This window comes from Astatotilapia calliptera, chromosome 9 (assembly GCF_900246225.1).
Source record: "Astatotilapia calliptera chromosome 9, fAstCal1.2, whole genome shotgun sequence".
In the NCBI taxonomy this organism is placed as follows: Eukaryota; Metazoa; Chordata; class Actinopteri; order Cichliformes; family Cichlidae; genus Astatotilapia; species Astatotilapia calliptera.
Window position 1 is genome coordinate 26,834,340 of NC_039310.1, and position 72,089 is coordinate 26,906,428.

Genomic DNA, 72,089 nt, shown 5'->3' on the forward strand with positions numbered 1-72,089 from the left:
CAGATTCCTTAATGCCCGCTCAGATCCTGGGCCATTTGACCTCAGTAAATCACATGATAGGGTGGGTCTAGGTTTCACAGTGGGTGATTAGGTAGAAGATCAATAGGAGGGGGGCATGAAACCTCTTGGGGGGACACTGCCATAGGGCTTAAAATCTGGGACCCTCCACCAGTTGCTCTTAGAACTGAAGAAGCTTCTCAGATGAGAGGTGAAAAGTTTTCAAGAAACTTGAACAAGTCCAGACACTTTTCTTTTCAAGTCCACTTTAAATAGGCCAAAAGAATTTCAGATTTGTTGCAGAGTCAATACAAAGACTTTGTGTTTGAATTCAGATTTTAGCAAAAAAAAAAAGGTTTACTTCATGTTTGAGATTTTAGGCCTACTTTTAGAGGACTTTAAAGACTCTACCACAGTGGTGTCCAAACCCAAACTTCGAGTGCCGGTGTCCTGCAGGTTTTAGATCTGTCCTTGATCCATCACAGCTGATTTAAATGGCTAAATGACCTCCTCAACATGTCTTGAAGTTCTCCAGAGGCCTTGTAATGAATTAATCATTTGATTCAGGTGTGTAGCTCCAGGGTGAGATCTAAAACCTGCAGGACACCGGCCCTCGAGGCCTGGAGTTGGCCAAGCCTGCTCTACCTAGTCGATTGACTTTACATAAAAACTGTTTTACATGCTAAACTGATTTCAGCCAACCCTGAAAAAGGCTCTAAACTTGATTTAAACATGTTTTTTTTGTCAATTCAATGCAATTCAATTTTATTTATACAGCGTCAAATCACAACAACAGTCGCCTCAAGTCACTTTATATTATAAGGTAAACCCTACGATAATACATCAAAATGTTTACATTTTAAAAAAGGGTGCCACAAAATCCTCACATTTAATTTTGATCCTGTTTTGGAGACCTTAGACGAGACCTATACAAACAGACACAAACACTGGATTTGAAAAAAGCCTTAGCCAAACTTCAGACTTGGCCTGGACTTGTCCTCGTGGACCTACTCACAATGACCTGGAACTTGCTTTGAAAATGAAGACTTGCCTTAAGGAGAGTTTACTCACACTTCTTTCAGTGGACTCGAGGCTTGATTAAAACTTGTCCTGGCTGACTTGACACTTGCCGTGACTTGGCTCGCAGGGATTTCAGACTTAGGTTGACCCCATATCTGACACATCCCATTTCAATCAAAGGAGCCATGGTCAAGTTTCAGTTATTGAAATGGACTCTCAGTTACTCCAGACTGACTGTGTAAAAGTGAAGATTTCAGTGGGATTTTACTCTACTTTACATGACTCCAACATGCCCATGCTCTCAAACGTGTTTTGTTGTTGCACTTCAGCGCCTGATTATTGGCTTGGTAAAAGGTCTAGCATATTTTCTGACTGGTTATGTTGGTTTTTCAATTTCACTTTCCAGCTCATTGCCTTTGTTTACTTCACTGTTACATTTACCAAATCCCCATATTCCCTCAGCTACTTCTTTTGATTCTTTTGTTCTGTTGTTGATTTGCTAGTTTTTGTCGTGACTGCTTGTGGTTTTCCCATATTATGGCTAACACTGTAGTCTTCATCCACACCCACTGACTGGGAAAGTAAATAAACAATACAAAGCTGAAGTGGGTACACAGTTTCTCAAAGGATGCTTTTGGGTTTAACTGTTTCCTTTTGGTTGTGTTCTCTTTAGCCTTGGAAATTAGCAGGCTGTCGCTAACTGATCCAGTCATTTAGAGAAGTTTACCAAAGGTGTATGTTCCACAGTGACTGAGCAGGAAATAGCTTTGCTGTCTTGTCTTAAAATACACCCCTTTAAACCTCAAGACCACACAGCCTGTGTTATTACAGCTCATATTCTCCACCTATAACACCAACACTCCCACCACACGTTGCTGACTCTACAGAATGAGCCAGACCAGCCTAATCTAAACGTCTGGTCTCTTTGATGTAAAGCAGCCTCTGCTGGGTTAAACACAAAGCTGTGTGTACTTTGTTTTACCACCGACAGAAGTTTACACTAATTCAGTAGCTGCAATTTGTACTATACTTCTTTATCAATGGCAAACACAAGTATACATGTTGGAGGTATCTTCTAATTTCTAGCAGTCCTATGTGTTAGATATCATTATTATTATTATTAACTCTACAGCTAAAAGCATGCTAAACAGAAAGGTATCACACAAATGTCAACTTGCACGGCTGTAAGGAGATCCATGACGCTGGTCCCAGCCAGTTTCTCTGTTAAGTTTGGGTCAGACTTAAAAAAAAAAAAATTAAAAAAGAGGTTTTCAGGACCAGCTGACTGTATCTAGGAGATGGATGTGCCCCTTGAAATGAATGCCTTCTGGAATCATTTGGATAGTTTTAATGCACTGTAGGCACTGTCAGGTTGATTTGGAACCAAGTAAAGAGGTTATGGTATTTTATCAACTAATATTAGTGCACAGTAACATTGTTTCAAGTGGCAGACTCTAAAAGATACGTTGGAAAGGCTGTATCAATTAAAAATCCATATAGGTTATTTGAAAATTGTTAAAAATTAAAATACTAAAATCAATAAATAAAAATTGTACCTGCCAACTACTGCCACCTGTGTTGGTTCACCTGTCAGTCAAAGCACCCATGCCTCTAGCTTTAAGTATAATCAGGACAACTCTTCATAGACACAAAACCATTTTAATACTGATACGACTGCTACCGTGATTTTAATTGTTGTTATTGTTGGGGACAGCTTCAAGTGAATGGTCATAAAGTTGCCAATAAACAGTCTGCTGACCTGCACCGATAATTCTGTCACAATATTTTAAAAAGTCACACAAATTGGATGGTCTTGCAGTAACACTGTTGCAGCTGTCTATTACGTATTCTGTCACTTCATCCTGTCTAGCAAAGCAGAGCAATTTGACATCAGCTTGTGCTAAAACAAGCAACGTAAATATACCCAAAATCTATGCAGCGCATCTGCTGTAAACATGCAGGTGACACATGTTGACACTGAGGAAAAATAAATAAGTATGTAAGTATTGATGTGTCTGCTGCAGTCTGTTGCTTTTGCATGTGTGCGAACGTGATGGATTTTTTTCTTTTTTTAAATTTTGCTAGAAGAAATAAAATCCTCCTTCCTCTACTTCATGCTGTTCAATCTCTCTGTCACCTATTTCCAGTGTGCATAGTCTTATTTCACATCCCACATTCAGTTATTATTCCGTATGATTAAAGGGCAGAAATGAAAAGCATGTTACATAAAATAAGCCCTGCAGAAATGGGCATTTAAAAGGAGCTGGATTTAAAAATCTGTTAAATTTATTCTATTCTGCTCATAAGTTTTGAAATGCCAAACACATTCAACCCCCTCTTTGCACTATGGCATCTTATGCAATTAAGAGACTACAATTAAATTTGTCATTTTTGACTCTGCTAATTGTTGCCACAGCTGGGGGCTTACCTGTTTGTAGGTGTGAAGCAAGAAAAGGTCTGCTGGGCGCACAGCAAATTCTGCATGCTAAAACACCACTAATGCAAAGTGACACTTTAAATAGTTCTTTTCAGCTCCATTAATGCATGAAGCCCCTGAGATATTGTTTGAGACCTTCCAATAATTTGGATCAACTGAGTTTTCACCCTCGCCTGCATCTTCCCTACCAGAGATAACGTCTTTCCTTTCATGGATGCAACATTTGAAATGTTGTTGCTGTCACAGCTGTTTTGGATGTCACCCGGTGTCACTATTTAGTTGAGTTCCAGGCAGGAAAGGGTACTGGCAATAAGAGCAGAGCAATCTGACAGCTTTCAAGATCTTTTCCATATACATCTCTCTACTGCAGAGCCCAGAATAAACTGATTAATCTTTTCTACACCTCTCCGGGGATGTATTGTTTTGAAATATCTCTTCGTTCAGTGCTTGTGTGTGTCAGTAAAGAGGCCCTGTGCAGCAGCGTGTTTGTTTATGAGCAAACACTGCCTCTCATAAAGGTTTGTGACATGAGTTTAACACAAGGAGGGATGGCTGTTTGCGCCTGCCAGGCACTAACCTAAGTGACTGTTAACACGCCTTGTTGCAAAGTCAATCAAACAACTCCAGGAGACAAAAACCAAGACCATGAAGAGATGTACAGTGGCAACCATGTCTCAAAAAAAAGTAAGACACCCACAAAGACATACAAACAACTGCACATCTATTATAAGGCAATACACAACTCAATCAGAAATTACAAGAAATTAATGTGAAACAATCACAAAAGGATGCATAACTGCTCGTATGTCAGTAAGGTGTTCCTGTAGAGCTCTGTCTTGCTTCTCACGAATTGTGACACAAATTTAATACAAGAAGGAATGACTGTTTGGCCCTGACCCAGAGACCTGAGGTTATGTTGGCACGACTGTTAAAATGTCTTATTGTAGAGTAAATTAAGTAAATTCGAGAGGCATAAAATATAGAGACTCCAGAGAGACATAGTGTTTTGTCAAATCATCTTACACTATAAGATCAGCATACGTGCATCACAAAGTGACACCTATATTTGTTGCGAGATGAACAGTTACCCTAGTGGTAACCTTAACCTTAACCACTAATCGGTAAAAGGAAAAATGTTCTTATATTAAAATAAACATCATTTACTCAGCATTACTCACGATAAACTGACAACTCCTACGCACGTGAATTAACACAGTGTCTTGTACTCTGATATTAAAACAACAGTACAGCTAGTGAGCAGGAAGTACCCACAAAGATAAGCAACACAACAAGAAAGAAAGACAAAGAAAAGCAAACGATGAAAACAAAGAGAACCAAATGAAATACAGACAAAAAATAACCACAAACTAACAATAACAATATAAAAACTAACTAAACTGGCTCCTAAAATAGACAAAAACCTCCAGAAAGTCATTTTAAAATTTCCACAAAGGGAAACAAATACCCTCAAAGAAATCCTAAGCAAGTACATAATATGGTGCAAAACAACCTGGAAGGAATGTTAAACGACCACAGACACATAATTATGACAAGTTTACATAAAATGACCAAAAGAAGTCAAAAACCCTAGAGCCAAAAAAAAAAAAAATGACTGAAAGTAAGGGGCCACAAAAAGACACCCAAAGAGCCCTGAACACAAAAAGACATTTAAGGACTACAAAGAGATGTCAAACTCCAAAAACCTGCAAAACAAAATTCAGAAATGAAAACAACAACAACAACAACAGAGACATGCAAAACATCCACGGGGATGTAAAACGAGTATTAAGACACACAAAACAACTGACAGAAATAAAAATAGAACCATGGGGGTGTAAAGCAACTACAAAGAACCACAAAACAACCAAAAGGAGACTTAAATTGACCGCAAAGACCCACAAATCACAGACAAAGACAGGAAAAAAATAAAACAACGACTGCAAAGTCAGAAAGTTTACTCTGGGTGTCTGATTCTCTGCAGGAGGGAGAGTCTTTAAGTATCTGTCTGGGGGCCTATTGTCTCATAACCTCTGCACAGTTAAACAGGAAGCAGACAAAGTGAGTGTCATTAATCCCACGTGAATGCACGCGAGAGCAGCGAGCAGGCCTCGAGCTCTCACCTCTCTGCTAGCTTTTTAATTCCACTCTTGGGATGCCACCTTCCCCATCTCACCCCTCCTCCATCCCCTCCTTTGGTCCATGTGATTAGGAATTTGCACAAGTCCCTAGTTCTCCTTGCACTCTCTCTTCATTCTCTTACATTTAGGCATCAAGGGAAATGAAGGTAATCCACTGACAGTTCGCCAGGTGAAGTGAACAGTGGAAAAAGGGAAGGGAAGGTGGATGCAATTCATCATGAGACTCCTTTTATTTTGCACGAGTACGCCTGGCACAGCTGTTTGAAATGGCACCCCTCGCCTGCAGACTTTGGGGAAGGGCGCTTTATGAAGATGCATGAGTCGGAAAACAGACTATTAAAGTTAGAGAGAGTTCATTAACCTTGTAAAAGTAGGCTCTAGCTCCCATAAAGCGCCATATTTCAGGATTTTGCTCTTCATTTTTTATCATAAGTGCTCTTGATGGCCTGATAGTTCATTTCACACGTGACAAGCATTAAATGAGACAAAGAAAATAGGAGTTGGAGCCATGCACATGTGGCGGCTAATGACTGATTTTGTGGCCTGTTCTCAAGGAATTAAAGTCTGGCAGTTCATCTGGTTTTCAGCACTAAATCTCAAAGTGTATTTCCCCCCCCCCCCCCCCCCCCCCCTTTTTTTTTTTTTTTGCTCACTGAAATGTAGCAACAACTCAAGCTGAGTACAAATTAGAAAACACAGAGGGTAATCACAATCAAGCAAGTTGGTGCCGGGCTAACATGTCTAATCATGGACAAATCAGAGGGGGGCCCTATGCTTAGCAATACGGCTCTATTGGTCCTCAAGGAAGGTGTTGCATCGGAAATGGAAGCAATGAATGAACGAAGATGGCAGCTTTGACTCTGAGACAGAGCAATTATAATTTTTCTACCATCTGGATAAGTCATCTGCTACCCCATGACTGTATAGCAGGTTCTCATAACCATCATCATTACCATACACTCTGCTGGAAGTTCCCCTTTGGGCTGACTCCACTTCAGATTTTTATCTTCAGAGCATCACTGCTGCAATGGAAGAAAAAAAGAGAAAATAAACATGCTATGAAAATAAACATGGACACGTCATGCGTGTTCCATTTTTGAGAAAAAGATTTGGAGGCCTGCTTTTTTTATTGGGCTGTTTGTGTTATTATTATAGCCTTGTGAAGTTCTTGCCGCACATTAGGGCAACCCCCTGCCAAATTATGGCAAGAAAATAATTCTGAGCAGATGTACAAGCATGCTTAGCAAAAAGTTAATATATGCAAATCACTGCTATTATTTGAATGTGAGGGGGAAATAGACAAGAGTTGTCTCTGCTTTTTGTGTGTCAGATTTCTGATGATGATGGTGATCGCTTTTTGCCCCTGTAACAAAAAAAACAACAACAAAAAAATTGTCCCATGAGAAAAACTAATTTAGCTTTAAAAAAACTTTTAATTGTTTGTGTCTCTTATCATAGTTACAGCATCAGGAACAAAAAAGGAGGCAAACGACTGTTAGCATGTGGAGAGGTTCAAGTGTGTCTGCTGGTGTCTGTCGCTCGGACAAGCACGACGCCCTGCTGCGTTGCTTCCAGGGGATACTCCCACTTTGGCACCGAGCTGCTGGCAGCTGCATCCGTCTGCTGGGGGAGGCGGTGGCTGACCATCCAGAGGTAGGCTTAGTCAGCAGGGAAACAAATGCACAACACACACGTCTTCTGTCACAACGAAATGCCTAATGCATAGGTCTATAAACAACAAACACAATTGTTTCCATATTGCACTAGTGCCCATTTGCTGGAGTTGAGACTGTGACTGTGTTGTAAAACTATAAACATTAAAAAAATGCTATAACTTAGCAGTGTTCACCATGGTGATGCTGAAGGATAAAAGCTGTTCTTTAGTCTGTTAGGTTTTGTGTTTATGGATCTAAAACGTCTGCCTGAAGGTGGGCGTTCAAACAATACATGACCAGGGTGTGAAGGGTCTAGAAGGATTTCCTTAATGTTCCTGAGACAAAAGGAGCTGTGTAGCTCTTCAAAATTTTTGCATTCCCATAGGCAAGTACCTCTGCAAATGCATGCTATTACAGTGTCATAAAATAAGCATTGGGAGGTACAGCCAATCAGGAAAAGGCTCAAAATGCAAGAGGATAGGAGCTAAAATGATTTGAGTCACATGGCAGATGAACTAAAATAAGTTTGTCTTTAAACTGCAAGTCATATATATCTCAGTAAAGTCCAAGTAAATAAATATGGAGCTAAAAAGAGGTAAATCTCAAATCTCCTGTTCTGTTAAAAACAGCTGCACTGGACAAATGTTAAACCCGTGTAGAAGACAGGTTTTGCGTAGGATTACAAAGTGTGTTTTGAAGCTTCACTGCTTATTCTGGTCACTTGCTTCCTTTTATTTGCTGATGCCTCTCATTATCCAGACTGTAAATGAATATTTTCTTTTGAGCCACCGTTCCACTTTGTTGATGAAAGAGTAATTTCACTTCATCAGCGGTATACACCGAGCCAACCATCATGCAGATTGTTTGATACACTACAGTCCACTCTATTCCCTTAAATCATTTAAAGTTCCTCGTTGTTAATTGAGAGCTTCCACCGGAGAGGAAGTGATGTTTGTTTCAGTCCTCTGCGTACGCCTCAGCGTCAGATCTCTGCTTACCTCGCCAAAGCCTGATGCCAGCTCGTTATGCACATCCCTTGCACTCATTTGCGTGAAATCAGGAGATGAGAGGAATTAGTTCCTGTCTATTTTACCCCTCCCCTCTCACCCCCCTTCATCCTCCTCTTCATCTTCCTGTAGGAGTGCAGATGTGTTGGGTCCTTTGAGGGCCCATCTGTTGTGCTGCCGTAGCTTTGGCCCAGCCGGTGCCTGACTGGAGGCCAGATGATTAGGCTTCCAGCCAAGGCAATCCACCCAGGTAAGCCACGGTTTCAACACTCTGACCGGCCCTATCAAGGAGAGACAGGAGACGGGTGTTAGACCAAACACATCATGCGAAGCCCTGAGTGGAGCCAAATCCGGAGGAGGTTTTACACGGATATAGACAAGCTGATGACGTGAAAACCCTCAAGGTGTAACGCCTCAGCTCATTTCACTTCAGGTTCAAAGAGCAATGAGTTTTACTGCATTTGCCAACAGAGATGTTTTAACAGGTATGATATGTGAAAACACAGAGTGGAAACAAAGGCACCACAGGCCAGAGGGCTATAAACTGCACTTTCTGATTATGTAGCAGCAGTCTGCGTACCCCTTCTGAACCTTTTACTGCTCGTCAGCCAAATCAAAAAAGGAAATGAAAACTTAAAAGAATATTAATGCCATTTTCTATTGTGCCGCACTAGTTTATTAGTTTCTCTCCAGCTGTGACCAGCAGAAACATTAGTAACTAAAAACCCATTATTCATCATCACAAGTGCTAAACAGCCAAATGACAGACTGTTTAGAATAACAAATGAAGGGGCTGCATTTGCAATTAACAAGCTCAAGTGACCTTGTTTTGTGCACGGGGGTCTATTCTTTGGTTTGGCTTTTTCTCAGAATCCTGAAAGATGTTTTGACTTTTGGCAGGAAAGTTATTTTTCTCTATCCTCTAGGATAGGTCTTTATTAACGTTCACTTTTTATTAGTAACACAGTCTGTATGACTAAGTATCACGTTGTTGGGCAGTTATTTTCTCCATTGATCTCAATAGGAATAAAGAACCGTGAACTTCTGGAGCCAGTGCTACGAGGAAAACAACTTCATTTCGAACCCAATTGACATTTACAACATTTCTCAATCCAAAAAAAGAAGACAAAAAACAGAGGATGGGTCTCTGTTCTTTGTCTGCTACGTCTAAAGACACAAGACAATAGTTTGTCCTTGAGACTCCTAAGATAACCTAAGCTGCCATGCTTCAATATATGTTTCTGTGTATTATCAACACGTTATTTGGTTTATATGTGAGCATGTACATACACATTAATTTGTGTGCCAAACACAGTTTTACAGACTTTTTTTTTTTTTTTTACAGCTTTGGCGTTGAGTTTAACGACCACATCAGCTGCTTAAGCCTCTCTGTGAGGGTCACCCCACCAAAGGATCAGAGCTTCCCACTGGATGCATGTGGAAAATGTGTAAACGCCAAGGGAGAGGACATAAGATCGGTTTTGCAGCCTTCTGATAATATATTTTTTAATATATTTTTTCTTTTTTCCCCCTTATTTTAATTATAGAATGAAATCTGTTCATTAAAAGATGAAATACTCTGTAGTTTTATGCATTTCTTTTCTTAATGTTTGACCCCAAGGAGCCATGCTGTCAGGTTTCTTTGATTTACTACCAACTGTTACTCTTTACATACCCCACCGTTAATTGGGTTTATAAATGGATGGTGTAAACGTCTTTACACTGAAATAGAAAACCTCCCAAAATCTTCAGATATTTTAATATGTTATTAAGCAGTAGTTTTACTGGTCCAGCCACCTAAAAGTTGGACCAGCAGAGCCTTAAAATATATAGGATAAAGTCCTGTGTTAATGTTTGCAGTCTAATCCCTTGGAGTAGAAAGTAAACATGACTAACATACATGTCCACTTATGCCATTTCTTTTTAAAACAGCTGGTTTTAACTGCAAGTCATACAAAGCTAGTACAGTAGAGTCCAGGAATAAAAATAAGTAGCTGGAAAAGAAGATAATAAAAGGTCCTCTCAAAGTCTTTAAGAAACACTATATGAGCAACCAGGTTGCAAACTATAGGACGGCCATTCTGGTGGAATACCAGCTGGCAAGTATTATACTAACAGCATGATGTGTTTCTTAAAGTGGCTGTGTAACAATCTGATCACCACAGAGCCCAATAACACAGATCAGGAGACCAGGCAAAAGTTCTTATTTGTTAGTGTTTGTGCGCTAGAGATCAGTCGATTCAAGCCATAAAACACAGAAAGCAATCAGAAATGTACGTAAAGAAAAATGAACGAATGAAGCCAGGTACACAAGAGGTTTAACGTGAGCACATGTTGCAGTGCTTGACATATACATAGCAGTACACATAGAAACAGATAGGTGCAGCTCATTAAAATGGGGCAAACTATCAGAAAGGCATCCCAAAAGGTTGATTCTGTTCATGTGAATGTAGCGTTTTCAGATTACTTTTTGGGATTTCCTGTCTCAAAGGCAAACAATCATAAGTTTCATTGTCATGTACAGATAAACAGTGTAGCCACATTTGGCTCGTGCTCCTCAGCTTTACATGAACATAGAAGTGTGCAGTTAAATTAAAGAAGAAAATAACAATGATAATAATGATAATAATAAAAATAGCAGATAACAAAATACTAAAGTATTAAATATTAAGAGAATTTGAGACAATTGTTTGGTATTTACAGTCTGTGCAAAAAACGTGTGCAGTGAGGATTTAAAGTGGTTTAAAGTGGCAGTGTGTAGAGTCCAGTAGAGAAACAGGGGCAGGAAGTAAAAAAAAAAAAAACTACCTTAAGAGCCGTGGCTGGTTATTACAGGTTGCATGCTTCTACTATATCTAATAGTGTGCCTCATTTGCAACTAAGATTTATAGATTGAGTTCAGTAACATCAGTCAACCAGACAGCGACTTGTGCAGTCCCTCTAGCATCTACTGGAATTAGGGGGATGGCCACCTTGGCCAACATGACCTGATCCACTAGTTTGTGGATTCCTGTTATAAATTCCAATTATGAGATGAATGTTTTGTACACTGCCAACCTCACTTGGGAACAAATAAATCTCTGACGCTTATATTAACCAAAATTTGGGATTTCCAAGGTGCAGTTTGTATTCACCTAACATTTAAAAGAGACCTGGTTTGATATTAGGAAGGATATGGGTTGTAAAAAAATCTGTCAAATCTTGCTTGTGAATAAGCAAACAGATGAAAACTTTTTTCCTAGAAAGACCAACATTTAAAATGCAGTTAATGTTATATTCAAAATGAGGAGGAAGCCCATGAACTCATCAGGAAAGGAGTTACAGGAGTCAGAGCCACAGGCAGATTTTCACCTTTGTAGGACTGGAAGTGTTTTTAGAACAGCTATCACCCTCTGGCACCCTAAGAAAGAAGGCAGGTTTAAGGCACTTCTGCATTAGCTTCACTTTTGAGACCTGGAAGCTATGTCCATTTTTATACTGTCTATGGCTGGGCTTACCCTCTGCTATTTGAATCACTGTACTGTGTTTTTTTTCCCCCCGATTGGTGCCTTTTGGAGAATTTTATTAAAAATGTCAGATAAAAATTTTGACCTGTAGATGTTTGTGCTTCAGTTTTGGTGACTGGTGAACATCAAGTTTTGTTTACTGTTCTTTTGGTTTACTGAAGCAGAAATGACAGTTTGGTCTTAGGACCTGCAGCTTGCTGCCATCAACTGATGCAGTAGATTTTTCTTGTGGCACTCCACCCTCCCTCAAATTCTGTCTCCAAAAAAACATGTTTAAAGTTTATGAGTGATACCACAGTGGCTACATTCATCTTTCATACAGTCTATAGTTATTGGCCTTCACTAGCTTCACTAACATCTTTAAATAGGTCATCACTGATTACTACCCAATTTTATATCTACTGCAATAGAGCATGTAGAAACTGATGGTTTGGTTACTGACAGACTCAAAGAGCCCCTTACTTGGCTGTAAACTCATAGAAAAATTATATCACTACTCCTCAGGCTTTGGGTCTTCATACCTGACAGTTACATGAGGAGAACCCAACAGAAATCAAAGAATTTGTTTTTTCCCATGTATCCCAGTACCCGAAGAAACCCTTAAATGTGGTTTCACATCAGTACTTTGGCTAGCTGCGCCTATGAATACACCAGTTGATCGCTTTTTCCAATGTCTGCTTCCAGATCCTTCCAGGGGATCCTTAAATCTGCTCCAAAGCCAGCAGGGTTATGTGTCAGTCTGCCCAGATGGGAGACACCCAAATGAAATCCCTACCAGCAGCCTGATCCGCCTAAGCATGCCCATCTCGACGTGGAGCCGCAGCAACAGCAGCTTCAGTCTGAGGCCCTTCCAGATCACTGAGCTCCAGGAGTGGCAGAGGCCAGCTGCCCTGCAGATAAACCTCATTTCAGTCGATTGCGTCCTCAGTTTCATTCCATCGTCTGGCAACCAGAGCTGGGTGACCATCAGTGAGGGTCAGCATGAAGTCTGACAACAAAAACTGATTCGAAATCAACATTATTTTTCAGCTCAGCTCACTCTTTAAACTGTTTGTGATGTCCAGTTCAGGATAGTTTACAGCATGGCTTTTTAAATAAGTATGCACCAATGTGTACAGAAGCTGATACAGTTTGATATTGTGCAGATATTGACTGTTAGATCAAAATTATAACAACTTAAGTTTGCCTCTTGAGTCTGTTGTTTACTAAAACCTAATAAATTGAAATAATAGGGTTAGTGAACACATTTCTTTTAGTTTGTTTTGAGCAGAGCTGTACAACAGGCACATGTCTAAACTGTATCTTCATGCATCAAATAATGCAGGTAAATAATTTAAGTAGAACGTTAAAAGGAATGCACTATACGTTCCTCTTAGACTTCTCCTTCATTGGCTTTTGCCTTTTTTATCCAGTCGGGCATTTGTTATGAAAAGCATAGACTGTATGTGAAGGATGGAAATGGCATCAGTGAAATCACCCATTTATTTCTGGGCTCCACATTTTGAAGCCTCATTATTGATGCTTATTTCCCCCTTCCCTCGTTTATTTGTTTATTCTTTTTTTTTTCTTTTTTTGATATTTTTTACTTACATTACAAATTCTATTATTAGACAAGGATAACCTAAATTAATAAATATTGCAATTTCTTTAATTATGATTTTATTCATTAAGGAGAAAGAGTTACCCAAATCTATCTGGCCCTGTATTTGCCCCTAAAACTAATAACTGGTTGTCTCACCCTTGGCAGAAAGAACTGCAATCAAGCCTTTACTGTAACTGGCAGTAAGTTTTTCCAGTTTGTCCTGTGAAGGAATTTTTGGACACTCTTTCTTGCAACTTTCTTTTAAAAATGCAGCCAAACTGGATGGTTTTCAAACATTTGTCACCTTAAAGCATTTCAGTCTGATCAGACTCCCGACTTTGACTTTGGCTCTTTCAAAACCTTCATTTTGTTTTTTTGCAGAGGTGGACTTAATGGTGCACTTCGGATTTCCTTGTAGGATTAACCTAAGTGGACTTGAGCTCTATAGCACAAACTGATTATTCTCTTTCACGTTTTTCTGGTGAAGAAAGGACTTCATTAAGGTAATGGCCGGCCACTTCGGTGAGGGTTTCACCACTGTTCCAATTTTTCTCTATTTGTGGGTGACACCTCTCACTGTGGTTCTCTGGACTCCCAAAGCTTTAGAAGTGGCTTTATAATCCATTCCAGACTGTCAGATGTCAATGACTTTGTTTCTCAGCTGTTTCTTGAGATCATGATCGGTTGCTTTTTCAAATCTTTTAGATTACATCACTTTGTCAGACAAACTTTTAATTTACACACGGTTCACGAGGCGACCCGGGATGCAGACATTACTGAAGTGAGGGAGCTTTATTAATGGAGGGTGAACATACAAAAGGCGAGGGTGGCGAAAAACAGAACAGAGTAACCTAAACTGGGAAAAGCTAAGCAAAAACAAACTTGAAACCTTGAGACATGAAACAGAGACACAGGGAAACCACATAGGATGACAGAGGGAGATACAAACACTATTTTAAGTGCCACGTCTAAATATTCCTTTAATGCTAATAAGTTGTGCATTTTTAACACATGGCTCTGTCAGGACTGTATTGTTCCTGTGAAATGCAGGAACTGCTGTACTGACTTCATATTTCAGCTGCTTAGGATGACAATTTGAATGCAGACTCTTTCAGTCATGGGACTGTGGCAAAATTCACCATCTTGAGCCACGACTATTGAGATTATCTTTCAAAGGAAGAAAGCAAATGTATGCAAACAAACTGCAAGTTTTATATATTTGTTATCCACATAAATAATCTATGGCGGTTTTATAATAACAAACCAGCAACTTCTTGGCGATTCTTTACATGCATCTCTTGGTGATTTTTTCTCCAATTAAGGTGCTACCAGGATTAAAGTTTGGGCAGAGGAAGAGAAATGTTTTACTGTCAAGGTACCTGTGGAGGGGATGCAGACTACCACTGGATGCAGTGCCATAGCTACTTTATGCGATGCTGGAAGTTGTGGAAAAATTGAGTTACTCATTACTGCTATTGTCGTGGCCATGGCAGCATCTAGACCTGCTTACCTTTCTTCTCTCTACCTTTTTTTCTTTTTACTATTCTGACCTTTTCCCACCTCTTTTTCATTCGCTCCGTTTCCAAGGATGTGCACCCTCAGATATCTCAGGCTGAGACTTTTACCGATGCACTTGCTCTCCATCATCTCAGCAATCAGCTGTGTATTTACCTCCAGTGAAAAACTAGTGACATGTTACAACTCTTATACTTGCCTTCATCTCTCATCTCCTTTCCGGGTGAACAGTTAGTCTCAGTCTGTTAGACTCTCTCCATTGGCTGGCGTTTTGAGTCAATCTGTACTCATTAGGCTTCTCTCCTAGCAGGTAAACTCTTACTAAGAAATACTCTAGCTGGCTGTTTATTGGTTGTCTAATGTTATGCACGACATTCACAGCTTATTGAAAGAAATTGGAGAAAGTTTTCTATTAAATCATCTTTCTGACATGGTTGTCCCAATATCTAAAGTAACCTTCTGTTACCTCCTGAAGCCAAATCATCACAACTCAGTTTCCAAAAAAAGTTTTTTTTTTCAGTAGTATCTTTTAACTTTTATAGCTAGAGCACAAAAACCCACATCTGGATAATCTTATTGTCCAACTCAAGTGTCCTGTTATAAAGCATAACAATGATTTATATAGTGATGTATCAGCACTCATTCATTCACCTTTATACTTACTCATTCAGCAGAAACATCAGTGCATGCAATCGCTCCTTTCTGTGTGGGAGCACTTCTCTGTTGCACTTGTGAATTGCTTTTTCATGCAGTCCACCTCAAAAACTCGGGCTTCAGTCAGCGTAGATGGACCATTGTGTCATTTTGATTGATTTTTTTGAGAGATTTGAGAAAATCCATGGCTGTGAGTCAGTGGAGGTCAGATATAAAGACAGGGGTTACCTTTGCAGAAATTTGCCTTTATCTTTATCATTTTTATTTGAGTCTAGACACTTTTGCTGAAGACAAGCAGTAAAATATTCTCCTTTCAGTTTCAGTGAGGAATGATGAACCGCTCGCATGCTGAGGGGCATTGCAGAAAAGATTAACTAAAGTTAATTCAAGTCAACTTTGGCCTTAAGAAAATGATACTAGGGTCAACGGGGTGCTGCTAACCTCAGGCAGTTGGCTCTTGGTGCTAATTTGGATACAATTTATATTCAAATGTATAAATCCATGACATTTACAAACCAGTGGAGAAAAAAACCCAAATTTGTGGCTCTGGAATCCATGTCAATGCTGATTTTAAAATGAGCTCTGTCAGCAGAAAAAAGTGGCCATGTTTAGTAAATCCTGGGACAAATGCAATCAAATCCTCTGCAGACTTACTGCCATAAGTCTGAAAGACTTTTTTAATCCAAGCCTTTCTCAAACATAAATAGTGGCTCATTTTGGTGAATTACTCCATATTTATTCCTCTAATGAGCGTGTGATTGGATATAAATGAATAAAAACAACTGGCTGCACAGATTGTGACGTAGTTTAAATTTTAAATGAAGAAAACTGGGCAGTTATCTTGCATGTTCCCTCTGTAGTTGGTTTGGTTCTCTTCAGGTACTTGAGCTTCCTCCAAATGGCGTCTGTGCTCTCCCTTGGAGGTTGAGGAAGATATTATTTGGGAGGCACTCACATCCAAAGCTGCCAGTTGTGCTGGTTTGGGGTTCTGACCAGAAAGCCTTCTGTATGTTTGGTGAAGTGTTTTGGTCATGTCCTACTGGGAAAAGAGTCCTGCAGCAGACCAGGACATGCTGGAGGGAACCCGTCCTTATCCTTCAAGAAGAACTGGAGTAAGTGGTTGAGGAGAAAGAGGCGTCTCTGCTTAGACTGTTACCCTAGAAAATGGCAAAACGTGGACAGAAAAACAAATTCTAAAAAAGGCCTTTTTATTTGTCATCATGGGTTTGAGAGTTGTTTGTTGTGAATAATTGAATTCATTCAGAAATAAATTACACTGTGCAAAAAGTGATGAGGTCAGACTGCTATCTGGAGCAAAGCTGACTGTGTTTAAAAAAAGATTTAATAATGATCCATGAGATGTATCAGCCTTTTCAAACAATGTTTTATAGTAGGGCACATTCAGTGCTGGTTTAGATCCTTTTGTTGGATTTTTTCACAATAAGAAAAAAAAAATTAATAATGAATAATAGGCATAGGAGAGTAACAAACACGTCACCACAATTGAAGCAAGCTGCTGTCATCTCCAGGCTCTACCACCAAATCAACCACAGACAAACAGATCAATAGCACCAACTTGTTGAAAGGTCACTGTGGTGAAAACACCTCTGAAGAGTCGTGAAATTAGACGTGAAGTTAAAAAGGCCGTCAAACATCACGCATCATGGCTGTTTACCTCCCAGCTGTTTATAATAAGCAGTTTTTGAACCAAGATTTAAGTAGCATAAAAGCATTTCTGTTAATACCCTGAAACCTTATATCCCCCACAGTCTCCTTTAAAAGAGGCTGCATGCTATGCACAGATTATACATGAATCAGAGATTGCCACTTACTCATCTTTCCTTAGCTCAAGCACATATTTACTGACAGATAATGCAAACAATAATTCATGGGTAAACATCTTGGTTTACAGTGATTTCTAGAGCATTCTATCCTTTGTTAACAGAATGCAGAGGGGGTGGAATATTTTTTCCAGCTCTGTTGGCTGTTGCTGCGTGCGTAGAAAGTGCGATCATTTCCATTGTTCCCAGTGAATGCATCGTCTCTCCTTTGTGACCTGATTTGGCACCACCCCTGTCGAAAAAGCGCCCCAAACACAAAGGTGGTAATGCTCGTGCCTTGGAGGGTCTCTTTGTTAAGCCGGTGGGAGTTTGATTTGCCACGGGGAGGAAGAAGGAAGCATTCCACGGGGAACGAGGCCCTGTTTTGCTTGCCCTTATTGCAAAGCATAAGCTGCAAACAGAGCCGGAGGGAATTGAGGAGGTCAGGCAGCCTGATCAATACGCACATTTCCTCGCTAACCATGTTGAATATGTATGGGAGTGTTCTGTCATGCAGCATCTATTTCCCTCTTTATTTCCTACTTGAATGACACTTTTGTGTGCCCTGGCAACAGTCCCATATCCTTCAAAAAATGGCTCAATTTGGAAGGGAGCTACAGTATGAAACACCTACATCACATCACATTCTTTACAGTAGCTGAAGCAAGTAGATGCTTGGAAATAATCTCAGACCTTGAAAAGTGTTTCATTAATATATATGCCACGAGAAGAATATACCGACTCAGCCCATAATTTATTGAATAAAGACAACTTAAGTGAGGAAAATATAGTTCAAACCTTCTTGAAAATGGGATATATATATATATATATATAACACCCAGCACGCCCCTGCGGGCGGTTTATCCTTCAAGCTCGGGTCCTCTACCAGAGGCCTGGGAGCTTGAGGGTCCTGCGCAGTATCTTAGCTGTTTCCAGGACTGCGCTCTTCTGGACAGAGATCTCCGATGTTGTTCCCGGGATCTGCTGGAGCCACTCGCCTAGCTTGGGAGTCACCGCACCTAGTGCTCCGATTACCACGGGGACCACCGTTACCTTCACCCTCCACATCCTCTCGAGCTCTTCTCTGAGCCCTTGGTATTTCTCCAGCTTCTCGTGTTCCTTCTTCCTGATGTTGCTGTCATTCGGAACTGCTACATCGATCACTACGGCCGTCTTCTTCTGTTTGTCTACCACCACTATGTCCGGTTGGTTAGCCACCACCATTTTGTCCGTCTGTATCTGGAAGTCCCACAGGATCTTAGCTCGGTCATTCTCCACCACCCTTGGGGGCATCTCCCATTTTGACCTCGGGACTTCCAGGTTATACTCGGCACAGATGTTCCTGTACACTATGCCGGCCACTTGGTTATGGCGTTCCATGTATGCCTTGCCTGCTAGCATCTTGCACCCTGCTGTTATGTGCTGGATTGTCTCTGGGGCATCTTTACACAGCCTGCACCTGGGGTCTTGCCTGGTGTGATAGACCCCAGCCTCTATGGATCTTGTACTCAGAGCTTGTTCTTGTGCTGCCATGATTAGTGCCTCTGTGCTGTCTTTCAGTCCAGCTTTGTCCAGCCACTGGTAGGATTTCTGGATATCAGCCACCTCCTCTATCTGCCGGTGGTACATACCGTGCAGGGGCCTGTCCTTCCATGATGGTTCCTCGTCCCCCTTGGGTTTCTGCTGCCTGAGGTATTCACTGAGCACTTGATCAGTTGGGGCCATCAATATATATATATATATATATATATATGGTGTCTGTGCAGTTTGTGATAGTTTTTTTAAAAAAAAGTTTTTCTTTTTTTAAAGTATATGAACTAATCGTGTCTGAAATAAATAAATACAGATGTATTCTGCCAGTTCATATGTTTCCTCAACCCTGTATAACAGAAAATCAATCAGTGCACCTGCCTCTGGTTCCACAGAGAGCGTTTATATTTTACCTCAGGATTCTTCCACATCTGGACAAGAAATTAAAGCATTAGTAAAAGCTGCTGTTGCTACGAAGGTTTCTGCATTGTTTCGGTAGTTTTTACAAATAGTGCCAGCTGTACAAAACGTCAAGTGGCTGCTTGAGACTGCAAAAGGTAGCCTACCCCCAGAAACACCTGTCTTAAAATGTACACTTTTTCCTGTGATGAACATTTTTTCTTTACTCGCCTCCACATTCATTCTTTAAGTCGGACTCGTTCCCGGTGGGTGATGGGCTCTGCCAGGGCTGCCCTTTGTCTCCGGTTCTGTTCATAATTTTTATGGACAGGATTTCTAGGCGCAGCCAAGTGGCGGAGGGCTTTCGCTTTGGTGGCCTCAGAATCTCATCTCTGATTTTTGCAGATGATGTGGTTCTGTTGGCTTCATCGGGTGAGGGCCTCCAGCTCGCACTGGAACGGTTCGCAACCGAGTGTGAAGCAGCGGGAATGAGGATCAGCACCTCCAAAGCTGAGGCCATGGTTCTCAGCCGGAAAAGGGTGGAGTGCCCACTCCGGGTCGGGGATGAGTTCCTGCCCCAAGTGGAGGAGTTCAAGTATCTCGGGGTCTTGTTCGCGAGTGATGGGAGAAGGGAGCCGGAGATCGACAGACGGATTGGGGCTGCGGCTGCAGTAATGCAGACGCTGCACCGGTCCGTCGTGGTGAAGAGGGAGCTGAGTGTAAAAGCAAAGCTCTCAATTTACCGGTCGATCTACGTCCCTACCCTCACCTATGGCCACGAGCTGTGGGTAGTGACCGAAAGAACGAGATCGCGGATACAAGCGGCAGAAATGAGCTTCCTCCGAAGGGTGGCTGGCCTCTCCCTTAGAGATAGGGTGAGAAGTTCGGCCATCCGGGAGGGGCTCAGAGTAGAGCAGCTGCTGCTCCACATCGAAAGGAGCCAGCTGAGATGGTTCGGGCATCTGACAAGGATGCCCCCTGGGCGCCTCCTGAGTGAGGTGTTCCAGGCATGTCCCACCGGGAGGAGGCCCCGGGGCAGACCCAGGACACGCTGGAGAGATTATATCTCTTGGCTGGCCTGGTATTCCCCCGGATAAGCTGGAGGAGGTGGCTGGGGAGAGGGAGGTCTGGGCCTCTTTGCTTAGGCTGCTGCCCCCGCGACCCGGCCTCGGATAAAGCGGATGAAGATGGATGGATGGATGGGAAAGTAAAAATAAAAATGTCACACTGTGGTATGGTGAACATCTTTCAGTCTACAAAATTACTGGTAGTGGAATTTCACTTCATACAAGTATTGGAAGTATTAGTTGGTTTTATTTCTCTTATGTCTCTATTTCAAATTTCGACAAGTGAATGGATTGTTGTTGTGGTTATTTTTTAAGAAATGCACTTGTGACTGTTAGAGCGCCTATAAATCACTATCAAACCGAGAATCTCAGTTTTATAATAACTGTAGTTTTATAATAACTGTAATATAAAACCCAACAGTCAGCACAGGTCACTGTGAGCATTTCTGTGGTTTGGTTGTCTGCAAGTTCAGCTATGCAACATTTGCCATCTGTCTGATTAAAAACTAAAAGAAAAATAAAGACAGGTGCAGACTTTCCACTAACACAACTGAATCTAAGTGCATCTCCTGGAAGAACTAGTTTTTAAAAAAATATTTTCACCTATCTCCCTTAGGGTGAGAAGTTCGGCCATCCGGGAGGGGCTCAGAGTAGAGCAGCTGCTCCTCCACATCGAAAGGAGCCAGCTGAGGTGGTTTGGGCATCTGACAAGGATGCCTCCTGGGCGCCTTCTGGGGTTGGTGTTCCGGGCATGTCCTGGGGAGGCTGCAGTTGGTGGTGTGTTTCCAATATTTGTTGACCTACATTTGAAAAATTTCCAAACAACAAAAATCTTCATCTTCTACATTTTCAGTATCACTTCATGATGTTTGTTTGATCCCGGGAAGCCAAATTAGTGATCGATATTAAGACTCGATCAGTTGTGCATCCACACAAGATGTTCCACTGAATGTAATGTTACACTGGTTACCCAGGGAAGCCTGCTAAATAACTTGGGGAATGTTTGATACAAACCGAACAAAAAAATACAAATGTATTGTGTTCCTTGTTGTTATTTAGCCCAGCTCATATCACAGCCCCAGGAGATGTATCTCTAACGCATCCAAGTCTTATCGTAATGTGAGAATCATAACAATAAATTTGATGTTTGGCAAAAATTACGAATTCTCTATGCGAAGGAAAAAAGTGCTGCCCTTTGTAATTATGGATTCAAGATGTAAACTCATTGACTGTCTGCTCCCCTGAGACTATTTCTCTCTTGGCATTTAAAAAAAAAAAAAAAACAATCAACCTGTGGGGAACTTTCAAAATATCCCTGGCTTTAAAAAGAAAACACCCTTAAGCTCTCGCAGTGTCGTGTGCGGCACAGACCTCATTCTGCAAGTCTGTCATTTTCATATCTTCCTACTGCGCCTCGGGCTTTTTAATAATTGAATTAATTATATTGACATTGTTGAGTATCCTCCTCTAATTGTAATAGGCTTGCTGAGATGATAAGAGCGTCTGTCAGGCTGTGAGTCAGAGCTGCTCACCTAGAACCCATCAGCTCTCTCTCTGACATGTATGAATAAGACAAATGAGCCCAGCAGTACTGAAAATGAATTGTGTGTGCACGGGTGCACAGTATGTGCTTCCAAAGACCTGTTTTTCGTATGAACTTACTGTGACCCGCGTGAATATAAACAATATTCTGTTTATTATTCCTATATTCATTCCTTATGCAAAGCTTCGCCATCTGCTGCATTACCCCGCGCCACCCCAAAGACAGCAAACAGGCAGACAATCTGTAATCTGCAAATGACCGACCAACTGTTTTTCCAGCTTTATGAGATGCTGTAAAAAGTTGTCATTTTATATGAGTTGTCACATAAAATAAAATAAAAAATGTAGATTCAGATCTTAATTGTTGTGCTTCACCTTGTACCTCCACCTTTTGATTTATATGTTTAACATTGGGTCTATTTTTCTTCTAATTTTCAGTTGATTTTTTTTAAGTTCATTTTTACGCCTACCAATGTTACTTTTTTATATTCTCAGAACTCATCAGAAAGTAAAAGATTTGCTTTGAGTGATGATAATAGAGATGACATAAATGGAAACACAGTTGTTTGCCAATCAATACCAGGTTTAAAGTTTTTCCATAAGTGGTCAAAAAGAACATACAAGATTAGAAAGGTTTTTATATATATATATATTGATATTTTTGCCCTTCAAACTTTGCTGCAAATAGTTGGATGGATTCTTTTTAAAGCAATTGCAGCCTTATAAATGTTTTACATGGTAGCTGGCAGTTTGGTGAGGTAACCTGGTTACACTCCTTCCCATGCCTTCTAAATGGGCCTCCCACAAGCTGGATTGGTTTAATGGGCAATGCTTATGTAGTACACGGTCAAGCTGTCCCCACAGCATCTCAATAAGGAGGTTAATGTCTACCACTGTGCTTTACGTTTTACCACTGGCTGTGGAAATTTTGTACATCAATGTTCTTTGTATCCTGCTGCTAAGTGGCTGTCTCTCTATGGCTGCAGACTTTCCTGCTGGTTGGCACTTCTATATAAACCTGTGTACATAACCAGGCCTTTTCATGCAATATTTAAGAAATGTTGTTTTTAAATATATTGCCATTGTTTAAGGGAATAATTGATCCAAAATCTTCAAATCTGGATTCATGACTTATCTGTTGCCACGATTTTCAGTCCAGTTCTTGTGTAATCTAGCATAGCTCAGCCTTTTCACCCCGTTTCCCTTGCGTAACAATGGCTTCTTTTTGATGGCTTTTTAAAAATGTATTTATAAAGGACATGACTTTTAGATACTGTTCATCTGCAGTAGCAAGTTGTTTTGGGTTTTCCCATATGGAAAACACTATATGAAGTAGGCATAAGATGTGGCCTACTTCATATAGTGAATCATATAAGACTTATATGATTTCCTCATGAAAGTTGCCACTTTCATACATTGTGTTTGTAAGTATCCAAAACATACAAGTTTCATTTATATATTTTTTCTAGGGATCTTATATCTGTTTTCACTCTTTTATGCTTTTCATACAAGTTTCACTCAAGACAGATACAAACTTTATAACATTTATATATCTTTTCCATATGGGTTCCTTTAAGGTCTGACGCTTCTCCTCTTTTTCATTTTCTTTCAACTTTACAGGGTCACAGTGCACACACGGCGAAACATGCCAACATTTAAGTTAATATTTTTTTCTGAATAACCTTGAGAGGCATACAACAGTATGTTTGCACTAACATGCTGTGTTAATTTTGTTATTTTCAGAGATTGAGCTAAAAAAGGGGCACAAATGATGTGCTTTGTGACAGGCTGTTAGTAACAACCTGAAGTGGAGTTTAACTCCACTCTAAAGGACCAAGAAAATAATTGTTTTGGTTGGTGTGGCTGCTTTTGAAGTTGCTCTTATTACTATTATTATTATTATTATTATTATTATTATTATGTAACTGCATCTGATCCAGATGTTGTTCCCTCTCCTGCCCGGTCAGCATAAACGCTGCTGGCCTCTTGATCAGGTCTTGATTTTTGGTTCCAAATGTTGAACAAAGAAGTTGACCTCAGTCATAAACTGCGTACAAAAGATTGAATTAGCCATGGTAATGTCTACTCTTGGTTTGTCAAATTGTTGAACCTTTGATGTAAGCATTTCGTCGGTTGTCGTTTTAGTTTTGAAATGAGACATCACGAGTGAGCGGTGGCTTTGAAACCAAGAGATATGTGGAGCGACTTGTCAGTTATAAGATAGACCCAAAGTAAAGTACAGTGCACTTTATCATTCATTTTGTCGCTAATGGGAGCCATAATTTACATAATTAACATCACGTTGTATTCAGTAAAACCATAAATTAATCACAAGAGTGTTTACTGAAGTCATCAATCAAGAGAGCCAAGGGTCAATTTTATCACAGACTTCTACACAATCCACAGAAAATGTCATTATGGAGAAAGTCACTATGATGTCATCCACTGGTTATTAAATTCCCCACATGAAGTCCCATGGCCTGCTCATGCCTGATGTTACGACCCCTACAGCCACTTTGTGACTAGTCTGGCAGTGTGTCGATCTTTAATACCACCCACTGAGCCAGTCCAAGTTTTTACTGGTCCCTTAATAACTTTAATTACTAAGTTAATCTGTAAGAATAAAGCAGAATATAAAGATTTATATTTTATGTCATAAATCAAAGTCTGAAAATATAGTAACTAAAACTAATATAAATGTAATAGAATAAGATGTGAGTTTAACTTCCTATTACTGAACATGTGAATGATCTGCACAACTTGTCAGTTATGTTGGTGGTCTGCATGAATGGTGGGAAGGCCCATCAGTATAAATAATAGGATATTTATCTCCTGGTGAAGGTGAATAAAGAAGCACCTTTGATGTGCCTTTCCTTAGTATGTAGAGAATTTAGGTGCAATGTAGATAGTTCTGAGTCACTTCTTTCTTTTCGCTAAGAAAAACTAACTATTCAGCTGCACTCTAAATATCTCCATTGATACTAACATACTCAGAATGAGATTGTAATGTGTTCATGTTTACTTTCTTAGTGTACCGTTTTAGGATCCAAGCATTTTCTAAACAAAACACCAGCTAAGGCTGATGGGAATGTCTTTAACTTATGGCTAAAACATGATGAACTGAAGTGGTTGAACTGATTAGTGTTGTCATGGTAACCCATCCCATTTTTACTTTGCTAATGTTAACCTCATGGCAGGGCAGAGGTTCCATCATCTGATGATTATTAACATAATTAACTTTTCAATGTAATGGATCAACTGATAAGTAAACACAGCAACATCCGTACAAATGCAAATATTTTTAAAGCTGTAAAAAATAGGCATTATTTTCATTAGTTCATTTGGTTTTCATATAATTGTTGATTTCTACCCACACAGTTACAGTAGATAACTGCAGAACTCACCTGAAAAGTTTTCAGACTCTGAAGAAACTCTTGTTGGAGAGAGGTGCATTCACTGTCAACTCTGGCAAGCGGGAGATTTTGTCAGCAGGGGGTAGCCAAAACCAATCCTATTAATTTTCTTCCGTTTAACTTTTGTTAAGCATGATAGACTTATCTAAACACTTTGCCACAACTTTTATACTTGATGTATCCATCTTCTGCTCAATAATCTCCAAATCTGCTGCCACAAGGAAGTCCGTACTAGTGATAATACATAGGTGTAGTTGTAAATTTAAGCCTCTGGATTCAGCCAAAAGTCTGAAAAAAACCAAATAAAATGTCAAATGCAAAAGGAAAAAGTCTGTGGATAACAGTCGCCTGTGAGAGGAGATTTAAAAGAGATTTAAAAGATGATAGTCAGGCAAGTTGTCCTTAAGCCCCGACAGGTAAAGCCCTCAGATGTACAACCTTTTATCCACAATACCTTCTGTTTTGGATCGTCTCGTATTAGGTTCAGATTCTCTTAGAGACGAGTGCAAAAAAGCAGCATTACTGTCAGACTTTATTTTATCTTAAAAGGTCACCAAAGAGCAGAACTTGAGCCGAGCAAGAGTTTCAGCGGCCTTAAGACAACCACAGGGTTGTTTCAAGGATATGAGGACTAAGTAAAGGAGGGAAAGAAGGTGCGAATTTCTTATTAACGAAAGGGCTTTTGTGCAAAACTAATGCATATTGGACAAATAACTGTTTTTTAAGCAAAAATTATATCTTAGTGAGCATGTAGTTGTTTCGCCTGCCGTTCCAGCTGATGTCTTCCATTCATTTCTTAATAAAATTCGGTGAGTAATGTGAAGCTGACATTTTGCAAAGATACATACAAATATTTCTGAAGACGTTTGGAGAGAGGGATGTTAATTTTGGCAACCGGAGGCTTGTATCAAAAGTTTCAATGATAGATCTTTATGCCTCTCAGAATCACCTTGTGTACATCACAAAACAAAGAATTAAATATTGAATTAAAGAATAATAATCCTAAAAAGCCAAACTCACAACCAAAACAGAAAATGAAGAAACAGAAAAGTCCAAGAACACAAGATTAAGAGTCCATAAACTCAGGGCCGTGACTTCTTTAGGTACTGTGTGATTCTTTGAATCTGAAGGGCTTGTTTGCTGAAATGCTTGGGACAACCATCGTCAGTTCATCTCTCAAAGAGAGAGAGTTTCTTTAACAATATACCTGTATTTGTAAACAATCGATGAAGTATGGAAACTACATATCTGGTTAACTCCCAGCTAAAAACACCAAAATCTCACCTAAACTGGCAATTACGACCTGGTAACATCTGTTTTTTGGTTACTGTTGTTGCCCTAACACACGGTGGTGCATGCCAAAAAGAGCCATCACTACAGCTACTGTTCGCTATGTCGTGCTTTGGTGTTGTTTGACTCGTTGTGCACCTGCACACAGCACAGCCGGTGCAGACAGGTTGAAGACATGAGTCTGACTGTGTCAGTCTGTTTTCCACACCACACATTAGTGGTGGAGCTCAGAGATAACTCGCACACCTCAAGTGCCAGTATAAATGGTGTCAGGGCAGTGACTTCACAACTAATGTGGTTACCATAAATAAGGCTTAAGAACAAACTTTCATGCAGAACAATAAATTAGAAATGTCCTGGTTTTATGACTTGTTTTATCATCTGTGTAGTTGTTCACAAAAATGAATTAATTGAAAAGACTGGGAGAAACTGGTTTCATTAATCAGGTAATGATGAGTTCACACATTTATAAAATGGAATAATAATGACAAGCAACCCTCTGCTGAGCTGTACATAGTAGCCAATCATCATTCACTTCCATTAATGTTATAATAATAGCTCGTTGCTTCTTAGTATATGTGATTATGATGATGTGGCCGTTTTACTGTATCTGAAACTTTCAGCACTTATTCGCAGTTTGCTTAAAATAAAACTAAGACTATATTTTCAGTGTCTAGTGTGGTTTAAGTTTAAACTAAGAGCTTGAAATGAAGCCAGTGGAGCATTCCTTTAAATAATTAATTAAAAAAAACTGCTGCAGGCATGTTTGGTGTGACTGCATACTAAGATTCATTCATGTAAAAACAGTCTTATCCAGAGGTTAACGTGTCAAACATTCAGCCAGAGGGCAGCTACTTGTTTGTGGGAGACAAAGTGTCAGAGTGCATCATGTCCAAGGTCCTGGGGAGAAGAGATGCATCAGACACCCAGCTGTAATGGCCTGTAATTAGAGAGCTGATTAGTAGAACTAATGACCCAAGAAATGATCCTTCCCTCATATCTCAGTGTCTTTGGAACTGAGCTGAAACGAGAGATAGGGGACAAACAGTGTAGCTGGACGAAGACGAGGACGGTCCTGCTCTCGTTAACCTAATTATCGTGTATACAGGTAAATAAGTGATGATGGAAGATGATGGGGGAGGTGTTTGGAAGATTTTGGGTGAGAGATGGCTAGTTCTTGTTGTCTTTTTTTTAAGATGATATTTTGCACAGGAGGAAGCTTTCATGACCATCTGTCTTTGAGCGAGGATGAGCCCTCTCTCTATATATTCAGCAGAGTGCTGCAGGCCACGGGGTAATAGGGGGCTTGGGGCACATCAGATGGGGAATAACAGTGGTGATTATCTTCTCTACCTCCTTGAAGTAATAGATGAAAGCCTCGCCATCATGTAATAGGCTACTTAAGTCTGTCAAGGCGGGAGAAATTTTTACCCTGTCCCTATTTGCCTTGCTCCTCTCCCCTCTCTTTGTGGTTAAATACGCTTTGTCTGAATGTCTCTGATGAATAGTACAGGCCCTTTCTTCCTCCCTCTTCCCTGACATGATAATAAAAAACCACATGGGCGATGTGCTTTTAGTTTCCTTCAGGCCAAATCCCCGCAATCAAGAGTCATTTAAGATATGACACATGCAGGCACTAAAGAGCGTTCTGGCCAGGCAGGAATAATCACACTGTTATCCATACTTTGACATCATTAATGAGGCAGATGAGAGGGACAAACCCTGAGGAGAGGAGGAGTAGAAAGAGTCAGATAAATGGCGTTGTTTCGCAAGATCATATAGCTGATGTTTTTACGTGATCATATCACCACCTCAGCAGGAGATGTTATTTAGCTATTTTGGAGGACATGAGGCTAGTTGTTAGCAGCAAGCAGTGACACACCTTCAGTATCTTTGCAGCATTGATCTCAGGGAGCGTGTTATCTTGTTACAAGCTCACCTCTAATGGCTGCTGATGGCTCAGAGCTGGGTTTTAATTTGCATCTATATGGTAATCCTACAGCACCTGCTATATTTTTGCATAATTCTGCATAAAATCCTTATCTGGCTCTTTCACGAGACGTGGAAATGTCCTTTAATGCTCTTATTGGGAAGACAACTGCACGTGTTGGATTCAACTCTGCAGAGCAGATAAAACTATCTAAATGCAAATAAACAGTGTAATTGTGTCAAAACTGATTCAAAGTTTACCATGCCACGGCTGCTGCGGGGCACATTGTTTTAAATCAGACATCCTTCTTCGCTTGTATGATCACATCTTACACCACTATGTTTTTTTTAACTAAAGTCCATGCTCAGCCAAACATAACTTTTCATCCTTTTATCGACTCGGGCAGAGCGGTACTTTGAAATTAATGGAAAATGTCCGCAGCAGTGGTTTGATTCACTGTAACTCATCTTTATTTGCTCTGTTACACGGCTTCTGTAACATTCAGAGTCAGATATCAGCAAATAGCATTGTAAATGTGATATAGAAAAAAACATATAGAAGAGTTTTACTATTAATGTGTTCCTCGGTAATAGATTTAAAAACAGTCCCTTAGACATACACTCACCAACCACTTTGTTAGGCATACCTTAATAATACTGAGTTTTGCCAAATTGTTCCCTTCAGATTCGCTTTCATTCTTCATGGCACAGATTCAACACAGTCCTGGAAACATTCCTCAGAGAGCTTATTCTATATTGACATGACAGCATCACAGTTGTTGCAGATTTGTCAGCTGCACACATGCAAAGTCAATCTCGTTTTCCCGAAAGTCCTCCGTTGGACTGAGATCTGGTGACCTCAGAGGCCATTTGAGTACAGTGAACTCACTGTCATGTTCGAGAAAACAGTTTGTGAGAGAAATTGGACTTTGTGATATGGTACATTATTCAGCTGAAAGAGGCTATCAAAGATAGGTACACTGTGGTCATAAGGGGATGGACATGGTCAGGACCAAAACTCGGGCAGACTGTAGTGTTAATGATAAATGATCCACAGCTGGTACTAAGGGGCCCAAAGTGTGTGAAATAAGACCACCAACAACAGCACGAACGGTTGCTTTAATGTTGTTTTCACCAAATTCCAACCCTACCATCTGAATCCTGCAGCATCCAGAAATCAAGCTCATCAAACCAGGCAATGTTGTCCAATTTTCTGAGCTTTTATGAATTGGAGACACGATTGACACCCAGTGTGGTCTTCTGCTGCTGTAGCCCATTTGCCTCAAGGTTTGACATGTTGTATATTCAAACATGCTCTTGCAAGTCACATGCAAATCTAGTTTCTAGTTTCTAATTTCTAGTGAGTGGTTATTTGAGTTACTGTTTCCTTTCTAGCTAAGTACTGACATCAACAAGGCATTCACCCAGAGAAGTGCCATTCCTTTGATATTTTCCCTTCTTTAGACCAAGTGCTTGCTCAAAGGGAGGAATTTCATTTGATTGTGGTTTTCTCTATATTATTGTAGGATCTCTACCTTACAATATAAAATGCCTTGAGGTCATGCCTGTTGTAATTTGGCGCTATGTAAATAAAACTGAATTGAACTGACACCAATGATCACACCACGTTCAAAGTCAAAACATCAACAAATACTTCCACATTTCCCTTATTTCAATTTGAAATGAATCAAATTTGTGCAGATAGCACGCACAATTTCTAATTCAGTCTAAACAATACTTTCTACATACTTATCCAGATCCCTCACCTCTGTTATTGCTTTCATCGAAATTCACCTACAGGTTTTCAAATAATCCTGCTTCCAAACAAACTAACCATATAACCACACGGCAAAGCTAAATAAATGAAATTAATTGGTTTGCTGTCTGAAAGTGGTGGGAAAAGTAGTGTTACCCCATGCAGGGATGGTACGAGGGGTTAAAAAACATCTGCTGTGGACTTGATTTAGACACTGGTGCTCATTTCCTGGGAATGAGCAGTGGCGGCACCAGTGGCTCGCGGATGTTTTTAAACCCCTGTTGCATCAAACGTTGCATCCCTAATTAGAGTCTTCATTCAAATCTCTACACGCAGACATCTTACATTCAGTAAAATTGTTGATCTGGTGTGATTTGCACTTTGCAAAGACATCATTATCACCAGTGCTCATCATGAGTAAATATCTTTAAATAACATAAAAATGTTGATCTTTATAACTTCAGAACTTGCTTGAGTGTTTGTTTTGGTGATAGTTCTTTTTAAATGACTGAGTTCTGAGCAAACAGGAACCCCTGGTAAGTAACTCGACATGGTTATGGTGTAAATATGCCAAAAAATAAACAACTACAAACTTAAAACCACAGCTAAATTCTGACTCCCTAGCGTAATGATCTTTAATGCAGTCAAACCTCATAACAGAGTACAATGGTGCATCTCTCAGCTTCAGAGTTCTTTGCAAAACCAACAGCAGTGATCTCAGGTTCACTGTTGATCAAGAAAAGATGCACTTTGCTGGCTAATTTGTGTCACTGTTACAGATATGTTGGCACTAAAGCCCTTTGTTGGCAAGCTACCAAAACATCAGGAGCCCCACAGTAATGACATCCAAGGCTTTTAAACTGAGGTCAGATCCTTAGATGCAACAACTGATTTGGTCTCTTAACTAATCTATAGCCAGTGTTTTGTAGTGTTGTGGCGAGCTGCTGCTTATTTGATAAACAATACATTTATTTTTGGGGTTTTTTATTCAGAGCGTCTCTGAAGGAAAAAAGGGTTAAAAACACATTTCGGCACTTTCAGACAGCGGGGAGAGCCAAATAAAGGCATAGATCTGAAATGGGAGAACAACTAATGAAACTGGCAGCATGTTTTGTTTTTGTGCACAGAGAGCTTTCCCTCACAATGGCCTCCCACATGCGACCGAGGGAGCTCATCAGTAAAAAGTGAAAGCATTAATTACCTGAATAAAGGCAGCTGGCATGGCACTTTTTAAAAATTCACCCTCTTTCAACCTACATGTGAGAGAAGAGATTTCAAAGCGTATTGGGGAGGGAGCAATTTTATGTAGCCTATAAAACCCATTATTCTCTACATAGATGACGGAATTGCAAGATGATATGATTGAAAGGAGGTAATGGTGCCTCTTTCAACAATAACAGTTCCCAGTTTATTTCCCCTAAATTAGGAACACAACAAAGAAAACTTCCCCTGTTGCACAGCCGAGGGGCAATTTTCAGTTGTTGCAGATCACATTCATGCATTCTGACTTCATCGCTTGTTCATAAGAGTTTATTATTGCTATTTACTGCTTCCTTCAGCTTATTACAACTGGTTAAATTGGTTTTGCAGTGTTGCTTCCAGTTTTTCATCCGTAATATGAAGGCTTTCATTCCAGAAATTGTTCTTTTTTTAAGGAAAAAGTATCATCAATTCATCAATAAAATCTGATTGTAAAGGATTTTAAAACACTGTACAAGCTAACGATGTTTCTCCAAACGGCGGATATCTATAGGAGCAAACTTGTCATGTTTGCCCGAACAGAGAGAGAAAGGACAATTGCATCAACCTCCCACCACAAATCCCAAGCCGTGCTGCATGTTGCTGTGTGAAATAAAGCATGAATCTCAAACTGCCATGCTACTCTGGTCTCACTGTGCTGTGTAACCACTCATTACGTGGCCTGGGTTTCAACAGGCACCTACAGACAAATCAAGCTGCTGCAGGTACGCCGAGGGGAAAAATGTGAAGTGCTTCTAATGGCGACAAACCTCAAAGAACACAGTTTCTCTCAAAGTACTTTTTAGAACAGCAAAAAATATACACAATCCTGTTTTAACCTCACATTTTTAAACCACCCATGTGGGGTTTTTACAAAGTTTCGTTGCAGATTCTCTAGTTTGCACCTCTCATGTGTTTGATTTTACATTCAGGCCTCTGTCCACAGACGGACACGAAAACAAACAAGAAGAACTGCATGATTTGTCACCTTTTTGTGCATCTTGTACAAATATAATCAAACAAATTAAACTGTACACATGACTCTTTTTGTTCAGTGTATGGAAAGAATCCTTCTGCATTGCACCATGCACCCATTCCATACCACACTCTTCTTATGTAGTGTAGTAAAAAAAACAAAAACATATGTATTTAAGCTGCACGCTTTCACATCTCTCCCTCTGACACGCTGATGTTATTTTTTCCCTGCTGGTTCACCACCTGTAGGCTAATATTTACTCACAGTCTCAACTAAGTAAAGTCACTGGCTTTAGTTAAGTCACTTTTGTTAAGGTACATCTGGGTTTGACCCTCTGTTGTTTTCAGAGTTGCCTTAATTCTTCATGGCAGAGAAGATACAAACACTCTCGGAGATGTTTGGTCATTTTGACATGATAGCACGACACAGTTGCTGCAGATTTGTCAGCTGGACATCCATGATGTGAATCTCCCATTACACCACATCCCAAAGGACTATGTAGATCATTTGAGTACTAAACTCATCATCAAGTTTATGAAACTGATATGGTTTCCGAAAGAGACTCAGGTGCAGGCCAGGATATTCCTTTAAGCGAAGCGAAGGAACAGTGCGTTTATTTACAGTGAACACATGCACCAAGTGGCTATATACAATGTGCAGGGGGAAACGTGTTGCACACTTGAATTAAAATGAATTGAAACCAGTGTGGCTTTGTGAGTTCGCCTTTACTGCATCTGCAAATATATACATGGACATAGCACAGCGTTACACACTTTTGCAGTCTCACATAACGCTTATAGGCGCACTGCCTTATGGGTAGTGTTTAAACTCAAATCACTAATATTTCTTACAGTGGAACAATGAAATATACATAAACACAAGGTAGTGTGATCCACCAGTCTACATCTGCTGTGATTACAGCCCGGTACAGGTATAAATCCACAAAAGTGCCACGAGGTTTCCACACAAACTAATGAATCAGATCTAGCTGCTAATCGTTAGCATCACAGCTAATTCACATCGCTACCAATAACTTATACACTAATGACACATAGTGGGGATTAACGGCCAACTTTCCCACATTCTCTGCAACCCCGTGGACTCATCTGTAGACACATTTTAAGTTATTTACCATCTTGTATCTGCTTACCTGCAAATATATACATGGACATAGCACAGCGTTACACACTTTTGCAGTCTCACATAACGCTTATAGGCGCACTGCCTTATGGGTAGTGGCTGGCTTCTTTACTCCCGCTAGAGCTGCTCATTTTAGGGGATACTCCCTCTTGTGGTGTAACGGAGGAATAACTACGCTTCCTGCACTATGTCATTTTTGGAGACTGGGGCACACATTATTTTACCACAATCAAAGAAAATACAGATGTGAACAATCAGACCATTTAACTAACTACAATATTGTCACTAAAGATTATGGGGGGTGTCTTGTTTTGTCCACAATGTCTTTCTTGTCCTTACAAACGGGTCCGGGTCGCCAGGGTCCGTGGGGAAACAGGGTTGGGAGAAGGGTGTTCCACACTCTCCGTACAAAATGTTCCTCCCCAATCACTCCTCTCAGCATCGGGTTCCAAAAAACGATCTACACACAAAAATGACGGGTTAGCGGGATAACTACAAGGGATTCTCAGAATACAGGTTAGCAGGTACACAAGTCTAACTGACACTGATAGCTCAACGATCCAGCGAAGACTAGTGCAGACTCGCCATCTAAGTAGTGCAGTAATCAGCTGGGATCAGCGGCCGGTGTGGTGATGAGCAGGTGTGTGGGCCAGCAGCGGGAGCCCGCAATGAGCATCGCCGTGGCGAGAGAGAGAGAGCGAGAGAGAGAGCAAACAAACCACAAACATATTGCCCAATAGAGGATTTGACCAGCGGGGCACAGGTAGTGATGGGCAGATGAAGCCCCATGAAGCACTGGAGCTTTTCATCCAATTGGTTCACCCCAACGCGAAGCTTCATGAAGCTTCATTTGCTCTAGCGGCACAGGGACCATGACAGAAACCAGTTTGGGATGATTTGAGCTTTGTAACATGATGTGTTATCCTGCAGGAATTAGCCATCAGAAGGGACGGACATGGTCAGCAGCAGTACACAACCAGGTAGGTTGTGGAGTTTAAACAATGCTGAACTGTGGTGTCCAAATGGGCTCAGAGTGTGCCAGGAAAATCTCAGCCACATCATTACGCTACCGCCTCATAAATTGGCCAACGAGTTTAACATTGTCTACCATTGTAACATTTAATGTCATCAATTTAAATATAGACTAAAAATATATATTTATTCAACACCATCTACACATTATATTTGTGTTTTAGAATAAACTGCAGCAGAATGTTAAGTTCAAATTTATTTGTAGTTCATGAGGTAAAGCAGGTCACCTACTGATCGGAAGGCTGGTGGTTCGATCCCTGGCTCCTCCAGTTGGCATGTTAAGTATCCTTGGGCTGGATACTAACCCCAAGTTGCTCTCCGATGCATCTATCGAAGTGTGAATGTAGTTAGAGAGCATCAAGTATAGAGAAAGTGCTTGTGAATGGGTGTGAATGTGGCATGTTGTATACAGCGCTTTTAGTACTCCGGGAGAGTAGAAAAGCGCTATAAAAGAATCGGTCCATTTACCATTCATGTACTGCATCAAATTATAACAGTCACCTCGAGGTGCTTTATTTTTTAAGGTAAGGACCCTACAATATTAGAGAAAAACAACAACAACAACAACACATTCCCTTTGAGCACTTGGTGACAGTGGGAAGAAAAAAAAAATCCCTTTTAACAGAAAGAAACCTCCTACAGAACCAGGCTCAGAGAGGAGCAGCCATCTGCTGCAATGGGTTGGGGGGGAGAGAGAGACAGGAGCAAAGACAAACTATGGAAAGAGATATATGTGCACAATACCTGAACTACATAATTGCATCTTATGAAACAAGTTAAAACCTTTAAAAAAAAAAAAAGAGTTTTCTGAAGAAATCTGAGAATTCAAGAAAAGCCCTTGGGTTAATAGGTTCAAATTTTCAGGTCTGCAACTCCTAAGAGACCTTACCTCATTTAAGTAGGATTTTGACGTGCCAGCCTGTCTATAAACTCTCAGCTAGCAGCTGGCTAACTCAGATGTATAAAGTCCACACGTGGATGGAATCACAATGGCTTTAAATGTTCAAATTTGGCTTTTGAGCTGCCCTCATCTTGGTCTTTCAGAGTCAGAATTTACAGTATTTTCACAAGAGGGTGGATTGATAAGTTAAAGGCTAACATTAGCTCACTTGGTTAGCAAGGTGCATCCGTAAACAGTATGAATACCAGTCACGAGCACTAGCTATGTATTATTTAGCAGCCACACATCTTAACTGTGCATAATTGTATGCCTTAATACAATTTAAACATGTTAGTTATATATGAATTCACAATTTCAAAGTTGTAAAAAGGAGGGTAATTAGCTTTAAACCACAAACCACCAAAATCTTTTTTTTCCCCCAAAGGTCTATAAACAACCTTATTTCTGTTTCTGAAAAGGGGCTTTTAATGTGGCCTCATTATGAGGAACTACTTACCTTTGGAGCCAGCCTTAAGTGGCCCTCCAGTTTTGGCAAATCCATGTGGGCTTTTTTTATTTTCCAACCCTAGAGCTGTTTGTTAAACTCTGAGGCTTGGTCTATGAAGCACTTCAACCAGTACCTGCAAATCTAATCTGTGTAAAAATAAATAAATAAATTTAAAAAGTGTTTCTCCTTTTGGATCATTTACCTCCATCTCAGACTATTCCTAGTATCCGCCTCTGTCACACCAACCATGGAAGCACAAAGTAAAAATAGCAAGTTGCCTTTTCTACAACTGCAGGTCCAATCAAAGAAGTAAATAAGCTATTTTCACCTTCTGTGGTTCATGTTTTTTTGGTAACTTGGTATTAGCGTTACATGATAAATGTTATGTTGAATGTCAGCCTTCTCCTTCTACCTTTGCAACTGGTCCACACACTGCTAAATTGTTAAATTTCCTTTGAAGTTTGCCAAAAAGTCTCAAGTTTAATATAATATATTGCCTTTCATCTTCCTTTGTTTCTTATGTCAAACACACCACTATCATCAACACCAAGAAATAAAAGAAAGAAAATAGCACTGAAACCATAAATCAACCCACTTTACTGCCTTTAGATGGCATTAAAGTTATGTTAACATTTACAGTATGTGTGCATTTTTGTGTGGGTACAATTAGGAGTGTTAAATTCAGTTAGTTATTTTAGACAGCGTTTGTGATGTACTCCTACCTGAACGTGTTAGAGATCACACCAAGCCTTGTCAGAGCAGAAGTGTCAGAGAAGAAACAAAAGGTGTAGATTGCCAAAAAAGGTGGCTCTGATTGACCTGAGCTGTTTGTCTTTAGGCAGATATCAGTGTGGGCATTTGGAAGTGGGCAGCTGGGGACCTCAACATGGCTGACAGGATCTAATGAAACAGGCAGAGCAGCGGAGCATGGATATGACAGGTAACAGTGGGTAACCGATGGGCAGGGGGCAGCTTGGTGCGGAGAGGTGACAATAAGACATGATGAGTTAAAAACAGATGAAACTCTCACCCTGCTGAGAATCAGGGCACTGACAAGATATGCGAGTTCCAGAGAGACAGTGCAGCAGAACAAACAATATAATGTGTTTAATCTGTTCAATTCTCAAATAAAAGCCAATATTTGAACAATGGCTAGGTCTCACATAATGGCTGGCGTGGTTGACATGAACTAATAAAGGCTGAATAAAAGCTATTAAGGGTAGAGGGTGATTACCATTACTGTCAAATGAACTAAATGAACATTTTAAAAATACATACAGATAATGTAGTTAATTTGACGTCTTGGTCAAATTTCTCAGCACAACCAGAACGCGTTGTGTGCCAAGTGTTTGCATCCTATTATTGCTCTGTTTTAAAGTTCTTTAAACACTGAAACCAATAAAAGCAAAGCAAAAATGAGTCAGTTTTACTGATTGATCAGTCTTTCTAGAGTCATATGTCCTTCTGGGTGACCTCGTTCTGCCAAGACACACAGTCTCTCCCGTCTTTCTAGGTCTGTTCCAGGATCTCTAACCAGCCCGAACCACATCAGGCTGACATAAAGGGGCAGCAGCTGTATTCTGAGCCCCATCTGAATGGCCAAGCTTCTCACCTTGTAACTGATCTTTAAGGGAGAGCTCAGACACATTTTGAAGGAAGCTAACTTCCATTGTTTGCATCATTGATGTCATTCTTTTTATCACTAGCAGAGCTCATGGCCATAGGGGAGGGCAGGAGTATATATTAACTGGTAAATCAACAGCTTTGCTTTCTTAGTCAGCTCTTTCTTCACCATGACAGACTGGCACAGTACCTACATCACTGCAGATCCTGCACCAATCCATCTATTAAGCTTCTGCACCCTCCCTAACTTGTGAACAAGAACAAAGTACTTTAACTTCTCCACTAGGGCTTTTTTTGGCTGAGAATCATGCTCTCAGACTTGGAGGTGCTAATTCGGATCCCAACTGTTTAACACTTGGCTGCAAACCAATCCAGTGCAAGATGGAAGCCGTCAATAGAAACCAGCAGACAGAAAACATCTGTAAAAAGCAGAGACAAGATCCTGGGACCACTGAGCCTGATACCCAATGACTAGACTGAGATACCTTATCCATAAAGATTATAAAATGAACCTGGGATAAGGAGCAGGCCTGGGAGAGTCTGAGGCTACGTCCACACTAGTATGTTTTCGTTTGAAAACGAATCGTTTTCTCTCCGTTTTGGCCTCCTGTCCACACTGAGACGGTGTTTTCCTCAAGGAAAAACACAGCGTTTTGAAAACGCTCTCGAAAAAGCATACATTTCAAAACAGAGCTGTCCCGTCGCAGTGTGGACACTCAAAAAGGCAGACTTTCTAAAACAATGATGCATTTTAGTCATGTGATGCAGTCATGTGACCAATTAAACAAAGATAGCGGAGTGCATTATACAGCAGTTGTTTTGATTGCTCTCAATTTTGACAGCCCTAAAAAGATGAATATCAGTTTGTACATGCTCCAGATAGCTTTTCTTCAAATTCTTTAATGCTCACTCGCTTTTGCACATGCGCAGGACTGGAACGTAAGCATTTTGGGCCGTTTCAATGTGGACGCACAACTCTGTGAAAATGACTCAAAACGCTAGTGTGGAAGCGGAGCATTTTCAGACAAAAACACCGTTTTCAAATCTATCCGGGCTAATGTGGACGTAGCCTAAGATCCACCAAGAACAAGTCCAACTTACTGCCAGCAATGTAAACCAAGGTCTTAATACAGCTATACAGTGACCAAATAGCCTGTAACAGCAGGAGACATATCCCATACTCCCCAAGGGGGAGATCCTGAGGGGGGTAATTGGTTCCCTTCTGCTTGTCTGACTAAATTTCATTTATCTATATCTAATTTCATTTATCTATATCTAATTTCATTTTTCTATATCACTAACATCTATATTACTATATAGGCCTGTTAAAAAAAGCAAGTGGATAAAAGTCCACTTCATGATTCAGTAGATTGCAGAATCACTCTTAGCTGCAATAATTTGAAGCACTAGTTTCCTGTGCACTTTTATCAGTCTCTTACATCATCGTGGAGGAATTTTGGCACTCTCCTCCTTTGCTTCAGTTCATTGAGGTTTGTGGCCATTTATTCATGCACAGCTCTCTTAATATAGCATTTCAGTCAGGTTGAGGTCTGGACTTTGACTTGGCCATTTCATCGAGTCTTTTTTCTGTCATTCTGTTGTAGAATAGCTGCTTTGGTCCTATGGCAGCAGAACAAGCTGGTGTTTGTGGTGACATGCTGTGGTTAGTTTTTGTCATACCTGTCATTTTGCATTAGAGCTAAACAGTCAAGGACACTACTCCAGAAGCGACGTTGTTTGTTTAGACGCAGTTTTGCAGACCTAAGCTATGCTCGCATGTAGATGCTTTCTACTGGGAAATAAGTCATATTTGTTCAGTCTTTTTCACAACTTTATAGTCATGAACTTTAATATTTTACAGGTCTGTAGAGCCATTGCATGTGCTGACCTTGGGGTGAGTTTGCTGGGATGTGTACTCCTGGAAAGCCTGGGACATTGTGTCAACAGACACCTAAATCATTTAGACCAACAACCTGCAAAACTTCTGCTCGTATAGAGCAGAGGTATATGAAGTGCATCTTATTAGCAGCATCTGGCTGCTCCATATCCTCTCAATTCCTATAGATGTAGCAGTAGTGAGGATGCCCTTGATTTTCACAGGCTCACATAGAGTGAATTTTTTTTCACATGAATATAGTTATAGAATTAAAATTAATACAAGCTTTCTGAAAATTTCCAGACTGTAATCTCTTGAATACCACACGTGTGGGAATATTCAAAACACTGAGGTAAATACAGACAACATTTAAACATGGACAAATATGTTTGGAAACAGGGAGGGATTAGGCTAAGATATGATAAACAACACACAAACAGTCTTTAAAATGTGTGCCAGGATGGAAACTGGCAGAGAAACTACATTTTAAGTATAAATTAATGCTAATTGAGTTCCTCCCAAAAGTCCTGAGCCAGTCACCTTCGCATCAGTCTGCTGCTGTGAAGAACCAAGAATCAAATGAGCATTCAGTGCAGGTGAAAGTCTAACTCAGTCTCAAGTGAGTTTCAGGGAGAAATCAGCCTTTAGTGGCAGCCCGTGTCCTCCCAATTCCAGTAATCAAATCTCTGTAAATTACAATGGCTCGGGAGATAAGCTGTTTTGAAACCTTGCCATGGATCAAATGGGCAATCTTGATTCAAGCCAACTACAAAATTAGCCATCCAGTTTCAGTTGTGTTTTTCCCTTCCCCCTCCTTCCAAGGAGAAGCCCAATTTAATTTCACCCCACGTGTGCAGAGAGGTTGCTCAGACAGCGTGATCAATTGATAATAAGAATATGGGCCAAGCGGGATAGAAGTTTCATTATTTTAATTCCTTTATAGCTGCCCTCAAGCATAAAGTCACATGAATTTATTTGTGGCCAGATGAGAGGATTAGTATATTGATTACATACATGATTAGATGTAGCAACATTTATAATGAAGGCTTATGGGAATTAAAAGAATGGATTCAAAATATGCTTCATGACATCATGAAAGTCAATAGAAACCAATAAACAGGCTGTAAGTTGGTGATTTTATACGGTATAGTAGTAAAAAGAATGTTAATGATAACAAAGCAGCAGTAAACTTGATATGCTCCAGCTCCCATACGAGCTCTGATGGAGGATGAATCGTGAAGTTAGTTTTAATGTTTGCGGTAACTACAGCGGCTCCCCGCAGGCTAATCAATGTGGTTTTTTAAAACGCTATAATAGACGGGCGAGCCACGTTATTCCCTTTTGTTTCCTCGAAATCTCATCAGCAAAGCGATGAGCGGCAAGAAAGAAACAAATCCAGCCGACTGAGACCAGTTTTCCTCCCATTTATGTCTAAAGTGAAAAGTTAACACAGGAAAAATGTTGCATCAGTGAAAATTCATTTCTGCTCCATTTATGTTAAGAGTGTATCTGCAGTTTAAAACTCAATACAGGCACATATCAGAGCTGTGATGCACTTTCTTATGAAAGCAAAAGATTAGAAAATAATAAAGCTTATGCATCAAAATCTCATCTTACAATCTTTACTGCTTTAGTCTGGCTTTTGACTTGACAAAGATGATTTAGTAAAACTTGCTATTTAGTTTCCACCATGTTTAGAGTTGATTTAAAAAAATAAACTAGGGGTGAACTATGGACTTGGACTTGCATTCAATGCAAATGGGAAAAAATATCTATAAATTAAATGCGATGATATTGTGTCCTTGAAAAGCAAAATAATATACAACAAATGTCTAATTTTTGTTTTTTGTCTTTAACTTTTTGCATCTTGCTAACTGTGATAGATGAAGGTGACATGGCAAACTTTTGATTCAAAAGTCTTGCAAAAGTTTATTAGAGGCCAGTCAGCTAATTATTTAATACATTTGCCTCATGTTTCACGCATTTTTTTGCACAACTTCAACGTGCTGTTCATTTTAAACAATTGCAGTGTTTGTAACAGGCTGGGCCTCTGACCCTGCACTCTGAATGTAGTTTGTATTTGTCTTATGTTAGATTTGTGATTATATAGTTTATTTATTTATTAACCTTTATTTAACCAGGAAAAGTCCCATTGAGATTAAAAACCTCTTTTGCAAGGGAGTCCTGGCCAAGAGGCGACAACACGTTGAAATTACAAAGTTACATACATATTATAAATAACAATTACATTTTAAAAACATTTTTCTCTGGCTCTCTCAATCTGGACTTAAAAGCATTTAATGAAATAAGATCTGGTATCTTCCAGTCTTTTTGCATCATGTTCCATGTGAAAGGGGCAGCATAAGTAAAAGCCCTCTTTCCCAGTTCAGTTCTGGCAAATGGAACATTGAGCAATAAAAGATCGCTTGTTTGGTTTGTTTGGTTCTTATTTAGGTTTTAGTCGAGGATAAGCTCGGCCATTATTTGTCATTGTCTCCTTGGTTTCTGGGTTCTTGTCTAGTTTTTTTTAATGTGTGCCAAGTCTGTGAAGTTGGTATTGTCTTGTCTACGTTTCCTGTTTCATTTCCTGTGTTTCCCTTAGTCAGTGTGCTTAGTTTTACACCTCCCCTGTGTCACTATGTGCATTTGTGTCAGCTGTTTCCTCATGTGTTTCCACTTCCCCTGATCACTCCTTGTGTCTAGTGTTCCATTCTGTATTTGTCAGAACATCTGTGTTTTCATGCCTGGTCATAGTTTGAAGTCATAGTATGAAGTCACAGTAGTCATAGTCGTCATATTTTCTTTGTTTTTCATAGTTTCATGTGCATCACTTCTTTCCTGCCAAATAAAGGCTCGTTCAAGTTCAAGTTCAGTTCTGTCTTCTTGCCTGTGTCTGTTCCTGGGTCCTCCTCATACACTCCACACGATCTGCCTCCGCAGACCCCGACAGTGTTTCCCATACATTTTTCCATTTGCTACACAAAGCGGCTACTTTTTTTGACTGACTGGCCTTTATGTTTTCTGTTAGGTATGTGTGGAACACCCTATATGATTTTCGCAAGAATAGACACACAGCCACATCTGATGTTTTGAGTACATCTTCAGCTGTCTGCTTTGTGTGCTGTGGCCCAAGCCGCCTGCTGTGGCTAGAAATGATGCAGTGAAAAAGTTATTGGCTGAAAACCAACAGCGTGAGCTGAAAGACGCTAAAGTGCGCTGTAAGGCTGATGGGATTGCTGATGAAACTGTGTTTTTCCAAAAAATATTCCCCTTTCAAATGGCACATTAAGGATTCATATGAGCAGCTTTCAGACAGAGCTGACATGACAGACATGATTTTGAGATATTTTTTCAGCCTTTGACGAAAGGGTGTACCCATTTTCATGAATGTTTACAAAGTAACAATTTTTCTCTCTGCAGAGCATGAGAGTTTGTTTAGTTGAATATGTTGATATAGACTGTCGTGACTCATTGATCCTTTAGTTGCCTGAGGTTTGTGCAAGTTAGAATCCATGGACCCGATCACAGCTCTGAAATATCAGTAGCCTAACTGGGCTGCATATTGATAAATCTATGGAGCTGTCTGTACTGCTGAAGCAGCACACATATTTGTAATTGCACCTTTTTCTCTGAGTCCTGTTCTCTGTCAGTTTCCTCCTACTTAGTCATGAAAGTATATACCATAAACTCTCTTGCGCATACTATACTGTAGCCTGTACAGCAGTGCAACATTCAAGATCAAAGTGAAAATAGCAACCTGTAGTCCCTGGTCAAGAAAAATCATAGAGGCACTGCTGCTTGTAGTATCCTTATAATATTCCTTTGATATTACTATGATCATTCAGTCGCATCTCTGCTTCTGAAAATACATCCAACGCCAAACAACCTAAACACCAAAATATTATAGGAGACATACAGCGGGGAAAATAAGTATTTGACACATCAGCATTTTTATCAGTAAGGGGATTTCCAAGTGGACTATTGACACAACATTTCCACCAGATGTTGCCATCAAGCCAAATATTGAAGTCATACAATCAAATCAGAACATATAAGTATACAAGTTAAACCACAATAAATAAAGTGAAATGACACAGGGAATAAGTATTGAATACATGGAGATAACAAGGGGCAAAATGACATAGAAAGCCAGGAGATCACCTGAAATCTGTCAGTATTGATAGAGAAATCCTGTCCCCTATCAGTACTAATTGATATCAGCTGCTTTAGCCCTAATTGATGGCCTATAAAGGCTCCTCATTACCCAGAAGGCACACAGGAAAGACTTCATGATGGGTAAAAGCAAAGAACTCTCTCAAGATCTTCGTAATCTTATCGTTGAAAAGCATTTTGATGGGAATGGTTATAGGTGCATTTCCAGAATGCTGAATATTCCTGTGAGCACTGTGGGGGCCATTATCCGGAAATGGAAAGTGCATCAGTTCACCATAAACCTGCCACGATCAGGTGCTCCACGCAAGATCCCTGTCCGAGGAGTCCAAAGAATAACCAGGAGGGTTCTCCAAGAGCCAAGAACCACTCGGACAGAACTTCAGGAAGACCTTGCATCAGCAGGTACTGTTGTTTCAAAGAAAACTATAAGCAATGCACTGAACCGCCATGGCATCCATGCACGCTCACCACGCAAGACTCCATTGCTGAACAAAAAGCATGTCAAGGCTCGGTTAAAATTTGCGCAACAGCATTTGGAGAAGCCTGTGGATTATTGGACGACTATAGTATGGTCAGATGAAAGCAAAATTGAACTTTTTGGCAGTCATTCTACACACCATGTTTGGAGAAGAAATGGCACTGCTCACCACCCCAAGAACACCATACCAACAGTCAAGTTTGGGGGTGGAAGCATCATGGTTTGGGGCTGCTTTTCAGCAAGGGGTACTGGCAGACTTCATATTATTGAAGGCAGGATGAATGGAGAGATGTACCGGGACATTCTGGATAAAAATCTGCTGCCATCTACCAGGAAGCTAAAAATGAAAAGAGGGTGGACATTTCAGCAAGACAATGATCCCAAACACAAGGCCAAGGAAACAATGAAGTGGTTTCAAAGAAAGAAAATCAAGTTGCTTGAATGGCCCAGTCAATCACCTGACCTAAATCCCATAGCAAATCTATGGAGAGAACTGAAGATTAAAGTTCATAAAAGACGCCCAAGGAACCTTCAAGATTTAAAGACCGTTTGTGTGGAAGAATGGGCCAGAATCACTCCTGAGCAATGCAGACGACTGGTCTATCCATACAAGAGGCGTCTAGAAGCTGTAATCACCAACAAAGGCTTTTCTACAAAGTATTGAATAAAGTGTGTTCAATACTTATTCCCTGTGTCATTTCACTTTATTTATTATGGTTTAACTTGTATACTTATATGTTCTGATTTGATTGTATGACTTCAATATTTGGCTTGATGGCAACATCTGGTGGAAATGTTGTGTCAATAGTCCACTTGGAAATCCCCTTACTGATAAAAATGCTGATGTGTCAAATACTTATTTTCCCCGCTGTAACTGCAGAATCTTTTTTTACTATAGATGTTTGGTTTATCCAGAGAGTGAAGGAAGGACAGAGACTGCATTAACCTGGGCAAATTACACTGCTACAGCTGCTAAAGTTACATATTTCAAAGTAAAAGCATCAAAATGCTTAATGTACACATCTAGAAAACAGGGTTCCACATATTTAAGGTAAATTATATTTCTTCAAACTTTAGAGGTTGTAAAAATGTGAGGAAAAACATAATGAAATGCTTTTCAAATCCATGACGATGCCAACAGAAAAGCGTTGTCATTAACATGAATAACCATACAAAGAAAGCATTTGAATTGCAGAAGTGCTGATAGGGAGGGGTTCACCACTCTGTGAAAGGCTACGTGGTCTACTAGTTTAACCATATAGGAATATCACTTCTTGATAATTAATTTATTTTACATATTAAATGGTTTAGAAATGTCTGTACCCAAAGGACAAGGCTGTAAACCAGTATTGAATGCATTTGATCTTTAGGCCCGCAGGCAGTGCTGAATTAAAAAAACAAACAAACAAAAACAAACAATTGTATGATGGAAATCAACGCATACGGTCTTCTGAAAACATAATTGAACACACTTCATCCTTAAACCCACAAATACAAGTTCAAAAGTATAAAATAGAAAGATAAAAACATGTATATAAGAAAGAGATTCTGAAATGATGTTTTCAGCTTGCCGTGGATGGAAATGTTTAAAAATGGCAAACTATTCTGTGGCTTGACCAATTGAAATGTGTAAGTCTTTATAAAGGTCATGGCCAACATGTCATCCTGGCATCCTCCAACTTTTATCAGCACAATGTTCAAAACCCAGCATCTATGATGGTAAATGGAGCCTTTTATAATGCCGTTTGCTGCCATCTAGATGGTGTCTTTTGCCTTGTCGTGGTCCATCGGGGTATTGTTTTCCTGTTGGTCTCTAACACTTCTGGTCTTTCTTTCTCTCAGGTGGAGGTGAACAGGCCCAGTTTCCTTCTCTTCAGGCAGACACGTGTTCCTGATTGTTCATTACCAGCCAGTACTTAAGGACCAGCTTGAGATGTCACGAATATTTAAAATCCTCGGCTGGCCTGGTCTTTCAGAGAATACACTGTCATTCATTCACCTGCCTGCCCGCCCTCCACTGTCACCTGGATCCCAGGACAAAACTCCCAAGTGTCCAACCTCCCCACTGCTGATTCCACTGTTAAATCAAGTAAGGACTCTCAGAGCGATTCAAAAACTTATTTTCTGCATCTCTCTGGCTACAAACTTTAACAGGCTTCTCGTTTCCACCGCCTTCCCTGAGCCATAAACTCCTGCATTGTACCTTTTGTTCGTTCTCAAACTTGTGTGACAATAAATCTTGTTAAACATGAGTCTGGGTCTTGCTTCAGTCTACAGTAAATTAGTTTCACCTCTGGTTATGACATCCTATTTTACCAAGACTATACAAAACCACATTCTAGATATTACAATCCATGATCATATGCTATTCTTTGCATGTCTGGTTCCTGCGATGAGAGTGTGTGTGGGTGTGTGTAGCTCTTTCTCCCCTTCTATATGTGCAGTTATGTGGCTGAGATGGGTAAAGAGAGCTAATTGGCTGGTTTGAATAAGTTGCTGTGTGCTGATTGGATCACTGGATGTACAGCAGCCTCTTGACCTCCAGCTGAACAAAGAGTCAGTAGTTACTTTGCTAGCAGCATTGATTGTTTGTTCGAATCGTTAGTAGAAGCTAATAACTGAATTGTGAGAGCTGAGTTGTACATTCTTCTTTGTGGTTAGCTGAGAGCATGTTTTAAATTCTCTTTGTACATACTTATACACTATATATATATATATCGAACACTTTGCAGCAGTTTAGAGAGAAGCTCTTTTTGCTGAACTACTTTTTTCTCCTGTTTATTGATTAGGAGTTTGTGTTACAGAACTGTCTTTTGTTTGCCTTTTAGTTTTGCTTGTTGTTTCGAGCACTTTAAAGTGAATAAACTGCTTCTCAGCAGCTAGAAAAAGCTTTGGGAGTCATACCTCATGTGATATCTATGCCACCCTTAAGCTGGGGACAGAACATGAACTGGGGCTCATCCAGGATTTCAACCTGGGATCTCTTGATTTAGGTTTTGGCCATACCAAAAGATACATTTTGAAATATTTAGAGAGAGACTACACAAGGCCCGCAATTTTGTCTGTGATGCATCTACAAATGCCAAGTCCAACGTGAAAATAAACCTCAACAAAAAGTCTGTAGGATGGACCCTCCAGTCATGTGACCACTGACTTTGCTACACAGGCACTATTTTCTTGTCCATATGTTGTGGAGCACAAACCCGTTGATACAGAGTGGGTACTCCGTACATAAAGAAACAAAGTCATACATATGTCACATCAACATCCTGAAGGCACATGATAACCCTAAAATGTAGTCTCCAGTAAAGGAAGGTTTTGTAATATGTGCATTGTTTCATAAATCAAAAGGAGACCACAAGTTTCCTTTGAATTGAAGATATGCATCTTCAAAATGTTTATTTGAAGACACATATCAATCAAGACTTGCCAATGTTTCACTCAGACAGATGTAGACTTTAGATAATTTATAGTATGCTTACTTATGGAGGAAAATTCACACAAAAAAAATGTTTCTTGAGCAGCAAATATAATGGAGCAGTAGGCAGGCAGGCAAGCAATTACCCGCCTGCCAACTCCAGGCAGGTAATTTTGATGGTGCATATGGAGCTGCAGTAAAAAAACAGAGGAATCCAAGATAAGAAGAGCAACAGAGAAATACACCAGGAGTTTCTTGAAGGCAGACAAGAAAAAGGGTAAGCGCATGGAATCAAAAATGAACAAGGAGTTTCTTTCTAGCGAGCCTCATATTACCACTGGAACTAGCTGAACAATCTGGCAACAGTGGAGAAGAGAAACCTGTCCTTAAGTACTGCTGAGGAGACTGGGAGATGAGTAACAGGTGCTTGGAGTTTCTGCTGCAGCTTGGAGGCACGACTCTAGGGATCTCCACCAACCACGAATGACTGCACACAGGAGAGATAAGGAGTGAGAGGGAGCTGGATAGAGCAAGACAAGAGTGAGAAGAGGGGGGGGGAAGGGGAAGGATGGAGCACTGGACTCCAGGGACAGTGACAGGAATGTTTAAAATATTTGCAGTCAAGGTCTGACCCAACCAAAACTTCACAAAACATGCAGACACGGCCTTCCATATAGTGTGATGTGCATATAGAAACACATCATTTCTATTTATAGTGTGAATGTAGAGCTGAGCAGATAGGAGCCCCCGCTGATCACTCTTCAAGCTGAACTGTTTGGAGATAAAAGACACAAGTAAAGACCGTATATGCTGCATAAAATCTATATGCAACACAAAAAGAAAGTCATTTGTTATGAACTAGAGGCACAAACACAGGCGTGTTACACAAAGACACTGTTTGCACCTCCCTCAAGAAGATGCTTGATTCCTCTTAAAATAGCAGTCTTTATGAAACTGAAATACCAAAGTGACTGCGTCTGCAATACTCACACTTTCTCTGCTCTGGTCAAAATCACAGATAAGTGAAAGATGATTCTTTATTTCCCTTTGATCCGAAAGATCAAAATCCGAAAACAGACTCCAAAAAAGTTCACTTAAAAGAAACGCATTTTAATGGCTGACAGCCAACTTTGTACTGTTCTCTTAAAGCATAAATATTAAGTGAAAAATACCTTTTGAAGTGGCTTTAAGAACACTCAGAGCAGGTATGACAGAGACTGATGTTTGCCTCTTCAGTGTGTTTAATGGCTGCAACCGGGAGTCTATAGAGGACACACACAGGCTCACACACTTCTGAAGTCAGTGTCGACATATCAAACCAAACTAGCAGTGTAAACAGATGTGGATTATGTGATTTTATTATTTTTTCCAGTAAGGCTATTCAGTCCGTGATGTCTCTGATATACTTGTGACTTGGGTGTTTTACTTGTTTTTAACAAAAGTATTTTAAAAAGTTTTACTATACTTTTGAAAGATTGTACAAGTTAGATAATCTCTGTAGAATTACACTGACTGTACTGGAAAATGCAATCTCTTATGAGCAGCAAGACTTGAAAGGCTAATATGGGATTGAACTAAAGCAAGAAAGGTTGTGTGGACACATGAGAGCAAAGTGTTTCCGTCAAGTGTGGAGAATAATAGGGCATGACCATCATCATGGAGAGGTCATGTCATGGCTCCAGCAGATATGGCCATTTCTGGAACTGGCTCGCTTTTTATTGATTATGAAACAGATGCTGGCAGCTGTAAAGGTCACAGTAGGGAAAGACCCAATTGCTGGACGAATAAAGAAAAGTACAAATCCAAAATCCACAAACTAGAGGTCATACAAAAGAGGTTAATAATTCAGATATGGAACAAGCATAAGGCAAAGTTCATAAAACAGGAAAGTGGCTGAACATGTAGAAAATGATGAGAAACATGAAAAAAAGGAAAAACTAAAAGAAAACAAGGCAGTGTGAGGTGAGCAGTTGTTGCTATATATACTGAGGTAAGTGATTAATTGATTGAACATAAGCGTGGCACAGGGGGGTAGAAATAGAACAAAGGCTTGAGGTAAAAAATAACTGAAGTGTGTGACAAGCTATACAAATAAAACTGGACAAAAAGAAACACAAAACCATGGCAGGCAGCAGCGGGGTGAATTTAGGAGTGTACAACACACAGTTTGACTTTGTACAGAACAATTCTGCCAATCTCAAGAGCTGGACCTTTATCCTGCAACAAGACTCCAAACATTCGGCCTGTGGAACTAAAGCTTTTATCAGTGAGAAAAACTCCAGCCTCTTAGACTGGGCTTAGGTCACTCACCATGTTTCAGACCTTAAAATTGAGGATTTCATGAACTTAGAAGGACGCTAAAAGCAACTGTAACAAACATCAGCTGAAGCCAGTAGCTTTGGGCCTTAAAAAAGCAGTTCCCAACCCCCAGGCCATGGACCGGAACCGGTCCGTGATTTGTTTAGTATCAGGCTGCGAGAGTTGAGGCTCGGGTGTGAAATTTCAGGGTTTTTATCGGTTTTTATCGTTATTGTTTTAATGGTTTTTATCCTTAACTCAGTTTCCCCATGTGTTATGAATAAATCGTTTGTTTGTTTGGTTTTTTGGTCCCAGCACTGGTTTTATTTTGCTGTATTTATCTGCAAAACCTTAAAGGCCGGTCCTTGAAAATATTGTCGGACATAAGCTGGTCCGTGGTGCAAAAAAGGTTGGGGACTGCTGGTTTAGAATATGAAAACTGGACTCTGAAAACTACTTGGGTAAGTATAGGTATATACAAACACAACGTGGCTGGGTTTTTGGTCTAAAGACTTCCTGGTTTGGTTCAGAGTTGAGAAAACTAGGAACTGAAAATTATTGGTTTAGTTCAGCATATGGAAAGTCTAAAAATTAAGCCTTGAAAACTATTTGCTTGTGTTTAAGCACTAATACAATTTATTTTGTTCTACTTGGTTAGATTTACACACTGAAATCCAAGCGCCAGATAGTACTTTGTTGGATTTAGGCACTGAAAACTGAAAGTGTTTTAAGAAAAGCTATGCTTTGGATGAAAACATGCCCCTTCACAACGGTAACCCTGCTCGGTGACAAATTACACGTTGGGATGGCCTGATCCTTCTCACCAATAGTCTGTGAAGGCACAGATTTCAAAGGACACCTTGTGACTAAATGAGCCATGCCATTTATTCACAAAACATGTGACAAATCTAAACTAATTGACGCTGCAGGGGTGAGAACAGGCTGTTTTTCCCAGCATAATCTATTTCCACAATGTTATTGTGATGCCAGACATGTTTGGTTTTCTCAGTCTTCTTTCAGTTCTCCCAGAAATGTTTGACCTCAAGCCTGTTAAACAGAACTCCTCGGTCTTTTTTGGTCTTCAACGAGTTCTCATGAAACTTTAACATGTGTTTTGGACTCGTTATCATATTGCAGGTTGGTCTGTTTTGATACCCAATTCCAGGGTAAAATATTCTCACCACCATGTTTTTCTCCGGGTTTGATTCACTGTCTCCTTACATGCACTCATCTATTATTACCACTAATCTCTAACTTGGACTCATCAGTTTTTCCATCATTAAATGTCAAACAGTGTTACTCTATCTCTTTGTCTATCCCAATCCTCTGGCCTTGTTTGCTTTAAGAAATCTTAAGAGATGTTATTGGGCAGACTTCTTTTGAAAGCGCTTGTGTTTTGCCTTCATCTGTGATGAAGAAGCATATCTGTCTCTCCTTGAACAAACTTCAGTGTAAGTGAGCTTTTGGCGGTGTTGTAAGTTTTGGTCTGCGTTGTGTTTATCTTGCTTACAACAGTGTGATGTAGTGCACCCTCCAATCAAAGGCTTTGATGGAGAAAACACTTCTTTGCTCATCACAGTTCTATTTCTGACACTTTTATTCTCCTTTTGTACAAATACTTTTTATGGTCTGTGCCACAAATTAGCAGAACACTGATGACTGACCAAGGAATAAAGCAAAATCTGAAATATATACATTTTCCTTGTAGATAGATGTTTTTAAATTGTTGAAGATTTTGATCATTTGTGTTTACTTTCTGCGTGAGTATCCTCCAACTACATTTCAACCTGTTGTTTAACAGGTGCATAATAAAAAAAACAGTCTTATTTATTTAGAGCTGCCATCCCTGGCCTTGCTTTTTTGATTTTGGAGGGTTCCTCGATAGTCCTACTGGATGAGATAGACACACTTGTCTTCACAACTAAAGTCTAAAACAAAACCATCCAGACATCTTCCACTTATCCAGTTCAGGTTCATGGGAGCTGGAGCCTTACCTATGTTTTAGGTTAAGATACAGGTTACACCTTGGACAGGGTACCAGTCTTCTGCACCTTCAGCCAATGTAGAATCACTAGTTAATCTAACATGATGTCTTTGAGGTGTGGCCACAAACCAAAGAACCCAGAGAGAAAATGTAAACCTCACCACACCCCAGTCAGCCAGTGGGGTCAGACCCTGGGCCTTCTTGCTGTGAGGCATCAATGACAATCACTGCACTATTGTGCATTAACATTAAGTAAAACAAATACAACTTGCCAGTCTGTCTTTTAATGATGTGAAATTATTTGAAGATGACAATACAGATAAATAGTACGAAATATAATGAAATATTACTCTACTACATGCATGGTCATTGAGTTATGATCTTCTACTCTCACCCTGCTTCATAAACCCACTGTTTTGTGAGTAGCCAGATATGGCAGTATATTGTGTCTCTGCACTATCTGCAATCAGGTTGTCCTTGTAGCCATAAAGCCAAAACACCCAGTGCGATCGTATAAGCTACACTAACACTAATCTTTTCTCAGGCCTCACCAAACAGAGAGGTTAACTCCAAAGACATCAATTACAAAGGCAAGATGAACGTCAGACAAAATGAAGACCACACATTATTTTTAAAGTCAGCTAAAATTACCCTCACTCAGCAAAATTACTTCCACGAGGGTTGGAAAGAAGCCAGGGAACACTGGGGAAATTAGTAGATAAAAAAGAACTAATGACAGACAGTTGTCCTTTTCTGACTAATGTCAGGATGAATACATTTCCTGTAGGTAATGGTACTATGAGGAGGAAAATAGACTTTATGTCTGCAAGTGTAAAATTGTATGGAAATGAACACCTTGCAGCACATTCTCCACCTAAAGTAAATCCCCCAGCCCTCGCGCACTACATTTATATATTCATGTCAAAAGACAAGCTACTTTTTTTTCTATGAATCTTCCCTGAATCTTCCAGAAATGTCAGTCTTTCTCATAGCGAGTGCAGTTCCTCTTCCAGGAAAGTTGGACTAGTCTCAGAGCTGGGGGTGACAGCAGGATACAACTGGTTTATGGATGCTCGTTCTAACTAGTTTGGTATTGATTTTGGTTTTGCATCACAGTGCAGGATATCACAAAAACTGCTTTAAGACTTTTGTTTATCAAACAACCATCAGTAGCATTCATTTTTTTAACTGTGTTAGTGGTAGAGCTTTGCTTAAATGGTTTCTGTTGGGAAGTTGAGAAAGTGGTTGCAGTAGCCCCAGGCTGTGTGTCCGTATGACCTCATGCATTAGTTGATGGTTGGTCTTTCTTGCGCGAATCATAATAGATCTTGTTTGAAGTGTTACACACTATCACATTGAAAACATCCAGTGTTTAGTTACTGCTGCGAGTATTTTTTTTAACTACTTCTTCAGTTTTATAATTTATACTTCACTTCACATTTTATGAAAACATGCAGGTTTCACTCCAGTATATTCAGATATAATAAGTTTGCACAAAAAAACATCGACATGGTACCTTTTTGCAAATTACAACCTACCATACAAAGTAGGTAAAATTAGTCTCTACAGCAACAAAAGAGTGTCGAAGAGTTGCAGAAGGAAGGAGGAAGCAGAATGCTCAACAAAAGGTGAGCCTTGAATGTGGCTAATTCAGGAATCCATAATAAGCAGCCCAACGGGGTATCCAAACATGAATCCAAAGGGCACAAGGAACACGAGAACACACACACACAGTATCATCTCGTCTTCTTGCTCAGATGTGCACCGGTGCTCCCCAGTTCTCCTTCTATTTTGGTTAGAGCCAATTTGCACAGCTGTGTGAATGAAGTACACAGTTGAATAAAATGTTTATTTTTTTTGGCAATTTCCAACATGGAATAGCCTTCTTTTTCAGAACAGGAACACACTGAGCTTTTTTGGTCACTTTTAAGAATATAATCGAACCCCCAAAGGCCGATACGCCAGAATCTCGAGTAGCTGAATTTAACATTAAATATTTAAAAGTGATGCAAAACTTTTCAGCTGTTTGTGGATTTTAAAAATCAGTATTTTAAGGTGAATAAAAGTACCCATTTTGATAAAACACAAGCCCTGTCTGCAGTTCTGAGCAGTTAATATTGATCTCTGTCCAAGGCTTTAGTCATCTTTAGACTGGAGTTCTGTTTTATTGGAATTTACTTCTTCACAATCTTATTTCTTTGTGTTTAACTATTAATGCTTTGTATGAGTTCCTTATGTTGTTGTCATTCATGTTTTCAGTTCTTAGCTTCGGCTCAATAACAGTCGAAACACACTGTACACACTATACTGTTAGACAGAGGGGATTTTTGAGTTTCATGTGGTTGCCCATAGGTAGCCTAACAACAGCAGTGACTCTGAGTTTTATATATAAAACTTTATATTCAGCCATTTATTTTAAAAAAATTAGCACCAATTTAAATGTTCATTACTTCAAAAAATATAGCCTTTTGAAATCAGAAAATCAATTTTGGTACACCGTTTATATCGTGTGAGCCCTGTATTGCTTCTGTTTCATGAGATTTTTCATGAGATTTCTAACTTTCGTATTGCAAACATTTTAATATTTCCTGTGAATTTAGCATCAGTAAAGCTGCACTTTAAGTTTACTCCCTGTCTGCTACATGTGTGTCCTAATCCACAAGATACACAACTGTAAAAAAACATTTTTTTTTTCACAGGTTTGCTCTAGAGCTGTGTGATGCTAACCTTTTCTAAAAAGGTAAGAGCTAATCTTGGAAGTACCTTTCCAAGAATGTACTTAGTAAAAACACTTTGAAAATGTTAATAAAAATAGATCATGCACACAAACATAAATCATTTCAGATATTGTGCAAAAAGAAAAAGTATTAACACACATGAAGGATCCATTCTTTTCACAGGAGGGATCTTGAGGGCAAAATCATCCATATCTTGATAAGTACTTCTCATTTCTGCAGTGGCACTTGGTGACCCTCTCAACTCCAATTACATGCAGAGCCCCTCTCTGAGACTCACCTAAGATGTTATACTTGATATTCATTGCTTATGCAAGAGGTGGTTGTCCTTAGGGAGCTTCCACCATCTTTGTTAATTACCCCTTGTCTTAATTTAACATTCAAGAAGTTCACCGATCTCTTCAAGTCAGGATGAAGAGGAAATCTGAAGCTTGAAACCAGCAATTATTCCCCACATTGTTCATGTTTCACCTGAAGCCAACTTACAACTGACTTTGTTTAAGTATTTTAACTGAAGATGTGAGACTGTAAAGATCTTAAATATAATATGATTGATTAAAATGCCTCTTGGCCCCCAGACTCTGGAACTCTGACCCATTCAGTATTGCGATCTCCTTGAAAAGCCCCTTAAAACGTATCTTTCTAAACTTTGGCAACGCACTTCTTGATGCAATAAATCCCTGTGGGATTGCATCAGAATAAATATTCTACATTCTAAAATTTAAAAAAAAGACTAATAGTTCTGCACTGCTGGCATTGTATGGACAACTCCAATGTAAACCTAAAGAAAGCTGAGCATCACGACGCCAACATGAAAGACTTTTTAAGTCTTACATGGCATCTGTCAATCTTAGCTCGCTGCGTTACAAAGTAGAACCACAGGACCATCGTTTCTGACAGTATGAGCAAAACACAGGATACAACTTATTTCTGCATTTTTGTATATGTAAAAGTTGCAATAAATAATGTGTAATTATAGTTTTTGACACCAGCAAAAGAAATAATTACCAAAAAAAAGTTGCTTTTAGCACATCTAAAGCTTGAAGCCAAGCTCAACCTTTCTGGTGCACCTGCCTTTTATACAAATCTAATTGGGTCCTCCAAAAAGATCTAACCAATGAATAAGCCTTTAAACGCAAAGATTTGGGTCTCTTTGAACACTAAAAAGCGATTGTACAAGGTAAATGTCAGCTGAAAACACAGAAAAGAATTATTACTGTGATGAACAAAAGACCTTTTTAGAAAAATGACTCCCCATTTAGTATCTGAGTACCTTAGGTGTTCTCTGTTTTTAACAGAAAGCACTGTTTTTTAACATAGTCCAGCAAATCTGAAAAAATGAGAATTTTCCATTATCAGAGTTGTAATTGTACCTTGAGCCTCTCATTTTTTTTCCCCTTTTGGCGAATAAATAAATTCAGATTTCACAGTGAAAAGATTGGTTGATTGAAAGGTTTTTTGTGTGCACGTTCTTTGAGTTTTTCAAAGGGGTCTCGTGTTTCCTAACTATGCCTTTGAACTGAATCTGATTCCATGCATGTGTGCAAATTTGTATTTTGTGCACACGAATATTTTCACCCTAAGTGAGCTCATCATAGGTTGTATGTGCTCTGCTAAACACGCTCAATGAACTGCGGCGTTTGAAACATGACGGTTTTATTATGAAAATGTCCTTTCATCTCTGTTAAGAGAAGTAATTTTACTAATGAGCCTCTGGCTGAATTATAATTGACAAGTGCCTAAGACCAGGTGTTTTCCTGCATTTTGAATTTCAAAACTGAGCTTGGATAGATGTTTGCTTAAAGCTTGCATTCAAATGCTGTGTGTTGAGATGAAGGACCAGCTATGGCACCAGCTGCTTGGCACTACCGAGCCCCTGATTACAGCACCGGGGGTGACATGTCAGCTTGAAATACTGCGCCCTGGGTTAGCATGTTTTGAGGCCAACAGCTTCACTAAAAATCCCAGCTGGATCATGACTTTACTCAGTGATGGAGGGTAAACGAGAGAGGGCTGCAAAAGAAGCAATCTCAGGCAAGGGCATCTGCAAGGCCAATAAATAATGGGGTGTGTAAGGAGCTGGGGTGATGGCTAGCTGTATTTACTCTCAGCTCGTCTTGACAGCTCTGTGAATGCGGTGTTTTTCTACTTCTTTTTAAACTCTTTTGCCTGCAGAGGGACAATTAAAGAAGACCATGCTCTGCTCTAGACTCCGCGAATGATTATGGAATACTGATGAGAGGTGATGCCCAGCCAATCCTAACTGAGTTTCACTGCAAAGTCCTGCATTGATTTGTTTCTCTTCTGGCTTTTTTCCCCTTTTCCTCCAGCTGACAGACTGATAGAAAAAATAATACATTTGGCTCAGTCTGATGAGGTGGTGGAGGAGGAAATATACACAGATAAAGTACTGGGCTGAGGTGGTTTTTGCTGAGGAAAAGGAAGATGAGAGACATTCAGAGGTTTAAGCTAGTGCATAAAGAGCACAATCTGAACAAAACCAGCTCACAGGCCAGCCTCGTTGCAGAATGTGAAATAGGGACAAAAAAGCAATCCATATGTTCGTGTTCGCACACACAAACTTTCATGTTTCTCCATGAAATACACTTTATATTAGCCATATTACCCAGAGAAACCAGTTACCACCACCAAAGCAAACTTTAAAAGATGTGGCAATCCTTGCATTTCAACCAAATCATGACATTTTTCTGAAATATAACTTAGTTAAGTTGAGACTTTTAAAAGTTAACCAAATAGTGTGAAATGCCTAATCCCAACCAAGAGGTTTGTAGTGCCTACAGCTATACCTAAACATAATCATCATAGTCGACTCATAGATTCATGCCTAACATCATCACTAAAAACAAGAATGGGCTCACATCAGATCAGATCCCTGATGTAATCCTACCTCCACCTTGAAATCATCTGCCACAGTTTCTCTCTATAATGCCTAAACTAAACCAAGTAATTTAAAATAATAAAACATTCAGATTTTTTTAAAAGTTCCCCAAAACGGGTAACTTTTTGAGCAACTTAAAGCCATTTTGTCTCATTGCGCATCAATGTTTGCCTTAAAACAGCCTGTGCTCTGGTGTTGAAGCTATAGGCTCCAACAACATAGAGCACTCTGGATCACATGTCTAACCGAACAAACACATAATAAAGGATTTGATATCTTATCTCTTTAGAAGAACACCAGGAAAGAGCTGAAGGATGAAGAGCTGTAGCTTATACTCAAGCTGGATTAATGGTCTGTCTGTGGACTGCATTGTAAATGGTAAGATAGCTTTGGCCATAGTGTCAGATCTGACATCAAAAACCAACTTTCACAGCATTTTTGAACAGCTGTGTAGAAGTGAAAGAGTGGCCAGTGAATGTACCCTTTCTAAACTCCCTCTTTTTTGTTACTTTGACAAATCGGTGGCAGTTTTCACATGGACAACCTCATAACAGCTGCCTCGTAAAAAGAAACACATTTAAAGGATAATCCTAGCTTATTTCAGCCTGAGGCATTTACTACAAAAACTGTGACTGTAGGGTCAGTCATTCTAACTTTTTACTTTTTACTTTTTAGGTTTGAGGAAACGAGGTGTCCAACAACACAGATCCCTACAGTTCATTTAACCCAAATCATTTTTAATAGTTTGTTTTCGATTCTGTTCGATCCAACAGGGTGTTTCTTGTGATCCCTCTTGAAGTGCTCGCTACATCCACAATAGTCTACCAGCAGGAGTTTCCGAATACTTGTGTTAGGGTCAATTTGCAGACAAACTCTCTTGTGCTCCTTGTCATCTTGTCAAATCTTGCAATCCAGAAACTTGCCAATACAAACCCTTTTATCTTGTTTGTTGAGGCCTCTCCAGCACAAACTCCCAAAACAGAAAGCTATCCACAGACTCATACATATCAACAAACTGGCATCCAGAGAAGAGCCTGGCAGGGATTTGGTTACACAAGGTGGTGTTTTTCTTATCAAAAAAGACAGATTCTTGATTTTAAAAATATGCATTATACATAGTGACAAGCAGGGGGTGATGACTCTGGTGGAAGTCTGACATATACAAATCTATGAGAAAATTACCCTATTTCTGTCCTCAGTGAACACTTTTTCTAAAATCATGGTCCCAGTTGCTAGTTTCATATCTTTTTTTAATACAAAAAGCCCCATTCATTGTATAATTTACACTCCCATGAGAGCTAAAAAAGAAATTTTGTAGGTCATGGCTGCTTTGTGACTGATAAGTCGCAGAGGTTTGAGGTCCTCACTTGTCACATCCAGTTTCAAAACTTCAGGAGGGCAAACAGTTTAAAAAAAACATGATTAAAGCAACACTATTTATCTAGCCAGAGTAAGCACACAGCCCACTGGTGACACTGGGCATACACAAAGCTGCCCAAATCGGTTATAGCTGGGCTTTTATTTTGAAGGACCTTGCACTTGTTTTTAATTTATTCCAGTTCCTTACACATGTGCGTGTGTGTGTGTAATGTTTTTCTGTTGCATGCAGAGTAACCTAACTCACCATGCAGTAGAAGCATACCTGGACAGAAAAACACACAATGCAACATTATCACTCATGGACTGGCATCCCCAGAACTCGGACATCAAAATTATGGAAGCAGCGAAGGATCATCTTGAGAGCAAATGGAGAAAAGGGCTTCCAACATTCAGTGAAAAACCTTCGATTGTCCTTCAAGAACTTTGGGGAACTGTTCCTGAATACTGCTTACAGAAATTACAAAAAAGCTTCACTATGAGAGTTCAGGCTGTGTTGAAGAATAAAAGTGGTTCATATCAAATATTGACTATCTTAGAATTGTACAAACCTTTGCTTTATATACTGTATTTCTGTGTATGTTTGCACATGTATTGTTCTATTTTTCTACATTTAGTTTTATTCAGACTGCAGAAACAGTTTGAATTCACTCGTGTGTTTCTCTTTTCAAAGCTCCACAGACACTGCAGCAATTGGACAGGCCAAAAGAAACCCAAAATATAAGTGTGATTGAACATGATACTTTGAAAACTACTTCTGAGAAACTGTTATTGAGCCTTTATCCCTCTACCTGCTACCAAAATATAGAAAAATTGATGAGTGATTGTATGAATCCATGTTCTATCACCTTTTGAAACCCTTGGCCAAATGTTAATGGTGTTTTATACTGATATGAACTATGAGAGCCAAATCCAAAATACTGGCACTGAATAAAGTGAGCATGAATGTTTTGTCCGTCAGTTTTGGAAAATAAATATATAAAAACAAATAAAAGAACTCAGGGAATAAGAGATTACTGTTGAAAAACTTGGAGCTTTTCAAATAGAGGCATTCTACCAACTAGAACAAAGCTAGATCCAAAATGGAAACAGCCCAACCATATCAACATATCACACAAATGATTTCCAGTGTTACACACAGTCATGCACTCAGAAATTACAACATACCCAGTAAACTGCGCAAAGGCAGCAGGTAACATGCAATCCTTCAAATCCTGCCAGAATATAAAATCTCTAAAAATATTTCCATGTTAGATTAGAAAATAGCAAAGCTCCACGTAATGCTAAACAGGTGTGTGCTCACCGTATATGCAGCGAAGCAGACGTTGAGGTTGTGGTTGATGGGTGCGTAATGCTCCTCATCAGATGTCTTTTTATTTACTGTAATAAAGGCCCATCTTTCATTTTAACCAAGTCTAAGTCTCTCATTTGCCTACAAACAGTACCTACAAACGATACTGTTGGCCTTTAAAGCTTTAACTGAACACTCCCTCTGGACTGTTTACGTCTCAATCTCAACTACTTTAGACTCTCTAAGGGTCTCAGCTCATACAAAAATGGGCCATGATTTTGCTGTCATTGCATGAGACTTTGGAAAGATCTACCAAGCAAGCTCAACACTTTATAAATCTAAGCTGGTGACATGGCTTTTTATTCAAGCATTCAGCAACCGCTGATCTCTGGAACCACGGCCGTTGTATGCAAACACTTCAGTTCAATTCAGTGTGATTTATTCAAAATGTACATGGTGCTTTATGTTGTAGACTACAAATCCTACAATACTAAATGACCGAAACAAAACCAAAAAGTCTTTCTCCCTCCCTGAAGAACAATTTCAGCAAAACGAGGCTCAGGGAGTCAAACAGCTACTTTTTGTAGTAGTGTAAGTAGCCTTTACATGTGTACAGGAAGGTTAGAAACCTTCTGTTTTTCCCTCTCATTTTTACTTGAAAGTGCTTTTGTTTAAATTTACTATATAGATAAAATTTACCTTGGCCTTAGCTTCATTCCACTAGATGAAAAACCAGGCATTCAGTCAAACTTCACTGATTCCTGACAGTTAATACCTTTTTCCCAGCGGTGAAGTTTGCACTTGAAGTTAAATGCTAAATGCTTGAATACACATAGTTCACTCCAGCATTGGAAGGAAGCACCAATATACAGTGGGGCAAAAAAGTATTTAGTCAGCCACCGATTGTGCAAGTTCCCCCACTTAAAATGATGACAGAGGTCAGTAATTTGCACCAGAGGTACACTTCAACTGTGAGAGACAGAATGTGAAAAAAAAAAAAATCCATGAGTCCACATGGTAGGATTTGTAAAGAATTTATTCGTAAATCAGGGTGGAAAATAAGTATTTGGTCAATAACAAAAATACAACTCAATACTTTGTAACATAACCTTTGTTGGCAATAACAGAGGTCAAACGTTTACTATAGGTCTTTACCAGGTTTGCACACACAGTAGCTGGCATTTTGGCCCATTCCTCCATGCAGATCTTCTCGAGAGCAGTGATGTTTTGGGGCTGTCGCCGAGCAGCACGGACTTTCAACTCCCGCCACAGATTTTCTATGGGGTTGAGGTCTGGAGACTGGCTAGGCCACTCCAGGACTTTCAAATGCTTCTTACTCCTTTGTTGCCCGGGCGGTGTGTTTTGGATCATTGTCATGTTGGAAGACCCAGCCTCGTTTCATCTTCAAAGTTCTCACTGATGGAAGGAGGTTTTGGCTCAAAATCTCACGATACATGGCCCCATTCATTCTGTCCTTAACACGGATCAGTCGTCCTGTCCCCTTGGCAGAAAAACAGCCCCATAGCATGATGTTTCCACCCCCATGCTTCACAGTAGGTATGGTGTTCTTGGGATGCAACTCAGTATTCTTCTTCCTCCAAACACGACGAGTTGAGTTTATACCAAAAAGTTCTACTTTGGTTTCATCTGACCACATGACATTCTCCCAATCCTCTGCTGTATCATCCATGTGCTCTCTGGCAAACTTCAGACGGGCCTGGACATGCACTGGCTTCAGCAGCGGAACACGTCTGGCACTGCGGGATTTGATTCCCTGCCGTTGTAGTGTGTTACTGATGGTGACCTTTGTTACTTTGGTCCCAGCTCTCTGCAGGTCATTCACCAGGTCCCCCCGTGTGGTTCTGGGATCTTTGCTCACCGTTCTCATGATCATTTTGACCCCACGGGATGAGATCTTGCGTGGAGCCCCAGATCGAGGGAGATTATCAGTGGTCTTGTATGTCTTCCATTTTCTGATGATTGCTCCCACAGTTGATTTTTTCACACCAAGCTGCTTGCCTATTGTAGATTCACTCTTCCCAGTCTGGTGCAGGTCTACAATACTTTTCCTGGTGTCCTTCAAAAGCTCTTTGGTCTTGGCCATGGCGGAGTTTGGAGTCTGACTGTTTGAGGCTGTGGACAGGTGTCTTTTATACAGATGATGAGTTCAAACAGGTGCCATTCATACAGGTAACGAGTGGGGGACAGAAAAGCTTCTTACAGAAGACGTTACAGGTCTGTGAGAGCCAGAGATTTTCCTTGTTTGAGGTGACCAAATACTTATTCTCCACCCTGATTTATGAATAAATTCTTTACAAATCCTACCATGTGGATTCATGGATTTTTTTTTCACATTCTGTCTCTCACAGTTGAAGTGTACCTCTGGTGCAACTTACTGACCTCTGTCATCATTTTAGGTGGGGGAACTTGCACAATCGGTGGCTGACTAAATACTTTTTTGCCCCACTGTATGTCATGAAATACAGGCATAGGTAAACTAAGCCACCCATTGTCTCAACTGCTTATTCAACACAGGGTCAGAGGGGGAACTGGACCTTATCCCAGCTGTCACAGGGCGAGAAGTAGGATACACCCTGTATAGATTTGTAAACCACTCCTTTATAACAAGAAAAAAACCCAATAATTTTAGTTAGCTAACCAACCCCGACATTATCTTAATCACACCTGAAGTCTACTTTTTCCATAACTGTATCCTCAGCCTTACTTATTATGGGCTTTCATGCGCAGATTGTACTGCAGCAGAAACATATTGATTTTATTAATTAAAGCTGCAACTTAAATAATACAAGGCAATTAAATAGAGAGGAAATTGCAATTTTGGACAAACTGGTGAAGGGAGAAACTTCAGTAACAAGAAATGTAAACTCTGCAGAAAACTTGGAGGTGAGTGAACTTTGACTCTTTGAACTACTCTGCACAAAAACCTTGCTCGAACCGGACCGGACTGGAGAGTAGTGCTCTGCTTCTCATAACGCAGTGCACCATATTTCTGTTTGCCCTCATCTGTTTTCAGACAGGCTTTATTATTATTTCTCCTTTGCACACTTGTGATATTGACTGTTATGACTCGAGTTATAAAAAGGCTCCAAGTTGTCTTGAAGGGGGCTACTGCAACAAATAGACCTGCAGGAGGAAGATCAGAATCTTTGAAGTCTCTGAAAAGCAAATGCAGAGGTTTGCTATTTAAAAGATGAAATCAATGTGTGTTGAAAAACAACTGATGAAGACATGAAAAGATTGAACTATGTAGTCGTGTTTTTCATCATGGTGTTTTTCAGGAGTTTTGAGGAGAGCTGAATGGTTCTAACACTATAAAAAGTAGAGCTTACTGCCATCATTTCTGCAGTTTATTAGCTAGCTGTTCTGTCAACAGCTAGACAGAACATCATATCTCATAGTACCATAAGCCCAATAAAGTATTGTCTCTCTGTCCTTCTACAGTGTTTGTCTGCGTATTGTTTTTGTATGAGTGTGAACTTGATGATCTCTGAGAAGCTGTCTACATTTCTCTTCTTGATTGGTTAAACCTGGCTGGCTGTTCGGATGTCAGCTGCTGATTGGTCCCTCCTAGAACCCTGGTTCTAGGAGCATCATTGTGGTTCTGTTCTCAACAGACAACTCCTGTCCTGTCCAGACAAATTTGTCTTATCTTAGCGAGCGATGCAACATCCTCTGTTACCGAGCAGTGTTCATTACGTACTTCCATGCTTTGCTATTTTTATACCTGGTGTTTGGTTTAGTTTTTCTATTTTGCATGATTTTTCATTATTATATTATATTATATTATATTATCTACAGAGGCACTTATTTGCAATATTCAGATTTGAGATTGCATTTTGTTAAATTTTGAGTTTTACTCATTGAGCTTTAATTTTATCTAGCTCTTTCTTTTCTTTTCTTTAATTTCTAAAGTTTTTTTTTACTTTGTTTAAAATATTTTCATGCCAGTTGTGTGTACTGTGTTGGCTGTTGTAAAGGGAAAAAAGCGTAGTGCAATATTTCTTAATAACAAGCTCACCTTAACTTTATATTTGACAGTTAATAATACAATTGATGTTACAAACTCTGAATAAATGAATTTAGTAATGCCTTATGTGGACTTAAAACATGATATGACTGTCAGCAACAAACTGGACTCTACAGCTCGGTTTGGTAGTCACAAAATCCAGTAATAACTTCTGCATCATGTAACATCCAAGCTTTCCATTGAAAGCAATAGAAGATAAAATCTTTCAGGCTGGTTTATGAGCAGCGTGCCTCCTCCTGCTCTTCAGCAGCAGGAAGAACTCTGAGCTGCAGACTAAACCTGGGATCAAACAACAGGAGCTCTCAAATCTCTCTTGCAAAGGGCAGCGCAGACTGTTCACAGTACGCGATAGGGCAGAGATGATTGTCAGACCAAAAGGGCTTAGTCATTCAGACCTACATTACCATTTCAGTTACTTAATAGTATCATTTTTGAATAAAAAACAAACAAACAAAACTGTAAATTCAACCCAAATTCATTTGGTAAAAGCTCCATGACTGAAGCCACAATTTAACAACCTTTGTGATCCACATTTGCAGAATTTTTTAATCAGCATAAATAAACATAATGGCATAATACTATTTCCTGATTTCTTGCACTGGTTAGTAAGTGCTGGAACCAAATATGACATTTAATTCAATTCAAATCAGTTTTATTTATATAGCACCAAATCACAACAGCAGTAACCTGAAGGTGCTTCATGTTGTAAGGTGGAGACCCCACAATAATACAGAGAAAACCTCAACAATCAAACAACCCCCTTTGAGACAGTGGAAAGAAAAAACTACTTTTTAACCACAATAAACCTCCCGCAGAGCCAGGCTCAGTGAGGAGCAGCCATCTGCAGTGACCAGTTAGGGATGATGGTTTGATTACAAGGGATGCCATGCAGGATATTTAATGTTTTACAGTTTACTCTTATGTGCATTGTTTAATTGCAGTCATAAACTTAAATTTCTTCTTATCTGTTTATGGTCAGTTATTTTTTAATTTTAAAAAAAAATCTGAAAAAAGTCCATATGGAGAAAAAATAATATTGAACAAAGATTAGAAATCACAGCAGGATAAAGTTTAAGTTTCTACATTAAATCCGTAAATCTCTCTCCTTTCCCTGATGGGCCTGAAATGTAAGACAAAGATTCTCATTTTTATTCATCTTATTCATCTTTGTCCTCTTCCTCCCCCCTGAGGGGCCACCACAGCAGATCATCTTACGTAATTATTTTGATTCACATTTTCAATTTGACAAAGATTTTACACCTGATGCAACTCTCCTCATTTATTCAGGCTTAAGAGCAACACGAGAATTACATGTATACAGTGCAAGCTTACAGCAGTGCGATTTCAACAAAACTGCATAAACAACAGGTCTCTGTCACACAGGCCTAACAACTTATCAGCGATGTCCTGGCAATCTCCGGTCACTAGGGAAAAATGGTGAGTGGCTGCTGGAGGTTGCTGGCAGTCATTTGAGGTAATCTGCTGCAAAGAGGGTGCTGCACCAAAAACATCTTTGCAATTGCTTTTCTCACTAGCAGACTGCTATGGTGGCCCAGAGTTTGTGTAAAAAAAACCCTTAAATGTCTGGCAACACTCACCATTTGCTTTCCTTGCTGTAGTGAAACTTGAAAAGATGTGACACAAAGTAGAAATGGAGAAAATTCACCCTAAATATAAATGGTTTGCCTCAACACTGCAACCAATATATTTCAAAAGGCTCAGCTTTTATGTTGAAGGTGAGCGACCTCTGTTTCTGTCACGGTCTGGCTGGCAGACCGTGGGGATGTGGGGAAAAGGAGGACCCAGGCACGGTACTCTGTGTATAAACTGTGCGTTTATTTACAGTGATGGAAAGTAACAATAAACCCCAGTGTATTCCCCAGACTCCCGTGTCGTGTCTCCCTCGTGCTCTCTGCTCCCGTGTCAGCACCCCCCGGTGCTCGCTGCTCTCCCAAGCCTTCCACGCTCCACCTGTGGGAAACAATAGCGGCAGCTGTCAGGACACTTAGGAATGGCAGGCATACACTTTAAGACAAAACCTAGACAGGGTGACTAACGTGGAGTCTCATGCAATGATCCCGTGTCGGTGGGAGCTCCAAGACTCTCCTAAGTAGCTCCCCCGACGAGCCCTGATCAGCGGCAGGTGTGTGGCTTCGGGTGTGGCCAGTCCCTCCGCAGGGCCACACCCCTCAGGCCTGCAGGTGGCCGAGCTCCATCCTCCAGGCACACCCGCAGACATACACACCCATACCTCGCCTAAACATATGAGTGGGACACAGACTAACACAGCACAGAGAAACACACATATGTACACGCACAGAGAAGGGGAAACGACACCAAAAATACATAATAATACACAGGTCCATGACTGCCCAGGGATCCTGGGTCGCCCAGTCCCAGGACCCTGACAGTTTCCGGTTTGCATTACGGCTTGGAGAGTACGCTGTGTGTGACGAAAACAAGAAAAAACAAAACATCCTGCCTAATAAGGTAACAAAGACTTATTTTCTTTGAAAATAAGACCAACACTGCTTATAGTACATATGGCTAGGAACTAACCTTTTGCATATAGAGTATAAGTGATCTTGTCTCCATCACCAGGCCCAAGTGAGATTTGAAAAATAACAACTTCCTGAACCTTTTCTTAAGATTTTAAACTGCTGCCTCAACAAGTGACAAAAATAATACATTTAGGAATTTAGTTTGAATATTGCTTGAATATGCCATGAGTCCATTTTAATAACAGATGCTTCCTTGTGGAGTTACTCAAATGCTTTTTAAAAGAATTTAAAATGCAAATGAAAATTTCCCAGTGGTGCAGTTAATGACCATAAATTGCTGCCCAAATGCTGAAACCTAAAAAGATGTCATTTCCAGTGATGTAAAGTAAGTTGGAAAACAGCAACAGTTTGCTGTTTTAACTGACTCAAATCAAGAAAAAGAATTCTTAGCTAATCACCATCGGCTAATTAGCTTAAAGAATTTCCCGCATAATAAGAAATACGTTTATTTGCTTTTTCGCCAGGACACCAGTGGAGACTCTGAGTGTTTATTGATCCCCACGACAAGGAGTAAAGTGTAAACCGAAACAGAGTTGATAAACTATCTTGACTTCCCTTCCAGCTCTCTTTCACTGTTGTTCTCCTCATCTGCCATTAACATTTGCCAGCAAACTCTCAGAACTTGGTGAGCCTTGGACTGCTTCACTCTGCACGAGCCCGGACAGACTGGGATTGTCAAAATCAAACAATATTATTGTAGAATTTCAGCTGCTCTGGATTTATAATAAACCTATCTCCAGAAAAACCTCGACACCAGACCTGATGAGTTGGAGTGGGCTTAGAAAAACTTTCTACATGGACTTTAGTTTATTAAAACCAACCCGCCGGGACAGTTGTCCTCATTTGGTCATTCCGCCAACCTCCGTATTGTTGTTTTAATGATATGCTTCTCATCTAATCTGCACAATAGCACAAGAGTGTTGTGCTGATTATGGTTGACCCTAAAAGTAATTGGCAGGCTGCTTGCCAAAGCAGGGAATTAATCTAATGTTTTGGAGCAATGATGATTCAAAACCATTCAGAGGAGATAAATCACAGGAGACCCAACAAACAAATAGCAGTGACTGTAATTATCAGGAAGACTTTGTTTTGCAGCTTCACCTAAGAAGTCCATGCACTTTGAGAGAGACAATAAACCTCCTTGAGACTAAGCATGCAGTCTCAGCACACTACCGAGCTATTGTGTAAGACGGTGCCCGGCAATTACGTTTCTGCGTTGACCACAATCGACACGACACTCATGGTGAGGCTGCAGATTACAGACGTCTGCTGAGAGAGGTCAGCGTGAGATTGCTAGTTCAGCCAGGGCAGTTAATATAAAATCCTCTCAACCTTTTGGGGGACGTATTTTGCCTATATTGCAAGCCAGCAAACAAAGAGAAACTGCTCAGGGGCAACAGGTCAGTTGCAAAGTTATGCTGTACCAAACTAACAAACTACTCTGACTTATACATTTGTGCGGGCATGGGTGGGCATTTCGTTTGTCCAATGTGCCACATGAGAAACTGGAGCTGTTGTTGAGGGCTGCACCAAGATGATGAACTCATTTCTGCTCAATATTAATTTTATCTTTTTATAAACTGCTGCTGGTAAGAGTAGATGTTACAATTATTGAAAATGTAAAATAGACAGAGTAAAACTATCGCTATTCACTATTTAATCAACACTCTGTCATGGTCCCTTTCCCTGATTGCATCACTGCCAGCTCCTCCGTAATCGTAAACTCTTTTATTAATCCACAAACAAAGATAAGTAACCGGGCGGTGTCACAGACATCACAGCTCTCATCCAGAGGCAGGAAAAAAAGTCAAAATTGTGCATTTTGTTTTTCAGCTAAAGCTCCAGATTCCCCTTAATCTGTGTTCTTATGGTTTGACTGGAAAGGGCCACATTGTCAAATCCTTTAGGTCATATTAGGCTGTAGGGTCCATAAAACACTTCATTACATCGTTCCATTTCAAAAAATAAACAAAAGTTTGCTTATATATATGATTTTCCAGAAAATGTACTGATTTCTTACAGATTCTGTGGAGTTAATAAGTGAACGGGTACCTTTTTTAGCATTTAGCATCCTAGTTTACCAAACTGGGAGGAGAGGTTGGACTGTTAAGAGGAGAGACTATATCCATACATTATATTAGCATTGTACGTAGACACAAATAAGTGCTAATTAGTACTGAAAAACATAAAAAATAAAATAGTACAATTTCACTTACCAAAAAATGCTGTATGCTGTATCACATGAAGCCACACATTATTTGCCAGATATTACATAAAAATGGTCAAAAACACCAGCAGCACATGTGCTGTCAAAGTCCAGTTTTGTGCCTCTAATTAGCCTAGCAGACAACTAGCTGCTTTAGCTTCCTGTATCAGCACACCTCTTAATGCCAGCATAACTTTGAGCCTGCACAAAAACAAAAACTAATATTATGTTGAGAAATTTAGCTAAAAATAATAAAATAGTTTGTTTACTGTAGGTTACAATAAAGGTGTTATATATTTATGGCTGAAGTTGGGCATTTTAATACGGGGATTTATGGGGACTGATTTCCTTCTGGGCACAGCCTGTGGCCCCAAGAGGAACGCTACTTTTCCCCACTGAGGTTGACAGTTGTTATGCTCCCACTTAACCAGTGGGCTGAGATGGGTTCCAGCTCTCTGCAACCCGAGTTGACTGATGGATGAAGCGTATTCTTAAATAGTTAATTAAATTCCAGCAAACTAAAAGATATTAAATATTACTTTAGCACTGTTGATTTCCATAGCTAGTAATCAAAATAAGTCTTGGGCTTGTCATAAATTTAAGCAAGCATTATTGACTTTGGTAATTGGTATTATTCAATTTTAAATGTGCACTTCTAGTGCACAGTTTAGGTGTTCCAGTTTAATGATTTTTAACTATGTGAGGCTCATGTATGTTGCAATATTTGCAGTATCTGCCATGCAAAACTAGCAGGAGAAAACATGTTTTTTTCATGGATCAAGTTTAACATATTCAGGACTTGAGCTCATTAAACTAAATAAATCAAGTAACAGTGGGGGAAATATTTAGAGAATCAGCAGCTTCTCCATCTTTAATAAATAAAGGTTAACAAGGACACATTGGATGATTTTGTATCTGTGTTTTCCACCTTTTTATAATCAACCTCTATTCTTTTGCATTATATTATCAAGTGTCATCATTCGGGGAATGCAAATCAGGTTTAAATGGGTAGTTGTAAAATCAAACACTGATTTTTTTTGTCTCCAAATCTAACAATAAAAATAATTTGAGATCCAATTACCAATCATGAATGATGAATGTGTCAGCAGGCATAAGCCAAAAACTTGATTGTTTGATGTGCTGCAGTTCGCTCTATAGATGTTGCGGCCACCTACAGTAGAAGGGTTTTCTCAGTAGACGTTGATGCTCAAGGTGCTGCTGCTGCTGCTTGTGGATCTTTCTGAACAACATAAAAATGGGTATTTGAGGGATTCTGGAGAGCTTTCTGAGATGCTGTCTCTCTCGGCATCTTAGATGGTCACAAAACATCTGAAATTAAAGGATGTTGGGCAAACACTTGAGTGTGAATGGGTAGGAGGGAGCAGATAGAAAAGAAAGAAAAAGAGGGGGAATGGCAAGAAAGGATGCAGCCAGTGCTTTCATGTCCATCCAGTCCTCTTGTTCACATAAGGGTTTACTCAGAGAAAGCTGCTGCCTGTACTTCTTCATAGATTCTGAATCGGCCCTAAGGATGGGAACTCCTGCAATTCTCAACCAAATCAGATGAAATGTAGCTGCAGTCATTTTTTAAAAAGATTTTAGAAGTTGGCATATTTGTTGATAGATAAAATTAAACATATTGTCAGAGATATGACTATTATTTTCCCTTTAATTCTGATGTGCTCTCAGACTTCACACTAAATATTTAACAAATTTAAGGTGAGTCCATAAACCCTCAGTAAATATGCTGCTAGCATATGAAAAACAGTCCAAACACCATTTTTTTTGTAACATAAAAATAAAGTGTTTCAAATTTTAAGCAAATTAGGTACCAACATTGCAACACAACTCTGCAAGTGGTTGTCACGGGCAACATGAGAAAACGCTATAAACAGAGTCAAGAAAAATAACCAGTAAAAATAAAACTGTATTTTTTATTTTTTGGATTTTCTAGCTCAGCCAAAAAATTCAAAGTCTAATGAGTAAACCAAAATAGGAAAAACAGGCAAAAAAATGAGTAATAAGGGCTGGATAGACAGTCCAACAACAGTAAGAAAAAGAACAGAAAAGAGAAGAAAAGAAAATGAGGCTAAAAACTAAAAATGAATGGATACCATAGCAACCATGACACAATAAAAAGAACTTTGCTTGAAAAGCACACAGGAAGTCAGATTTTTTTGTTTTGTTGGTCAAACCAAGCAGAGACCTAACAGCTATGGCCAACAAATCAGCAGACCTGTCAGTCAAAGTGAATATGTCCCTAACTTTTAAATCCTTAATAAATAAAAAAACAGTGAGTTATAAAATAAACTTTGGGTCAGGAGTTCTGTCGTTCTGGACAGACAGTCCTCGTGGGAGGAGGCCAGATCCAGAGAGATTATCTCTTTCAGCAGGTTGGAAATCTTTGTTTAGACCGCTGGCCCTGAAACCCAGGCTTGGATAAGTTGCAGAAGATGTATGGATCACAAAGATGAAAGTGAGGAAACCAAATTACAATTGTCTGATTGTGCAATTAGTTAGTCATCTGTGTCCCTTAAGGGGTGATTTATTCTTTTTTCACTCTTTGCTCCAGTTGACCTGTGTTGTATTTGATGTTTCATATATTCCACATTTCAAATTAAAGCTTTCAGCCCCACCGCACTATCTTTCATATATTTGACATCCTGTTTTAGAGCTTTATCAGAAGAATTCAAGTTGCCACTCGGTTGGCTTAAGTCTCTGCACGCTCTGTGGTGGCAGTAATCCTTGTTGTTTCCATAACTTGATGTTTTAACAGGGTAAGTTTGTTGGCCTCTCACCTAATCCCAAACCTAGAGCACCAGATGCTGATTTTCATTTGGTCTTTTCCTCTTGATCTGTCTGTCTTGGTTAGAACTGCAGAGTTTGGATTTTGGAGATCATTGAGGCAAGACAACACAAGTCTCCATGCCAACAGGATAAAGGGTGTTATCATAGATTATGTGTCATTTATTTATGTCTTAAACATCTCATATTTTTGTTGAAGAAGCAAATTTTTTACCTAGGCATCATTTAATTACAGATTTATCTCTTTTATTATTATAAGTTAATACTTTTTACTGTTGCTGATAT

The 72,089-nt window shown here is 39.8% G+C and overlaps 1 long non-coding RNA gene across 2 annotated transcripts; it reads left to right on the forward strand.

Moving 5' to 3' along the window:
• Positions 1 to 34,215: 34,215 nt before the first annotated feature.
• LOC113029099 (uncharacterized) lies at positions 34,216 to 46,434 on the forward strand. 2 transcript variants are annotated; one of them, XR_003273341.1, is made up of 4 exons: positions 34,216 to 34,375; positions 34,543 to 34,592; positions 36,871 to 36,972; positions 46,025 to 46,434. It is a non-coding gene; the product is annotated as an uncharacterized LOC113029099 (long non-coding RNA). The 2 variants fall into 2 exon arrangements; XR_003273340.1 differs by lacking the exon at positions 34,216 to 34,375 and having other exon boundaries at positions 34,534 to 34,592.
• Positions 46,435 to 72,089: the final 25,655 nt, after the last annotated feature.